This window comes from Rattus rattus, chromosome 5 (assembly GCF_011064425.1).
Source record: "Rattus rattus isolate New Zealand chromosome 5, Rrattus_CSIRO_v1, whole genome shotgun sequence".
Classification (NCBI taxonomy): domain Eukaryota; kingdom Metazoa; phylum Chordata; class Mammalia; order Rodentia; family Muridae; genus Rattus; species Rattus rattus.
Window position 1 is genome coordinate 33,330,724 of NC_046158.1, and position 72,089 is coordinate 33,402,812.

The 72,089-nt window shown below is 38.0% G+C and overlaps 1 pseudogene; it reads right to left on the minus strand.

Moving 5' to 3' along the window:
- Positions 1–30,386: 30,386 nt before the first annotated feature.
- On the minus strand, positions 30,387–31,386 carry LOC116900175 (annotated as a pseudogene).
- Between the last annotated feature and the right edge of the window lie 40,703 nt (positions 31,387–72,089).

The window sequence follows — 72,089 nt, forward strand, 5'->3', positions numbered from 1 at the left end:
ATTAAGCATACACATTTTAGTCTTACTTTTTCTTGGGCTTCATTTGACCTGATAATTTTTTTCTTAGTTATTCCAAGCTTTTGGACTAATGTCCATTTATCAGTGAGTACATACCATGTGTGGTCTTTTGTGACTGGGTTACCTCACTCATGATGATATTTTCTAGTCCCCCCCCTTTGCCTAAGAATTTCATTAAGTCATTGCTTTTAATAGCTCAATAGTACTCCATTGTATAAATGTACCACATATTCTGTATCCATTCTTCTGTTGAAAAACAACTGGGTTCTTTCCAGCTTCTGGCTATTATAAATACGGCTGCTATAAACATAGTGGAACACGTCTTTGTTATATGCTGAAATGTCTATTGGGTATAGGCCCAGGAGTAATATAGCTGGGTCCTCAGGTAGTATTATCGCCAAATTTCTGAGGAACTGCCAGATTGATTTTCAGAGTGGTTGTAACAGCTTCCAATCCCACCAGCAATGGAGGAGTGTTCCTCTTTCTCCACATCCTCACTAGCATCTGTTGTCATCTGAGTTTTTTTATCTTAGCCATTCTGACTGGTGTGAGGTGGAATCTCAGAGAGGATTTGATTTGCATTTCCCTGATGACTAAGAATATTGAACATTTCTCTAGGTGCTTCTCAGCCATTCAATATTCCTCAGTTGAAAATTCTTTGTCTGCCTCTGTACCCTATTTTTTCCTGCTTTGATATTTAATGAGTTTATATATTCATAATTGCCAACAGATAAAGTAGTGAAGGCTCAACTTTATGAATCAAAGGAAAATTACAAGTGAATATCGAGATTATCAGTAAATGTTACCTGTTAGTTTAGCCAAGATCATGAAGTAGAAGAAAATAGCACTTCTTTTTTTTGTTTGTTTGTTTGTTTCTGTTTTTTTTTATTTTTATTTTTTTATTAACTTGAGTATTTCTTATTTACATTTCGAATGTTATTCCCTTTCCCGGTTTCCGGGCAAACATCCCCCTAATCCCTCCCCCTCCCCTTCTTTATGGGTGTTCCCCTCCCCCCTCCCCCCATTGCCGCCCTCCCCCCATCAGTCACGTTCACTGGGGGTTCAGTCTTAGCAGGACCCAGGGCTTCCCCTTCCCCTGGTGCTCTTACTAGGATATTCATTGCTACCTATGAGGTCAGAGTCCAGGGTCAGTCTATGTATAGTCTTTAGGTAGTGGCTTAGTCCCTGGAAGCTCTAGTTGCTTGGCATTGTTGTTCATAAGGAGTCTCGTGCCCCTTCAAGCTCTTCCAGTTCTTTCTCTGATTCCTTCAACGGGGGTCCTATTCTCAGTTCAGTGGTTTGCTGCTGGCATTCGCCTCTGTATTTGCTGTATTCTGGCTGTGTCTCTCAGGAGAGATCTACATCCGGCTCCTGTTAGCCTGCACTTCTTTGAGTCATCCAACTTGTCTAATTGGGTGGCTGTATATGTATGGGCCACATGTGGGGCAGGCTCTGAATGGGTGTTCCTTCTGTCTCTGTTTTACTCTTTGCCTCTCTATTCCCTGCCAAGGGTATTCTTGTTCCCCCTTTTAAAGAAGGAGTGAAGCATTCACATTTTGATCATCCATCTTGAGTTTCATGTGTTCTATGCATCAAGGGTAATTCAAGCATTTGGGCTAATAGCCACTTATCAATGAGTGCATACCATGTGTGTTTTTCTGTGATAGGGTTACCTCACTCAGGATGATATTTTCCAGTTCCAACCATTTGTCTATGAATTTCATAAAGTCATTGTTTTTGATAGCTGAGTAATATTCCATTGTGTAGATGTACCACATTTTCTGTATCCATTCCTCTGTTGAAGGGGCATCTGGGTTCTTTCCAGCTTCTGGCTATTATAAATAAGGCTGCTATGAACATAGTGGAGCACGTGTCTTTTTGTATATGTTGGGGCATCTTGTGGGTACATGCCCAAGAGAGGTATAGCTGGATCCTCAGGTAGTTCAATGTCCAATTTTCTGAGGAACCTCCAGACTGATTTCCAGAATGGTTTTATCAGTCTGCAATCCCACCAACAATGGAGGAATGTTCCTCTTTCTCCACATCCTCGCCAGCATTTGCTGTCACCTGAGTTTTTGATCTTAGCCATTCTCACTGGTGTGAGGTGAAATCTCAGGGTTGTTTTGATTTGCATTTCCCTTATGACTAAAGATGCTGAACATTTCTTTAGGTGTTTCTCAGCCATTCGGCATTCCTCAGCTGTGAATTCTTTGTTTAGTTCTGAACCCCATTTTTAATAGGGTTATTTGACTCCCTGTGGTCTAACTTCTTGTGTTCTTTGTATATTTTGGATATAAGCCCTCTATCTGTTGTAGGATTGGTAATGATCTTTTCCCAATCTGTTGGTTGCAATTTTGTCCTAACCACAGTGTCCTTTGCCTTACAGAAGCTATGCAGTTTTATGAGATCCCATTTGTCAATTCTTGATCTTAGAGCATAAGCCATTGGTGTTTTGTTCAGGAAATTTTTTCCAGTGCCCATGTGTTAGAGATGCTGCCCTAGTTTTTCTTCTATTAGTTTGAGTGTATCTGGTTTGATGTGGAGGTCCTTTATCCACTTGGACCTAAGCTTTGTACAGGGTGATAAGCATGGATCGATCTGCATTCTTCTACATGTTGACCTCCAGTTGAACCAGCACCATTTGCTGAAAATGCTATCTTTTTTCCATTTGATGGTCTTGGCTCCTTTGTCAAAAATCAGGTGCCCATAGGTGTGTGGGTTCATTTCTGGGTCTTCAATTCTGTTCCATTGGTCTATCTTTCTGTCTCTGTACTAATACCATGCAGTTTTTATCACTATTGCTCTGTAATACTGCTTGAGTTCAGGAATAGTGATTCCCCCTGAAGTCCTTTTATTGTTGAGGATAGTTTTAGCTGTCCTGGGTTTTTTGTTATTCCAGATGAATTTGCAAATTGTTCTGTCTAACTCTTTGAAGAAATGGATTGGTATTTTGATGGGGATTGCATTGAATCTGTAGATCGCTTTTGGTAAAATGGCCATTTTTACTATATTAATCCTGCCAATCCATGAGCATGGGAGATCTTTCCATCTTCTGAGGTCTTCTTCAATTTCTTTCTTCAGAGGCTTGAAGTTCTTATTGTACAGATATTTTACTTGCTTGGTTAAAGTCACACCGAGGTACTTTATATTATTTGGGTCTATTATGAAGGGTGTCATTTCCCTAATTCCTTTCTCGGCTTGTTTCTCTTTTGTGTAGAGGAACACTACTGATTTATTTGAGTTAATTTTATACCCAGCCACTTTGCTGAAGTTGTTTATCAGCTTTAGTAGTTCTCAGGTGGAACTTTTGGGATCACTTAAATATACTTTCATATCATCTGCAAATAGTGATATTTTGACTTCTTCTTTTCCAAACTGGATCCCCTTGACCTCCTTTTGTTGTCTGATTGCTCTGGCTAGAACTTCAAGAACTATATTGAATAAGTAGGGAGAGAGTGGGCAGCCTTGTTTAGTCCCTGATTTTACTGGGATTGCTTCAAGTTTCTCTCCATTTAGTTTAATGTTAGCAACTGGTTTGCTGTCTATGGCTTTTACTATGTTTAGGTATGGGCCTTGAATTCCTATTCTTTCCAGGACTTTTATCATGAAGGGGTGTTGAATTTTGTCAAATGCTTTCTCAGCATCTAATGAAATGATCATGTGGTTTGTTCTTTCAGTTTGTTTATATAATGGATCACGTTGATGGTTTTCTGTATATTAAACCATCCCTGCATGCCTGGGATGTAGCCTACTTGGTCATGATGAATAATTGTTTTGATGTGTTCTTGGATTAGTTTGCAAGAATTTTATTGAGTATTTTTGTGTCGATATTCATAAGGGAAATTGTTCTGAAGTTCTCTTTCTTTGTTGGGTCTTTGTGTGGTTTAGGCATAAGAGTAATTGTGTCTACATAGGCATTTTGTAGTGCTCTGTCTTTTTCTATTTTGTGGATTATTTTGGATTGTATTGGTATAAAGTCTTCTATGAAGGTCTGATAGAATTCTGCGCTAAACCCATCTGGTCCTGGGCTCTTTTTGGTTCGGAGACTTTTAATGGCTACTTTTATTTCTTTAGGAGTTATGGGGTTGTTTAGATGGGTTATCTGTTCCTGATTTAACTTTGATACCGTGTAATTGTCTAGAAAATTTTCTGTTCCTTCCAGATTTTCCAGTTTTGTTGAATATAAGCTTTTATAGTAGGATTTGATGATTTTAATTTCCTCAGATTCTGTTGTTATGTCTCCCTTTTCATTTCTGGTTTTGTTAATTTGGAAACATTCTCTTTTCCCTCTGGTTAGTCTGGCTAAGGGTTATCTATATTGTTGATTTTCTCAAAGAACCAGCTCCTGGTTTTCATGATTCTTTGTATAGTCCTTTTTGTTTCTACTTGGTTGATTTCAACCCTGAGTTTGATTATTTCTGGCCTTCTACTACTCTTTGGTGTATTTGTTTCTTTTTGTTCTAGAGCTCTTAGGTGTGCTGTCAAGCTGCTTATGTATGCTTTCTCCTCTTTCTTTTGGGAGGCACTCAGAGCTATGAGTTTTCCTCTTAGCACAGCTTTCATTGTGTCCCATAAGTTTGGGCATGTTGTACCTTCATTTTCCTTAAATTCTGAAAAGTCTTTAATTTGTTTCTTTACTTTTTCCTTGGCCAAATTATCATTGAGTAGAGCGTTGATCAACTTCCATGTACATATGGGAGTTCTGTCATTATTGTTATTATTAAAAACCAGCCTTAGTCTGTGGTGATCTGATAGGAGGTATGGAATCATTTCTATCTTCCTGTATCTGTTGAGGCCTGTTTGTGACCGATTATAGAGTCAATTTTGGGGAAGGTACCATGAGGTGTTCAGAAGTAGGTATATCCTTTTGTTTTAGGATGGAATGTTCTATAAACATATGTCAAGTCCACTTGCATCATAATTTCTGTTAGTTTCTCTATGTTTCTGTTTAATTTCTGTTTTCATGATCTGTCCATTGATGAGAGTAGGGTGTTGAAATCTCTACTATTATTGTGTGAGGTGCAATGTGTGAGTTGAGCTTTAGTAAGGTTTCTTTTATGAATGCAGGTGCCCTGGCATTTGCAGAAGAGATTTTTAGGATTGAGAGTGGAAAGTGTCCTTCCCTACCTTTTTTTATGACTTTTGGTTGAAAGTCAATTTTATTTGATATTAGAATGGCTACTCCAGTGTGTTTGTTGGGACCTTTTTCTTGGAAAAATTCTTTTCATCCTTTTACTGTAATGTACTGACTGTCTTTGTCTCTGAGGTGTGTTTCCTGTATACAGCAAAATGCTGGGTCCTATTTATGTACCCAGTCTGTTAGTCTAGGTCTTTTTATTGGGGAATTGAGTCTATTGATGTTGAGCAATATTAAGGAATAATGATTATTGCTTCTGTTATTTTCATATTCAGAGGTGGAACTATATTTGTGTGTCTCTTTTTCTTTTTGGTTTCAGTTTAAGGAGATAACTTTCTTGCCTTTTCTAGGGTATTGTTTCCCTCCTTTTTTTTTTTTTTTTTTTTTTTTGGCGTTTTCCATCTATTATCCTTTCTAGGACTGGATTTATAAACAGATATTGTGTAAATTTGGTTTTGACATGGAATATTTTAGTTTCTCCATCTATGTTAATTGAGACTTTTGCTGGATTTAATAGCCTAGGCTGGCATTTGTGTTCTCTTATTATCTGTATGACATCTGCTCAGGATCTTCTCACTTTCATAGTCTCTGGTGAGAAGTCTGGTGTAATTCTGATAGGTCTGCCTTTATATGTTACTTGACCTTTTTCCCTTACTGCTTTTAATATTCTTTCTTTGTTTTGTGCATTTGGTGTTTTGGCTATAATGTGATGTAAGGAATTTCTTGATTGGATTTTTTTCAATTTACATTTTAAATGATTATTCCCTTAAGCTCGCTATCCTGCCTCCTCTTCCTATTCTATAACTGCTTCCCTCCTCAACCCTCTCCCTTTCTGTGCTCCTTGACATTCCCCTATACAGAGAGTTCTAGCCTTGGCAGGACAAAGGGCTTCTCCTTACATTGGTGCCCAACAAGGCCATCTTCTGCTACATATGCCTCCGGAGCCATAGGTCAGTCCATGTATAGTCTTTGGGTAGTGGTTTAGTCCCTGGGAGCTCTTTATGTTTGGCATTGTTGTTCTTATCGGTTGCAGGACCCTTTAGCTCTTTCAATCCTTTCTCTCATTTCTCCAATGGAGGTCTTGTTCTCAGCTCAATCGTTTGCTGCTAACATTCATCTGTGTATTTGAATGCTCTGGGTGTGCCTCTCAGAAGAAATCTATATCAGTATGTACTGATCAGTATGTACTGTCAGTATGTACTCCTTAGCTTCTCTAAACTTATCTATTTTGGTGGTTGTATATACATGAGCTGTGTACCCATATGAGGCAGGCTCAGAATGACCATTCCTTCAGTCTTCATTCCAAACTTTGACTTAATATCCTGTTCTATGAATATTTTTATTCCCAGTTTTAGAGAAGTAGTGAGACATCTGTACTTTGTTCATCCTTCCTCTTGAGCTACATGTGGTTTGTGTATTGTATCTTGGGTAATTTGAGATTTTGGGCTAGTATCCACTTAACACTGAGTGGATACTATGGGTATTGTTCTGTGATTGGGTTACCTCACTCAGGATGATATTTTCTAGTTAACACATTTGCTTATGAATTTCATGAAGTCATTGTTTTTTCACAACTGAGTAATATTCCATTGTGTAGATGTACCACATTATCTGTATCCATTTCTCTGTTGAAGGGCATCTGGGTTCTTTCCAGCTTCTGGCTATTATAAATAAGGCTGCTACGAACATAATGGAGCATGTGTCTTTGTTGTAGGTTGGAGTATATTTTTGGAATATGCCCAGGAGAGGTATAGCTGTATCTTCAGGTTGTGCAGTGTCTAATTTTCTGAAGAACCTCCAGACTGATTTCCAGAATGGTTGTAATAGTTTGTAATCCTGCCAGCAATGAAGGAGTGTTCCTCTTTCTCTATATCCTCACCAGCATCTAGTGTCAGCTGAGTTTTTGATCTTAGCCATTCTGATGGGTGAAAGGTGGAATCTCAGGGTTGTTTTGATTTGCATTTCCCTGATGACTAAGAATGTTGAGAATTACTGAAGATACTTCTGAGCCATTCCATATTTCTCAGTTGAGAATTCTTTTTTTAGCTCTGTTCCTGATTTTTAATAGGGTTATTTGGCTCTCTGGAGTCTAGCTTCTTGAGTTCTTTGTATATTTTGGATATTAGCTCTCTGTCAGATGTAGGATTTGTAAAGATCTTTTCCCAATCTTTGGGTTTCTGTTTTGCCCTAATGACAGTATCTGTTGCCTTACAGAAGCTTTTCAGCTTTATGAGGTCCCATTTGTTGACTCTTGATCTAAGATCATAAGACCTTGAAGCTTTGTTTAGGACATTTTCCCTAGGGATCATGTGATCAAGACTCTTCCCACTTTTTTTTTATTAGTTTGAGTGTGTCTAGTTTGATCCACTTGGACTTAAGCTTTGTGCAGGGCAATAAGAATTGGTTAAATTGCATTCTTCTACATGATGACCTCCAGTTGAACCAGCACCATATGTTGAAAATGCTATCTTTCTCCTATTGGATGGTTTTACCTCCTTTGTCAACGTTCAAGCAATGGTATGTTTGTGTGTTCATTCCTGGGTCTTCAATTCTATTCTACTCATCTACCTGCCTGTCTCTGTACCATTACCATACAGTTTTTAATCACTATTGCTTTGTATTAATGCTTCTATTCAGGGATGGTGATTTTCCCAGAAATTTTTATTGTTGAGGATAGCTTTTGTAGTCCTGGGTTTTTTGTTCTTCCAAATGAATTTGATAGTTACTCTTTCTAACTCTATGAAGAATTGAGTTGGAATTTTGAAGAGTATTGCAATGAATCTGTTAATTGCTTTTGGCAAAATGGTCATTTTTACTGTATTAGTCTTGCCAGTCCATGAGCAAGGGAGGACTTTCCATCTTCTGAGATCTTCATTTTCTTTCTTTAGAGACTTGAAGTTCTTGTCATACAGATCTTTCATTTGCTTCACTAAAGTTACACCAAGGTATTTTATGTTATTTGGAGCTATTATGAAGGATGTCATTTCTTTTATCTCTTTCTCAGCCTGTTTATCCTTTGAGTAGCATAAGGCTACTGATTTATTTGAGTTAATTTTGTACCCAGCCACTTTGCTGAAGTTGTTTATCAGGCTTAGTAATTCTCTGGTGCAACTTTTGTGGTCACTTATGTATACTATCATATCATCTGCAAATAGTGATATTTTGACTTCTTCCTTTCCAATTTATATCCCTTTGATTTCCTTTTGTTATGATAGATCTGGCTAGGACTTGGAGTACTATATTGAATAAGTATAAAGAAAGTGGGCAGCTTGCCAATCCCTAATTTTAGGGATTGCTTCAAGTTTCTCTCCATTTAATTTGATGTTGGCTATTGGTTTCCTGTGTATTACTTTTACTATGTTTAAGTATGGGCCTTGAATACCTGAACTTTTCAGGACTTTTATCATGAGGGGGTGTTGTTTTTTGTCAAATGCTTTCTCTGCATCTAATGAAATGATCTTGTGGTTTCTTTCTTTGAGTTGTTTATATAGTGCATTATGTTGACAGATTTCCATATACTGAACCATCCCTGCATTACTAGGATGAAGCCTACTTGATCATGATGGATGATCCTTTTGATGTGCTCTTGGATTTGGTTTTGAGAATTTTATTGAGTGTTTTTACATCGATATTCATAAGGGAAATTGGTCTGAAATTCTCTTTCTTTGTTGAGTCTTTGTGTGGTTTAGGTAACTGCATAATTGTGGCTTCATAGAAGGAATTGGATCGTGCTTAATCTGTTTCTCTTTTATGAATTAGTTTTAGACAGTATTGGTATGAGATCTTCTATGAATGTCTGATAGAATTCTGCACTAAACCCATCTGTTCCTGGGCTCTTTTTGGTTGAGAGACTTTCAATAACTGCTTCTATTTCTTTAGGAATTATGTGATTGTTTACATGGTTTCTCTGATTCTGACTTAACTTTGGGAGCTTGTATTTGTCTAGAAAATTGTTCATTTCATTCAGATATTCTAGTTTTTTTTTTAATATAGACCCTTGTAGTAGAATGCGATGATTCTTTGATTTTCCTCAGATTCTGTTGTCATGTCTCCCTTTTCATTTCTGATTTTGTTAACTTGGATACATACATGCTCTGTGCCCTCTCGTTAGTCTGGCTAAGGGTTTATCTATATTGTGGATTTTCTCAAAGAATCACCTCCTGGTTTTCTTGATTCTTTGTATAGTCTTTTTATTTTCACTTGGTTGATTTCTACCCTGTTTGATTATTTCCTGCCTTCTATTCCTTTTGTGTGAATATGCTTCTTTTTGCTCCAGAGCTTTTAGGGGTGCTGTCAGGATGCTAATGTAGGTGTTCTCTCCTATTTTTTATGGAGGTTCTCAGAGCTCTGAGTTTTCCTTTTAGCACTGCTTTCATTGTGTCCCGTAACTTTGATCATGTTGTGCCTTCATTTTCATTAAATTCTAAAAGGTCTCTAATTTCTTTCTTTATTTGCTCCTTTACCAAGTTAAAAGTGAGCAGAGTGTTGTTCAACTTCCATGTATAGGTGGACTTTCTGTCATTTTTGTTATTGGAGACCAGCCTTAGTCTGTGATGATCTGATATAATACATGTGATTATTTCTATCTTCTTTGATCCATTGAGGCCTGTTTTATGACAGATTATATGGTCAATTTTGGAGAAAATTCCATGATGTCTGAAATGTTCTGGATGAAATGTTCTATAAATATCTGTTAAATCCATTTGATTCATAACTTCTCTTACTTTCTCTATGTCTCTGTTTAATTTCTGTTTTCATAATTTGTTCATTAATGAGTGGGGTGCTGAAATCTCCTACTATTATTGTGTGAGGTGCAATGTGTGATTTTAGCTTTAGTAAGTTTTCTTTTACAAATGTGGGTGCCCTCGCATTTGGAGAATAGATATTTAGGATTGAGAGTTCATCTTGGTGGATTTTTCCTTTGATGAATACTAACTGTCCTTCCTTATCTTTTTTGATAACTTTTGGTTTAAATTTGATTTTATTCGATATTAGAATGGCTACTCCAGCTTGTTTCTTGGGACCTTTTGCTTGGAAAATTGTTTTCCAGCCTTTTACTTTGATGTAGTGTCTGTCTTTGTCTCTGAAGTATGTTTCCTGTATGCAGCAAAATGCTGGGTCTTCTTTATGTATCCAGTCTGTTAGTCGATGTCTTTTTATTGGGGAATTGAGTCCATTGATGTTGAGAGATATTAAGGAATAGTGATTGTTATTTCCTGTTATTTTGTTGTTAGAGGTGGAATCATGCTTGTGTGTCTTTCTTCTTTTGGTTTTATTGCAAACAGATTACTTTCTTGTTTTTCAAGGGTGTATTTATCCTCTTGTGTTGGAGGTTTTCATCTATTTTCCTTTGTAGGGCTGGATTTGTAAAAATTCATGTGTAAATTTGTTTTTCTCATGGAATATCTTGGTTTCTCCATCTATGTTAACTGAGAGTTTTTCTGGATATAGTAGCCGGGGCTGGCATGAGTGTTCTCTTATTGTCTGTATGATAGCTGCCCAGGAACTTCTTGCTTTCATAATCTCTGGTGTGAAGTCTAGTACAATTCTTATAGGTCTGCCTTTTTATATTACTTTACTTCTTCTCTTACTGCTTTTCATGTTCTTTCTTTGTATTTTTGTGTTTGGTGTTTTGACTATTATGTGATGGGAGGAAATTTTTTTTTCTGGTCCAATCTATTTGGAGTTCTGTAGGCTTCTTGTATATTTATGGACATCTCTTTCGTTAGGTTAGGGAAGTTTTCCTCTATAATTTTGTTGAAAATATTTACTGGACTTTTAAGTTGTGACTTTTCCCTCTCTTCTATACCTATTATCCTTAGGTTTGATCTTCTCATTGTATCCTGGATTTCCTGGATGTTTTGGCTTAGGAACATTTTATGTTTTACAATATCTTTGACAGTTGTGTCAATGTTTTCTATGGTATCTCTGCTCTTGAGATCCTGTCTTCTACCTCTCATATTCTCTTGTTGATCTTGTGTCTATGTCTGCTAATCTGTTCCCTAAGTTTTCTATCTCTAGCGTTGTCTCTCTTTGTGATTTCTTTATTGTTTCTATTTCTATTTTTAAATCCTGTATGGTTTTGTTCAATTCTTTCAACTTTTTGTTGTACTTCTTTAAGGGATTTTTGTGTTTCATCTTTAAGGACTTCTACTTGTTTACTTGCATTGTCCTGTATTTCTTTAAGGGAGTTCTTTATGTTCTTCTTAAACTCCTCTACCATCATCATAAGATGTGATTTTAAATTCAAATCTTACCTTTTTGGTGTATTTGGATATCCAGTATTTGCTCTGGTAGGAAAACTAGGCTCTGATGATGCCAAGTAGTCTTGGTTTCTATTGTTTAGGTTCCTGAGCTTGCCTTTTGCCATCAGGTTGTCTCTAGTGTTGGCTTGTCTTTCTGTCTCTGACAGTGGCTTGGCCCTCCTATAGGCCTGTGTGTCAGCATTCCTGTAGACCTGTTTTCTTTCAGCCAGATCTGGGAACAGATAGCTGATCCTGGGTTTTTGTGACCTGAAAACTCCAGATGGGTTTCTCAGCACAGAAGAGTTGGTCTTACCTTTACTAGGTGCTCCTGGCAACTGGCTTTCAGCTCTTGTCACAGGCAGAAACCCAAAGGATCCTGCCCCTGACTGCCCCTATGTACCTGTGCCCAGAGGGCAGAGAGGGCACTAGGCGATTTCCTCTTGGTTCAGGAATGTGGGCAGAAAGAAGTTGTCTCCTCTGAGTTCTCAGGATTGTCTGCACTTCTCTAGAGTCCAGCTCTTTCCCCCACAGGATTTGGACTTTCTTTTTTAGTTCAATCCATTTGGAGTTCTGTAGGCTTCTTGTATGTATATGGGATTTTCTTTCTTTAGGTTAAAGAAGTTTCTTCTATAATTTTGTTGAAGCTATTTAAGGACCCTTTATGTTGGGAGCCTCAGCTCTCTTCTATACCTATTATTCTTATGTTTGGTTTTCTCATTGTGTCCTGGATTTCTAGTAGGTTTTGGGGTAGGAGCTTTTTTGCATTTTGCATTTTCTTTGACTATTATGTCAATGTTTTCTATTGCATCTTCAGTCCCTGAATTTCTCTCTTCTATCTCTTGTATTTTGTTGGCGATACTTGCTTCTATGATTTCTGATCTCTTTCCTAGGTTTTCCATCTCCAGGCTTGTCTCTCTTGGTGATTTTTTCATTGTTTTTATTTCAATTTTTAAATCCTGGATGGTTTTATTCAATTCCTTCAACTGTTTGGTTGTGTTTTCCTGTAATTCTTTAAGAAAATTTTGTGTTTCCTTTTTATGGACTTTTACTAGTGTAACTGTGTTGCCCTTTATTTCTTTAAGGGAGTTATTTATGTCCTTCTTAAAGTACTCTATCATCATCAGTAGATGTGATTTTAAATCCAAATCTTGCTTTTCTGGTGTGTTTGGATATCCAGTATTTACTCTGGTAGGAAAACTGGGCTCTGTCGATGCCAAGTAGTCTTGGTTTCTTTTGTTTAGGTTCCTGATCTTGCCTCTTACCATCAGGTTGTCTCTGGTGTTAGCTTGTCCCTCCTGTAATCCTGTGTGTCCATACTCCTGTACATCTGTTTTCTTTCATCTGGATCTGGGTACAGAGAACTCTCAGACCAGGTGAGCTTAGGGTGCAGACAGAAACCAGAAGTGTCCTGTCCCAGACTGCTCCTGGGTTTGTGTGTCCTAAAGCCTCCAGGTGGATTGCTTGGAACAGAAGAGTTGGTCTTACCTCTGCTCTCAGTTGTGGTGGCACTCCTGCTGACTGGTTTTCAGCTCTGGGCTCAGGCAATAATTGGAAGGGTCCTGCCCCTGATTGCTCCTAGGTTCCTGTGACCCCCAGAGCACAGAGTGTACTAGGCGGGTTCCTCTTGGGTCTGGAATGTGGGCTGAAGTAGTTGTCTCCTCTTTGCTCTCAGGATTGCCTGCATTTCTGAGAGTCCAACTCTCTCCCCCTTGGGATTTGGGTACAGAGACCTGTGTGACCAGATCATCCCATTTTGCTCTTCTTGTTTTCCTCAACCTTTCAAAATTCTGTTAAGTATGGACAAAGAACTTCTATGAGTCTATCAGATTGGCCTATAGGCAAACTTGTAGGGCATTTTTTTGGTTAAACCATTTATGTGGGAGTGTCCAGCCCTCTGTGGGCAGTTCTTCCCCATGGTAGGTGGCCATGAGTTTTATATAAGAAAACATGCTGAGCAAGCCATCGAGATCAAACCAGTAAGCACCTTTCCTTTATGGCTTCTTCTTTAGTTCTTGCTCTCAGGTTTCTGCTTCCTGTTCACCTGTTCATGTCCTGATTTCTACTCTTAGCATATCACAATTGTATGCTAAATTAAGCCCTTTCCTCTTCCTGTTGTTATTGGGTTTTTTTGTTTCTTTGTTTGTTTTTACTTCATAGTCATTATCACAGTAATAGAAAGTAAACCAAAACAGAAATTAGTATTGGAATAGTAGGATATCTTGTGCAGTTCTGAGTATAATTGTAGAAATCTAAGCCAATCTTCCAATGGCCAGAGGTAAATGAGAGGAAGAAAATACTGAGAGAAATGTGGACAATATAGACCTGTCTTATAAAATTTCATACGGAAGTTTGAGATTCTCTCAAAGATGCTATCAGTGTCAGACATGACATTTTGTATTAAGATTCTGTGGTTTTTGGTTTGTTGGAGCTGAAGACTTGATTGTGATTAACAAGATGCAAGAACCACAAAAATGGAATCTTTGGTTTACTGAGATAGTGCAAGCTGATTATCCAGGGATTAGAAATCAGCTGATATTGAAGATACCATAGCCAGCGTGATGACACAGGCCTTTAATCTTGCCCCCACCAGCGGGGACCCAGTTATTTGTGGGAGTCGAGGGGGACCCATACCTGCGGGAGAACGGGTGAGAAAGAGGAGCGAGACCAAGCAGTGTCCTTGTCAAGGTCTGTTTATGGAGAGGAATGTACAGCATTTAAAGCTCTGAAGCAGGAATTGAAGCTTAGGGCAGGGGGAGTACTGGGAAATGCCCAAGGACATAAGGTGAATCATTAAATTTATTCATTTATTATATATAAGTACACTGTAGCTGTCTTCAGATACACCAGAAGAGGGCATCAGATCTCTTTACAGATGGTTGTGAGCCACCATGTGGTTGCTGGGAATTGAACTCAGGACCTCTGGAAGAGCAGTCAGGGCTCTTAACCGCTGAGCCATCTCTCCAGCCTGAAGGTGAATCATTAAACTGCAAGATATCCTCCTTTGACAAAGAGGCAACAGTTTTCTGGGGACATGTTCTTTCTTTGAAAAGGTCAAGCCCTTCTCAGGAATCTGCTCAGGGCAGGGCACTAGCTTTGCCTAGTCCCGCAGTCCAGTCTTGGTCTCCAACATAATCTTAGCACATGGTAGCTAGAGGCAAGCAGAACTCTAAGTACTGTCAGGTCTACAAAGTGAGTTCTATCACAGACAGGGCCCCTTATATAGAATAACCTGTTTCATGGGTTGGAGGGGGTAGGTATGGTGAGAGAGATAAGATACCAGTATCTGTTGTGGAAGATTTTAAATATCAATTTGTGGTTGCTTACCTTACCTTCAAGTATTCAGTTTCTGAATAAAAGACATAGACAACCTTCATATTTATAATAAGCCTTAATCAGTACTGGAATTGAACAATTATCTACCCTCTATGCTATTATGTCTATTTCCCTGACAATAACCCCACAATACAAGTTGCAAGGTTCTGTCTGGGTTGATCTTAACTACAGTTGGCCAGCCCTCATGGCCATGATTTCAAGATTCTTACCTCATGGTATCTTCCCTCTACCTTATTCTCCTCTCTTTTTGGTCTCCCTAGACAACAATCTAGGAAACCCTAAATTATGTCTATGTCTCCTCTCCTCAGCTATTGGGTATTGGCACATTTATTTAACTGATAGTTTTAGATTACAGAGCAAGGTCACATTGTACATGTGGATTCTCTCATTCCCAGGAGCAACCAAGCCTTGTAGGGCTGCTGGTGGTGGTCATTATTTATCATTACAATACATGTTTTAAAAAAAATCAAGCCTCGACAAACATCACTGATGTGAAAGCTTCTGGGAATATTTCTTCAAGATTTGTACATGTAAGATGCTGTCCAGAGGGTTCCAGGCAACAGAATTTAGTAATGTGCAAGAGTATCCCAGGTGATAGCAGTTTTGAAAGCTTTAAGGAGTCATGTAGAGCAGCTAAGACTTGGCATTTTTAAAAGAACTGTAGAAGATGTTTCCTTTTCTCTCATTTCTGGTCTCTCTCTCTCTCTCTCTCTCTCTCTCTCTCTCTCTCTCTCTCTCTTTCTCTCTTTGTGTGTGTGTGTGTGTGTGTTTATCTGAATATGTTCCTCTAGCATACAGATCCTAAATTTGAGTCTCTCTGAGTCTCTCTTCTTCTCCCTTTCTCTCCCCACCTCTCTGTCTCTCTAATTACCTTTAATCTATTTTTACTGTCCAATTGCTATTCCCTTCTTGGTTTGCACTCCAACAGTTCCTCAGCCCATTCTACCTCCCCCATCTCCATCTCCAAGAAAATGTCCTCATACCTCCACCCAACCAGGCCTCCCTGCACCCTGGGGCCACAAGTCTCTCTAGGATTAAGTACATCTTTTCTCACTGAGGCCAGACCAGGCAGTCTTCTGCTGTATATGTGTCGAGGGCCTCATATTAGCTAGTATATGCTATCCAGTTGGAGGCTCAGTGTCTGAGAGGTCTCAGGGGTCCAGGTTGAGACTACTGGTCTTCTTATAAAGTCATTCTGCTCCTCAGCTCCTTCTTACCTTTCCCTAATTCAACCACAAGGGTCTCAGGATTATGTCATTGGCTGGGCTAAATATCTGCATTTAACTCTTTCAGTTGCTTGTTCAGCCTCTCAGAGCTAAGCTCCTGTCTGTGAACACACCATGGCATCAGTAATAGTGTCAGGCCTTGGAGCTTCCCTTTGAGATGGATTCCAATTTGGGCCTGTCACTGGATATCCTTTACCCCAGGCTCTTCTCCATTTTTGTCCCTGCAGTTCTTCTAGGCAGAAACAATTTCTGGATCAGAATTTTGAGTGTGGGATGGCAACTACATCCCTCCACTTGATGCCTTGTCTTTCTACTGGAGGTCGAGTCTACAAGTTCCCTCTCGCTGCTGTTGGGCATTTAATCTAAGGTCCCTCTCTTTGAGTCTGAGAGTCTCTCTCCTCCTAGGTTTCTGGTACATTCTAGAGGGTCCCCCCCACCCCCGCTTCCAAAGTTGTGTATTTCCATTTATTCTGCTGGCTCTCAGAGCTTCACTCCTGTTCTCCTCACTCCCCCACCTCAATACCTAATCATATTCCCTTTTTTCCCTCACCTTCCCCTCTCCCACCCAGGTCCCTCCCTCTGCCCCCACCATGATTACTTTCTTATCCCTCCCAAATGGAATTGAAACATCCTCACCTGGGCCCTTCAGCTTGTTAACCTTCTAAGGTTCTGTGGTGTTATTCTTTCAACTGTGTCTTTCATTCATAGTATACTTTCTTTTGATTTATTGAACTTACTACTAATGATTTTCATTCTGTTTTTAAATTATCTGATTTTTCATGTCTTCCATTTTTAACATTTCTGTTATCAATTTCCTCTCTCAAACTTTTTTCTTCATGATCTTAATTTTCATCTGTATTGATGTTCTCTACACTTTGGTGATGTGTTATGGTGTGGCTAACTTTTATCGCTACAGTCTGACTTTAATTCATTTGATATTTGTGTCATTTTGTAGATAGGGTGTCGATGCCCACACCAACACAGCACCGAGAACCCAGGCGGGATTAAAACACACACACACACACACACACACACACACACACACACACACACACACACACACACACACACACACACACGGCTTATTCTTAAGCAAGAAAAGGCAATTCCGTAGCTTTGTTCACCAAATATATACCCCAAGTTGACTAGGTGGAAAAATCTGGGAAGCACAGTGGGAAACCCCAGCTTAAGGCTTCAGAAACAAAAGACTGAATGCCCCAAATTTACTGGGGAGAAATCCAGGAAGACCAGCCTAAATCTCAGAAACAAAAGACCGGGAAAAAACAAAAGGCAGGAAGGAATTGACCGTCAACCAGGTGTGTCCAGGCTTGCTGTTCCTTTGTTAGGAACAAAAGGCTTCCACAAGCATCAGCAGGGCTTAGCAGGGGTCAAACCCTGCAAGGGGCCCAGAAGGGTCTGACAAGGTGGGTGGTGAAACGCTGCAGGGGACCCAGGAGGCTCTGACAATAGGGTATTTGTGTCCTCTTTTGCTAATTTTAGAATAAATTTTGCTTTCTTCACCTTACAGTTTATTTATTTCCGTATTTCTGGGTTTAGTAGTTGAGGAATTATGGTCTTTTGTCAGAATAATGTTCCATTACATTTTACTATTTCTTGTCTTTCTTTTTGCATTTTTAATTAACACAGAATAATCAGTTTTTGTGTTTGTATGTGTGAAAAAGTGTATGTATGGGTGATATATTTTTATAGATATATCTAGTTTTGATGAATTGTTCCTCCTTGATGCACATATTTATCTCCTACATCTTTTTCAGTAGTATCTCTATTGTATCAGTGTGCTCTTGGTATTTTCCTTTCTACTTTCATATTACATGAAACTATTAACTTCTCCCATCCCCCTTTTTAAGGTCACATTTCCCCTATTTCCTGTCCCGTAACCATACTTACTGTCAGAGAAATACATAAATTAGAACCTAGAATCCTGATATGAGATGGAACATATAGTTGTATTGAAAGACCCACCCCATGAGTCTTAACAGACTGCAACAGGCTTGAACGAGCCCAGGCACGCCCAAATACCTAGGGCCGAGTCACCGTTAAAACTAACAGACCATAAAAGGAAAGGAATACAGAACAGACTAGGAGTACCGGATCTGGCAGGAAGGGATAAGCCCCCAGCCCCAGACATTCAGGACGTCCCAGCCCGCACGTACTCTTTTACCATGTTACAACCTCATTCGAATATGATTCAAACCTGCCAATGTGTGTAGCTATACCTTATTACCTCATCATGTGAAATAGCCAATCATATGTGAACATGTCTATATGCCTCGTTTAAATCCACCAATCCCCGTAACTATGCATCTGCTTCTGTACGCCCACTTCTGCTTCCCCAAACCCTATAAAAGCCCCATGCTGGAGCTGCTGGGCGCGCAAGTCCTCCGAAGAGACTGTGTGCCCGCAGGTACCTGTGTTTTCCAATAAACCCTCTTGCTGATTGCATCCGAGTGGCCTCGGCTCGGTCATTGGGCGCTTGGGGTCTCCTCCTGAGGGAAAGGTCCTCTCCGGAGGTCTTTTCAGTATTTTATTGTTATTCTGCATATACAGTGCATTTTACAAATCAATGTTTCTTGTTACATTTGGCAATCTTATCTAAGGAACACAATTCTCCTATAATCTTACTCCGTGGAAGCAAATAAACTTTAAAAAGTTTTATTGATTCTTTGTGAGTTTATATCATCTACCCCAGTTCCACTAGTACCCTATCCCCTCATATTCAGCCTTAATCCTTGCAGCATCCCCTTGAAAATAACACACACACACACACACACACACACACACACAAACACACACATACATGTACAGAGAGAGAGGGGGGAGGGGAGGGAGAGAGAGAGAGAGAGAGAGAGAGAGAGAGAATATTGTGGAACCTGTATTATGTCCCACAGTATATCCCTCTGTCCACGTGTGATCACTTACAAATGTTCATTGCAGTCAATCATTGGTCTGGTTCAAGATATCTGGCTTTTGTGACACCAAGTGCTGCAGCCTGCAAATGGCTGAGACAGCTGTCCTGCTCTCACACCTCTGGACTGTCCCACTGATGTCTTTGCCAACAGGGTCAGCGTCACTGTGTTGCCCAAGTAAGGTGCAGTGCCTACTCTCCTGAGTACTGCAGGTAATGAGAGAGATGAATAGCTCAACCCCTCTCATGACCCCAAGGCCAGTTTTTCTGACTTCCTCCGGTGGCCAGGGGCAAGGGGGCTAAGGACTTTGCCACCCTGCTCAACCAATGTCACAGCAGAGAAGTGGCAGGGCCACTCTTTCTCATTCACGCACTTGGGCTAGATCACCGATGACCACCAGGGCCAGTTCAAATGTGCTGCTCAGGCAAGGTGCAGGGCCTATTCTCCTTAGTGTTGCAGCTAGGGAGTAGCAGAGCCAAGTCTCCTCCTCTCATGATCCCAAGGACAGCTCTCTCAACTGATATTTATTTTTCCTAATCTGGGTTACCTTGAAAGGTAGAAGTTTTAAGGTTGCCTCCCATCCTAGACAAAGGTTCAGAGTAGAAGAAAAAAACCGGTTAGGCCCTGGGATTGTATGTTCCAGGAAGCTTCTTCTAGGACCATAGAATGGGTAATTGCATCGGCCGGCTCAACAACTCTCTCCCAGGAACTAGCTGACCATAAAGTTAGATTAAAATCTTAGAGAATAATCTTGAGAAGCAGGAAGTTTCTCCCAGGAACTGATGGACCATAAAGTTAAACAATCTTGAGAAACAGGAAGCTCCTCCTTGTGATTTTTCACTGGTATTCTCGACATTTTCCAATGATGACTTCCCTACCGCCTTGGGTTGCAGTTTCTTCCTTTAAATTCCCCTTGTCTTAGCTACTGGTCATCAAACTCCACTGCCCCTGCATGGGATATGAGTCTTGACCCCAGTGCACTGGTTCCTATTGATAAACCTCATGTGATTACAGCAAGGGTGGTCTTGTGTGAGTTCTTGGGGGATTGCGTCATCACAAGACTTGAGTGAGGGTCTCCCCGCTCCAGGGGTCTTTCAACCTCACTGATATAATAGTTTGCCATTTAACCATTCTTTAGCAAATTTTATTTTCCTTTAAGGCTGAATAAAATACTATTGTGAATATTTTTCTCATTTTCATTATTCATATATCAACTGATGGGCATCTAGGTTGATTTCTCTATCATTGTGAAAAGAACAATAAACAGGAATACAGAATTATCTCATTACTGACATTGGGATTTCTTTATGCTTATTAACTTGTTGTATCTAGTAGGGTCATTGTTGTCCATTTACAGGACAACTACCTTTTAACTCAAACCAAACAACAACACAACAAACATTTTTACCAAGGCATTTATAGCACAAACCTTAAATGCCAAATTTGGGAGTCAAAATAGGTGATTCTCTGATTTTGAGGTCAGCCTGGTCTACAGAGTGAGTTCAAGATAGCCAGTGTGAAACAGAGAAAAAAAAATCCTATTTATATATATGCACTTATCTATCCATCATCTAACTATGACTATATAAGTATATATCTATATCTCCTAGGAGGCTTTTACAGTAGTAAATGTGTTTCCATATGAACTTTTCAAAAGGATTTTAGTTATTAATTTCTCCCTCTATTCATACCTCTACACTGACCTCTCATTCCTCAATCCAGTTTAATCCTGCCTCCTCTATTAATCACTCTTATGCTTTCAAATATTGCTTCCTATCTCCCCTTCTTTGAACAACCCAACTTCACAATCCCTTACTAATTTTATTTATGTATATATGTATTTATTTATTTATTCACTTTACATCATGACAGCAGTCCCATCTTCCCTCCTTTCTTCCCAATCCCTCCATTACATCTCTTTCCTCCCATCCCCACTACTTTTCTCTTCAGAGAAAATAGTGCTAATCTGCTTTGGGACATCAAATCAAAACAGGACTAAGGCAACTGAGGCTTCCCATTGAAGCCAGATAAGGCATCTTGGCTTGAGAGAAAGGGATCCAAAGACAGGCAATGGTGTCAGAGACAGCCCTCACTCCAATTGTTAGGGGACACACATGAAGACCAAGCTGTATACCTGCTACATATGTGTAAGGGTCAAGCACAAGCATGCTCTTTGGTTGGTGGTTCAGTCTTTGTGAGCCCAGGTTCATTGACTCTGTAAGTCTTTTTGTGATATTCTTGACTCCTCTGGCTCCCATAATCTACCCCCCACCACACACACACACAGATACACACTCTCCCATAAAACTCCGAGAGCTCTGTCTAATATTTTGCTCTGGGTCTCTGCATCTGTTTCCATTGGCTGCTTGGTGAAGCCTCTCAGAAGACTTATGCTAGGCTTATGTTTGTAAGGATAGCAGAATATCATTAATAGTGTCAGGGGTTAACTCTCACCAAGGGGATGGGACTCAATTTGGGCCAGTTATTGGTTGGCCATTCACTTAATTTCCCCTCCATTTTTATCCCTACACATCTTGTAGGCAGGACAAATTTTGGGTTGAAGGTTTTGGGGGTGGGTTGGTGTCTGGCTCCCTTCACTAGAACTCCTGCTTGGCTATAGGACATCAGGCTCCATATCCTCTGCTGCTAGGGGTCATGCCTATAGACTATAGGGTATCTTCCCCACCCTAGCTCCTAGAGATAGCACATTCCCATCATGGTGATTTCTGTTCTATTTCTTAATCCTTTCCCTTCCCTGTTCTCCCCACAGGGATTTCCATCCCTGCTCCCCTTCCCACTAAATTTCCCACCTACTTCCCTCCTTCCATCCACCTCTGATGTCTATTTTATTTTCCCCTCTGAATAAGATTCAAGTATTCTTTCTTTGGGTCTGTGGATTGTAGCATGGTTATCCTGTACTTTAAGGCTAATATCAACTTATAAGTGATTATATACCATGCATGTCTTTCTGGGTCTGAGTTATCTCACTCAGGATGATAATTTGCCTGCAAGTTTCATGATGTCTTGTTTTTAATTGCTGGGTAATATTCCACTGTGTAATTATATCACATTTTCTTTATTCATTCCTCAGTTGAGGGACCTCTAAGTTCCTTGCAGTTTCTGGCTATTACCAATAAAAGTGACATGTACATTGTTAAGCAAGCATCCTTGTGGTTTGGTAGAGCATATTTTGGGTATATGCCTAGGAGTGTTAGAGCTGGGTCTTGAGGTAGAACTCTTCCCAATTTCCTGAGAAATATATATTTCATATGTAGCTGACAATGAATATTTTGTTTTGTTTTGTTTTCTTTTAACTTTCTGTGGTCTGTCTTTTTTCCCTTTGAATAATGATGCCCTTTGATGTAGAAAAGTATTCAGTAATATGAGGTCTCGTTTACTAATTATTGGTCTAAATGACTGAAATACTGAAATTCTGTGCAGAAAGTCTCTTTCTGGATAAAAGATTCCAGGCATACTCACTAATTTTTTGTCTAATAGATACAGAATATTTTTAAATATTCTTAAGGTTTTCAATCCATTAGGAATTGAGTTTTTTCAAAGTATGAGGAAAAAAATCTCATTTCATTCTTCCAATTTGACTGGCACAATTTTTGAAGAGTCAATATTTTCTGCAACATGTACTACTAGGATATATTCAGAGATACTTAAATATTAGTCTACTGTGGATTCTCAGTCCTATTCTATTGATGAATGTGTCTGTTTTTCTGCAAATACCATATTTTTATTTCTATACCTTTGTGGTAAAATTTAAAATCTAGGATGATGATACCTCCAAGTGATTCTATTGTTAAAGATTGTTTTAGGGATCCTTGCTTGGTTCTTTTTACATATGAAATTTAAAGTTATATTTCTAATATATGAGAAGAATCATGTTGAAATGTTGATGGGAATATGTTGAATCTGCAGATTTCTTCTATAAATAGTCACTTTCATAATACTAATCCTGTTAATCCATGAGCATGGAAGCCTTTGTAGTATCTTCTTCAATTTCCACTTTCATTATCTTAAAATTTATTATATTTTCTATTTCCTTGGTTATATTTACTGCAATATATTTTATCTGAGTCAATTGTGAATAGTATTGGTTTTTTTTTTTTTGTTTGTTTGTTTTTGATTTTCTTGATTTGATTCTGTTATTGTTATTTACATGTAGAAAGGCTACTGAATTTTGTTTCATAAATTTATACACTTGTACTTTGCTTTTCTATTGAAATGAAACCATACTGAACACAAAATTACAGCTAAATATTTTTGATGGTCATGGACACAAAATTTCTCAAATAAATACTTGAAAACTGAATTTAAGAACATGTGAAAAAGACTATCCAATGTGATCAAGTTGTTTACCATATGCAAATGGTAAACATCCCTTTATGTAAAACTCCTAGAGAAACAAGAGATACAAGGAATATATCTGTGTTGTTATTTTTTTATCTACTGGTATGAATATCTCTTCTAGATTTGGAGACAAGATCTTCTCATAGAATATTCTATTGCTGAAGACCCAATTCTAATTTATGCTTGCTTTCTGTATCTTATTTTTTAGTTTCTATTGTTTTCCAGTATCTTTTCACTTCTTTTAGGATTTCTGAATGGTTTCTTTTACATCCTTATTGGACAGCATATATGTACATATTTCTGAATATATTTACATATATACATATACATGTACATATATTCATTCTTCTTCTAAATCAGAACTCACAAAATAGCCTCTGTTTGTAAAAGTATTTTTCATCTTTTAAAGGTGTGATACTTTATATTGATTGTTAAATTGAAAGAATCTAGAGTCACATTGGAACTAAACATTTTAGCATACTTGTGATTGTCTGGATTAGGTGAATTCAGATAGGTAGACCTACTCTAAATGCATGTAGAATACATGTGCTGGAGTCTTGGACTGAACAAAACCATATACCAGCTAACTCCCTTAAGCTGTAAATTAAATTTTTCCTGAACTTCCTTTTATCCAATCTTCCCATTTCTCTTCACAAAGGCCATTATTTCAGCCATTTTTGTGTATTCTATTTTTATATCTATTTTTGTATTTAATATGTATATATAAAAGCCACATGTGTAGTCTATAAAAGAAGACAAAGACATGTACTCTTGAATATCATATATATGCTATATATGATTTCTCCACATAGGAAAGTCTCATTTTTTTTTGTTTGTTGTTTATAAGAAATTGGCAAATTGAGGCTCCCAAGCTCTTTAGCTTATAGAAGATATATACAGAAAAATCTAACATAGCATTTGAAGCTTTATTTATCACTGTTGAGTTGATTTTCATTTTAAGTAGATTATAGTACATCCTCTGAATTCATGGGATTGTTGGGAGACTTTAGTATTTAGTTATACCATGACTAGATTATGAACGCTTCACATGAAGGAATTCTTTTTTGGTTGCTGTACTTTGATTCACAGAATGATATCATTATTCAAAGTCTTAAAATCAAATTAAAGAACCAATTATATTAGGCATTTTTCACACTTATAAAACAACAAACAATATCATTTTGATTAAACTGCTTTCAAGAAATAGTGATTATAGGAAATTCTGTATTTTCTTTATGTGTAATTTCTTTCCAAAGTGGTACAGAAAACTGATTAGCTTTTAATGAACCTCTCTTGCCTATAAAGCAATTCCCATAGATTTTCTACTTTATTAATTGTTCTAGAAAATTTACCAACAATGATTTATCCGTTTCATCTTGTAACAGGCTCTACAGTCAACTAATTGATTGATGTATGAATTATGCATTTTAAACTAAATCAAGGAAGCATGAAAGATATAACCAAGCTCACTTTCATATAAAGAAAGGTATATTAACCAAAAGTCTTTGTAAAGGTAAGCTTTAAGGCTTTAATTTTTAGAGTTTTCACTATATATTGAGTAGAGAATGATAAGAAAATTCTGAAGAAAATCTTTAATTCATGAAAAAGGCAGGCACCCAAAGCTCAGTGCTCTGCAGCCAGACGAAACCTGTAATTTAATTAATTTTGTAAAGTTAAGAAAAGTATAAGAAATGATATACAGATGGTTTTTTTCTGGTTCAAAATATTCTAAGTACTATTGAATTAACCTATAGTTATTAACATTAAACAATTGTGGTTCCACAAATAAGCAGTTTAAGATGACAGTTTTTTAGAAGTTATACTTCGTTATCATTTATTAATGCTAAGGCAAGGACATGATTTATATACTCTACAAGATGCATAAAACAGAGTATATTGGAAATTTTCTGATGAAAAAAATCAAGTTGAAGTACTGAAAAGATGTTAGCATTTGATGCATAGAGTCTTTAATTTAATTATTTAAGCATCTACTGGATTTCCTTTTTTTATTCTTTAATCTTTTTTTCTTTACAGGACAGTTGTTACCCTACTCCCAGTCCACCCTCTGACTGTTCCTCCTACCATTCCCTCCCCCCTGCTCCCCTCCCTTTCACCTTTCCCCTCCTCTTCCCTCCCCTTACTCCAAGAGGATGTGCCTATCCCCACACCCACATCACCAGACCACCCAAGGGTTAGGTGCATTTTTTTCTCACGGAGGCCAGGGCAGGCAGTTCTCTGCTGTATATGTGTTGGGGGCCTCATATCAGCTAGTATATGCTGCCTAGTTGGTGGCACAGTGTTTGAGAAATCTCAGAGGTCCAGGTTAGCTAAGAATGCTGGTCTTCCTATGGGGTCACCCTCCTCCTCAGCTTCTTCCAGTTTTTCCCCTAATTCAACCACAGTGGTCCCCAGCTTGTATCCATTGGTTGGGTGTAAGGATCTCTATTTGTCTCAATCAACTGCTTGTCGGATCTCTCGAGGTCAGCCATGCTAGGCTTCTGTCTGGAAGGACACCATAGCATTGGTAATATTATCAGGCCTTGAAGCCTCCATTTGAGATGGATCCCAATTTGGGCTGTCACTGAACCACCTTTCCCTCAGCCTTTTCTCCATTTTTGCCCTGAAGTTCTTTTAGGCAGGAACAATTCTGGGTCAGAGTTTTTGATTGTGGGATGGCAACCACATCCCTCTACTTGATGCCCTGTCTTTTTACTGGAGATGAACTCTACAAGTTCCCTCTCCACATTGTTTGGCATTTCATTTATGTGTCCTTTTGTGTCCTGTGAGTCTTTCCCCTCCCAAGTCTCGGGTACATTCCAGAGGGTACCCATACCTCCCATCTCCCAAGGTTGCATGTTTCCATTCATTCTGCTGACCCTCAGGGGTTCATTCCTTTCCCCCTCGCCCCCCCTCCCACTACAAATACCTGATCATATTCTGCTTTTCCCCTTTCCCGTCTCCCACCCAGGTTTCTCCCTCCCTCTTCTATGGTAGGATTTCTCTAATTTCTTTACCAGGGCACTTAATGCTGTGAATTTTCCTCATAGAATTGCTTTCATTGTGATCTATAAGCTTGAGTATGCTATGTCATTATTTTCACTGAATTCCAGGAAGTCTTTAATTTCTTTCTTCTCTGACCAAGTAATCATTGAGGAGAAAGTTCAGTTTCCATGGGTATGTGAGTTTTCTGTTATTTTATTTTTATTGAAGTCTAGCCTTAGTCCAGGGTGCTCTGATAGGATGCATGGGATTATTTCAATCTTCTTGGATCTGTTGAGGGTTGTTTTGTGATCGATAATATGGTCAGTATTGGAAAAGGTACCGTGAGGTGCTGAAGAGAAATTATATTCTTTTGATTTAGGGTGAAATGTTCTGTAGATGTCTGCTAAATGCATTTGGTTCATAACCTCTATTAGTTTCACTGTGTCTCTGTTTTAGTTTCTGTTTAGTCCATTGATGTTGAGAGATATTAAAGTCAGATGATTCATAGTTTCTGTTATGTTTGTTATTGTATGTGGCATTATGTGTATGTGATGCTCTCCTTTTGAGATGATTAATATCTTATTTTTTCCTTGTTGTAGGTACCCTCTTACAGAGGGTTTTCCTTCCAGAATCCTCTGTAGGGTTGGGTTGGTAGATAGAAATTGTTTAAATTGGGTGTTGTTATGGAAAATTTTATTTCTCCATCTATGTTTATTGAGAGTTTTGCTGAGTAGAGCAGCCTGGGCTAGCATTTGTTCTCTTAGTGTCTGCTTGATCTCTATCCAGGATCTTCTGGCTTTTAGGGTGCCTGTTGAGAAGTCTGTTGTAAATCTGATTAGTTTGCCTTCATATGTAACTTGGCCATTTTTCCTTACAGCTTTTAATATTCTTTATTTATTCTCAGCATTTAGTGTTTTGGTTGTGTGATGAGAGCATTTTTGCTTTTGTTTTTTGCTTTTGTTTTTTTCTGGTCCAATCTATTTTGTGTTATATAGGCTTCTTGTACATTTATGGCTATCTTTTTAAGTTGGAAAGTTTTCTTCTGTGATTGCATTGAAGTTGTTTTCAGATCATTTGAACTGGGAATCTCCATTCTTCTCTATTTCTGTTGTTCTTAGAGTTTGTATTTTCACTGTGTCATGGATTTCCTGGATGGTTTGTGTTATAGGGTTTTTTTTTTATGTTTTGAATTGAATTTTCCATGACACTAGTATGAATATCATCTAAGGTATTTTCTGTATCTGAGATTTTCTCTTCTATCTCCTGTATTCTTATGGTGATGCTTAAGTCTGTAATTTTTTTTTTAATTTTTTTTCCTGTCTCTCTGTCTCTATCTCCTCTTTATTTTATTTTATTTTATTTTATTTTATTTATGTATATAAGTACACTGTTGCTATCTTCAGACACACCAGGAGAGGTAATCAGATCCCATTACAGATGGTTGTGAGCCACCATGTGGTTTCCGGGAATCGAACTCAGGACCTCTGAAAGAGCAGTCGGTGCTCTTAACCCCTGAGCTATCTCTCCAGCCCAAGTCTGTAATTCTTGACTTCTTGATTCTTTACTGGGTTTTCCATTTCAAAAGTTGCATCCATTTGTGTTTTCTTTATTGTTTCTACTTCCACTTTTATGTCTTAAACTGCTTTGTTCAATTTTTTTCACCTATTTGATTGTATTTTCCTGTATTTCCTTAAGGGATTTGTTTCCTTTCTTCTACCTAACTTGGACCTAGGCTTTAATGTGAAAACATGTTTTCAACACTGTTTACATAGTAAACTGCAAATGAACCTAGGACTATATGAATAAGCCAAAGAACATTTTCCTTATTTCCCTCTTATTTTGCACTCTCCTTCAACCTCAACTCCTCCCAAACCTGATCCTCCCAGTCTTATCTCCACCAGTCCCCAGTCCACCCACAAAATGTATTCTATTTTCATTCCTAGGGAGATCCTTCTCTTTACATACCCTCAGTATGTCTCATATTGAACCTTGGTTACCACTTATTTAATAGCTGATATTCACTTAGAAGTGAATACATTCCATAGTTATCTTTCTGGAACTGGGCTTCCTTATTCTACTTGATTACAAATTTCATGCTGTCACTTTTAAATAACTAAGTAAACCTTGATTATATAAATGTGCCAAATTTTCTTAGTCCATTCATCTGTTGAGGGACATCTAGGAATTTTTCAGTGTCTGGACATTATGACTAAATATTCTATGAATATGATTAAGCAACTGTCCTTATAGGAGGATTGAGCATCTTTTGGGTATATGCCCAAGAGTGGTATAGCTGGATCTTGATGTAGACAGATTCACAGCTTTCTGATGACTGCCATATTGATTTCTACAGTGTCTGTACAAGTTTGTACACACACCAGCAATGGAGGAGTGTTTCCTTTGCTCTACATCCATACTAGCATGAACAGTCCTTGTGTTATTGATCCAAAGATCAAAACATTCTGACAAATATGAGGAGGAATCTCAATGTAAACTTGATGACTATTTCCCAAATGATTGAAGATGGTGAACATTTTTTTCTTTTTTTTTTATTACTTCTCTTTTTTTAAAGTCCAGCCATTGCCACCCTCTTGATCCCCCTCCCACAATTCCTTGTCACATCCCTCCTCCTTTTTCTGTTTTCTAGGGTTTATAGTTCATTTTAAATTGCTTATCTGATCCTGGTTTAAGTGTGATAATTTATTTGTATCAAGAAAGTCATCTATTTCTTTTTGATTTTTAAATATGATAGACGAGAGGTTTTTGGCTTTTGTTTTAAAAAAAAGTCCTTATAATTCTGTTAATTTCCCTGGTGTCTGTTATTATGCCTTCCTTTTCATTTCTGATTTTGTTAATTGAGATAGTTTCTCTGTCTTTTAGTTAATTTGGATGAGGATCTGTCTATCTTATGTTTTATTTTGTTTTTGTTTATGTTTTTTTAAGGAACCAACTCTGTTTCATTGATTTTTTTATTGTTTTTTTCTTTCTATTTTATTGATTTCAGTCTTAGTTTTATTATTTGCTGCCTTCTATTCCCTGTGGATGTCAGCTTTTCTTTTTTGCTCTAGAGATTTCAGGTGTCCTATTAAGTTGCTACTTTGAGATTCATGTAGCCATTGGTATTTCAGCAGAATACTCTGTATGTATGTTAAATCCATTTTATACATGATATAATTTAATTTTGACATTTTTCTGATTATTTTTTAACCAGGTAAAGTGAGTGTTTATTGGGACATTAAATCAAATTTATCAATCAGCTAATATTAGTCTGCATATTTATATGTTTAGTTCCAGTTACATGATTTTTATTCAATTTTGTGTATCACATTTTGGTGCAACTATGTTTGAATTTTTATTAGTTCTTACTTAATTGATACCTTGATTAGAGTGAATCATCCTCCTTAATCTCTTTTTACTAGTTTGAACTCTTATTTTGCCAGATTTTTATTATAGCTATGCCAGCTTGCTGTTTGGTTTAATTTTAATGGAACAATTTTTTTCATCTCTCTTATCTACCTTTCTATTACTGTGAAGAGACACCATCCCCATCAAAGCAACTTATAAATTAAAGAGTTTATTAGAGCTCCATAGCGTGATTCCATGCAGGGAGTATATCAGCAGGCAGTCATGCTGCTAGAGCGGTAACTGAACAATTTCTTCTGATACCGAACACAAAGAAAGGAAAGCTAAGAGTGGCATGGCTTTTGAAATCTTAAGACCTGTCCCCAGTGGTATATCTCCTCTATCAAAGCCATACCTCTTAATCTTTTCCAAACAATTCTACCGAGGTGTAAGCATTCAAATATGTGAACCTGTTGGGACTACAATTAGTCATCCATGATACCATTCTTTCACTTTAACATGATGTCTATTTTTAAAGTTGAGTTTCTCATAAAGAACAGAAAGATAATTTTTTTTCCTCTTGATATATTCAGCTAGCTTCTGTCTTTTGGTGGGGGCAGGGGGAGATGCAGCGAACTTTATCGATGGTATTCAAGAGAGAAGGGAGGGCTCCCTAGGCAACCTCCTGTTATTATGGGGTTCTGGGATGGGGGCTCAGTGTTGGGGGCTGAGTTGAGATGGGGACTCCTCAGCAACTGAGGGCCTCTCTCTGACTCTCAATATCCTTGCTGGGCTGTGGTAGGTGGTCCAGGGTTTCTTACTCCTTGGAGGCCATGTGGACCATGAGGTCCACCACCCTGTTGCTGTAGCCATATTCATTGTTATACTAGGAAATGAACTTTACAAAGTTGTCATTGAGAGCAATGCCAGCACCAGCATCAAAGGTGGAAGAGTGGGAGTTGCTGTTGAAGTCGCAGGAGACAATCTGGTCCTCAGTGTAGCACAAGACGCCCTTTAGTGGGCCCTCGGACGCCTGCTTCACCAGCTTCTTGATGTCATCATACTTGGCAGGTTTCTCCAGGCAGCATGTCAGATCCACAATGGATGCATTGGGGGTAGGAACACAGAAGGCCATGCCAGTGAACTTCCCATTCAGCTCTGTGATGACCTTGCTCACAACCTTGGTAGCACCAGTGGATGCAGGGATGATGTTCTGGGCTGCCCCATGGCCATCACATCACAGCTTTCCAGAGGGGCCATCCACAGTCTTCTGAGTGGCAGTGATGGCATGGACTGATGTCATGAGCCCTTACACAATGTCAAAGCTGTCATGGATGACCTTGGCCAAAGAGGCTAAGCAGTTGGTAGTACAGGATGTATTACTGACAATCTTGAGGTAGTTGTCATATTTCTTGTGGTTCACACCCAACACAAACATGGGAGCAACGACTGAAGGGGCGGAGATGATGACCCTTTTGGCCCCACCCTTCAAGTGAGCCCCAGCCTTCCCCATGGTGGTGAAGACACCAGTAGACTCCATGACATACTCAGGACCAGTGTCACCCCATTTGATATTAGCAGGATCAATGTCCTGGAAGATGGTGATGGGCTTCCCGTTGATGACAAGCTTCCCATTCTCAGCCTTGACTATACAGTTGAACTTGCCATGGGTAGAGTCATACTGGAACATGTAGACCATGTAGTTGAGGTCAATGAAGAGGTTGTTGATGGCAGCAATGTCCACTTTGCCAGATGCAGACAGCCCTGGTAACCAGACGCCCAATACGGCTAAATCTGTTCACACCGACCTTCACCATCTTGTCTATGGGAGGAGGCTGGCACTGCAAGAGATGTGGCTGTCTCTGGAACAGGGAGGAGCAGAGAACCAGCTTCTGTCTTTGTAATGAAGAATTGAGGTCATTACTGTTAAAGTTTTTATTGAAATGTTCATTTTTGATTGTCATTTTGTTTGTGTGCTAGTAGTACATTGTGTTTTATTAATTATTGCTTCATTTATTTTCTGTCTAGAGTATCTTGGGTGTGCTTTTTCTTCTGTTCAGTTAAAGCTGATGATTCCAACCTGCTGCTTAGTGTTGGTATAGTATATATAAATTCTGATAGCCTGTTACATCATAGATATTGTTTTCTTCCTCCTTCAGCCATGATAGATATTGCAGCTTATGATATAGTGTTGGTTGTTCATGGTCATTAAATTGAGTGAACTCTTCTAGAATCTATTTGTTTTTAATGTTTTTATTGAGAAATAATTCTAATAAGTTTTTCATCATATGTGCCTTTTTTACTGTTAATACTTTTTCTTTGTCCTGCATATTTAGTATTTTAACTATGATTTGTTGTGGGGATTTTTTAGGGGAGGCGAGCAGGGGAGGTCTTCTCAAGGTGGTGTTCTAAGTGTGTTGTGTATCTATTGAGAGAATTTTCTTCTGTTATCTTGTAGAAGATGTGATTTATGCCATTGACTTGGGGTTGTTACCACCAAATATATCACTATTTCTACATGTTCCTTTATATATATATATATATATATATATATATATATATATATATGCATCTGTGTGTGTGTGTATGTATGCACGTATTCCTCACTTATTGATTAATCTAATTAGTTTTCATTAGAGAACATTTCTATGGAAATGATGAAAACTTTTTTTTGTGTGCGTAGGAATACTGTCTTGATTTTTCATATTATCTGTATTTGGGGAATAATATCTGGGTTGGGGAATTTTTGTTTAGTTCTATGTCCGATATATACACAACAGGATAGTACAGAGTATGGGATATGCAATCCAGGGTGATCCTGAAGGGTGGATATGATATAGGAGAAATAAAGTCAGTTGAACAGACATGGCTAGATTAGCATGCAAGACAAGCATCTAGTTTAAGTCTGGAGGTAGTTGGTCTCATGTTTTGGACTGTCAAGACTAATCCAGTTCACTAGATATGGGACCTAGCTAGATCTGGGAATTGGAGACTGTGTGGAGGGAATGATCCAGTGGACTCACTTGGCTTCTGCTTGGTGTAATATATTTAGGACTGTACTGCATCTGGAAGTTGGATATGAGGGAGGAAGAATGATTTCAGGTCATAAGAGAAGGAACTTGTGTTGATGGGCAGGATATGTGTCCGAGCAAAAACCCAGAGATTATAATAGCACATAAAATTAAATAACTTTTTATCTCAAGTAACACATTTGCTTATTTATTATGTTTAAATATCTGCTTTTGTGGACATATCCTAAATAGAAACCTTGATTACTGCCGTCTGGGAACTCAACCTAAACCTGGGAAAATTATATATGAAGGTAGAGGCTATACAAAAATCTAACGAATGTTTTATAGTTTACTTGCCGAGAATGAATGTATGAATACTATGAAAAGAAACTAAAGCACAAGAAATAAGTATGTATTACAGACTCATAACTATCTTACCACTACCATAACCTTTAAAACTTTGTTTTATTTATGACTTTAAATTGTTATAATTATCTGGTTTTTTTATTAATTATTTATTAATTTTTACTCTCCACATTTTATCCCCTGCCCAGTCCACCTCCAGACTGGTCCACATCCCTTCAACCCCCACCCATCTCCAGAAGGATGTTCCCACCCCATTCATCCCATCAGATCTCTAAACGACCTGGGATTCCAGTCTCTTAGGGTTAGGTGTATCTTCTCTGACTGAACCCAAACCTGGGGGTCCTCTGCTGTATATGTATTGGAGGCCTCATCTCAGTAGGTTTATGCTGGCTGGTTGATGACCCAGTGTCTAAGAGATCTCGGGGGTCCAGGTTAATTGAGACTGCTGACCCTCCTACAGGGTTGCCCTCCTTGTCAACTTCCTCCAGCTTTTCCCTAATTCAACCAAAGGATTTCAGCAGCTTCTGTTCATTGGCTGGGTGCACTGCATCTGACTCTTTTAGGTGCTTGTTGCCTCTTTCAAAGGACAGTCATGATAGGGCCCTTTTGTGAATGCCCCATAGCCTCAGTAACGGTGTCGGGTCTTGTAACCTCCCCTTGACCTGGAGCCACTTTGGAGCTCTCAATAGACCTTCTTTTTTTCAGGCTCTTTTCCATTTCCATCCCTGCATTTCTTTCAGATAGGAAGAATTATGGGTCAGAGCTTTAACTGTGGGATTTTGTCTTATTAATTGCAAATACATTATATAAGCAAGATTTTCATCTGAACCTCACTTGTTAGAAGTCATAATAAGAACTAGAATACTTGTACAAGGTCTTATACTCTAAATACAAACTTTCAGTTTTATAAATTTATTTTGAAATAATTTACAGGTGTATATGGAAAGACCAAAAAGTGGTACAGAAAGGATGGTCTGTGATTTACACAGTATGCTCTAGAGTTGTTTCTCCTAAGATTTAGGAAGATATTTTAGGATAAAATGATCGCTTAGAAGCATATACACTCTATATCATGGACAGGGAAAATGTGAATGCAAACAAAATGGCCCAAGGACTGAACTTCAGGAAATCTGATAAAATTGTCTTCACAAATGAGTCTGAGTTTGTGTCTAGTTGAAAAAGTAATTAACCATCATATACATATTTACTATTTAATATTTATATAAATCCATCTTACAGATTTGAAAAAAGTGAAGTAAAATGGTATTATGAATTATAGCCAGTTTCACAGGGAGGAGATAATAAAAACGTGTTTCGACCCAATACAGCCTCGGTTAGAAGATAAGGCTTTATTGTTTGAAAGTTCTGTCTTTCTCAGGATTTAGATGCTGTGGGATCCCTGTGAACATATGATTCTTCATATTATTGAACATTTTAAAATGTAAAATGGCTAGTTTCTAACTACAAAGCAGAGAAATGCAGCCTTAATTAGAATTTGGACTGGATGATCATTGTTGCCTCTTTCACCTTTACATTTTGATTTTCAAGCAATCTAGCTCTTTTTGTAATTTGTGGAGCTGTGAAAATTACAGTGTTGATACTCACTTGAGCCTACTACTAGTATAAACTATGGAAAAGCAAATTCTTTTGACCCCTTGCTGTAATCCCCAATTAATTAATTAATTAACATCCAAAGCACTGCCTACCACTTCAGGTTCCACCCTCACTGAGAACCTCTCCCCATGCACTCCTTTCTCCTCTTGGAGGGTGAGGGCCCCTTAGGTTTCCTCCCACCCTAGCACATCAAGTCTCTGCCAGGGAAATCCATATTTAGAAAGAATAAAAATTGCTTTCATAATATATTAAAAGTACAGACTTCATAATGGTTCTGTCTGCTGAAGTTATGTTAAAAAGAAGATAGAAAAACCTGAAATCATATATTTTACTTAATTACATTGTAGGATGAAATCTAGTGCTGTCATGTACAATTTAACCAACAATAGAACAATTTAAGGCACGTAACTGAAATGAGTTTGCTAATTAGATGCAGCATTTTATAAATGTTAATCACTGATCCTGCAGAACCACAGAGCATCTTTTGATTTCAGTAATCATTTTAAAAAGCCATAAAGCAATGCAATTCCATTTGAGTTCTGAGGTTCAAAATTGAATCAAGAGAAGGAATACAGAGTTCTTAATTGTTCTTTGATATTATTTAAGCTAGTTATACTATGTTCTTATAATCATATCATCCTAGAGCCTGTTGACTGTCAACATTTTGTAATATAATCTAGAATTAGGCAAGAAAAAAATAGCATAGATATTTGGTTTCAATATAATGCAATTTATGAAAATGAATGAATAGAGGTGGGGAATTTTAATTTATTTGTTTTTCTAAGTTGCTATTATTCTTCAGATTGTAAGAAAGGGCTTTTGTTAGTGACCTTCACTGTTGCCTGCATAACCCACTTATAATCTAACTATGATGATATTTTGGGGAAAATACTGTGTTGGTAAAAATGAATTAAAATTAGAACTCTGCCTATGAAAGCAGGTGTTTATAGTATTTAGCAAACAAGCAGTGCTAGTGAGTCTCCATGAGACTGATTCTACACAGTAAAATAAAGCTACATTTTCAAATCCAATGATTCACAAATTATACCTAGAATTGAATTTGCAAGTCTGGTAAGTTGGCTCAATGAAAGTCCTCAAATACATATGGTAAAAGGAGAGAAAAGACTTCTGCAAGTTGTCTTCTGACATCCTCATGCCCACAGTGCCATGTGTGAGTGTTTTTTTTTTTTTTTTTTCGGAGCTGGGGATCGAACCCAGGGCCTTGCGCTTCCTAGGCAAGCGCTCTACCACTGAGCTAAATCCCCAACCCATGTGTGAGTGTTTATGTATGCAGATACATGCATGTGGATAAATGCATATACACAGGCACACACACATACACAGGCACGCACACATACACACGCACACACACATACACACACACACACACACACACAGAGGGAGGGTACACATACAAATAAATTCACAAATATATATAAATTAAATTTTTTAAGACTTCAACTTGGACACACTGAATTTTAGGCTTCTCAACAGTACCCTCTGTACATCTGAGAATCAGAAGTATATTATTAGTTTTTTTATGCAGACGTAAAACTTAATAAAGGCCAAAAAATCCATTCATAGAGCATTAAGAAATGTCGCTGACAGTATTTACCTTGAAATCATATCTGATCAAGGTTTTTAAAAACTAAACAGAAAAAAATCAGTTTGGAACAATGGCACAGATATGAGAACTATTTTTCCATATTTTAACCTTCTACCAAATGGGTTTTTTTTTTTTTGAAATTTATAGAATGAAGGCAATGAACACTTAAGAAGAAGAAAAACCATTTAACAGCTGAAAACTGGCCAAGTTGGGTACAAAAATAGGAAAAACTGAAGTTCCAAAACTTATAAGGCCTTGTCATTTAATAATCGATTCTAGTAATTCTTTAAACTGGTAAATTAATGTAAATCTGTTGTAGCAGAGGACTGGCTACAGCCTTCCCTCTGAATGAAAATTTTAGCCTCCTAAATAGCACATACCACAATGCATGGTTTCCAAATAGACAGCATTATAAAACAATATGGGATAAATTTTACAAATGCAATAGTTATTTTACATCCCAAATTAAATAAATTTAGGATCACATACTAACATTAAAGAACAATAGTATGTCATCTTCTCAATTACTGCCAAAAGGTATGAATGCAAGCCACCTTCCTTTTGTAATTTTAGATGGAAAAAATGGACATGAGTAAAACATCAGTAAACACTCTTTTTCTGGTAATGATAAACGTCAGGGATACAACCCTGCCAAACTATCATATGCAGTAAAGAAAAATTCCTGGAAACTCAGATTTATCATTCCCAGGTTACATAGATCTTTGCTTTGAAACTGGACTGGTTCTAATACATTTGCTAAAACTTGGTTATAATTTGGAATGTTTCTATCCAAGGCTATTAGGAAGATTCAAAACTAAGTGTGTCAGAAGGGAAATTCTCAAGCAGATAGAGGCTGAGAATATAAATACTTTCTAATATTTAGTGTTTTGTATTGATTCTAGATTCTTAAAAACTGAGGCCATTTACATAATATGATTGCAATACTCCAACCAAAGAAAAGCCTCAGTAGCCCATTGTTACATTCCATTATATTGGCATTAGGGATTAAAGAGGTATGTGAATGTCTTGCTAACATGCATGACTGACTGGAAAACAAACAAGATGTACATTTTGGTATAGCAGCTAAATAAGAAATAGAAGCCAAATAGTATTTTGAGGTATTTGGCTGCCTGAATAGAAAAACCATGGAACAGAGCACCAATCAACATTGGCAGTGAAGTATAGCTGTACGTTGAATAACCTGTGCATATCATGAAAATATTATATACACTATTTAAATATGCAGGCAATCCATTAGTGTATTTAAAACAGAAAATCCAGATTTGAAATGAGAATTGTGTCAATGTCTAGATATTTGAATGTTTCAATAAAGATAATCTTTATTAATTTAAGACATTGAGTATTTTCTAAATACTTTTAATAATTGAAAGCAGCACACACCCACACACTCAACTGATGATGAAAAAGATCATGAGTAGAAGCTCAATACAGGGAGAGTAAATTGGGTTGATTAAACAGATGATGGACAAGCTGGTTGTAGAAATTGAATAAAAAGATAGAACTGCAAAGAAGAAAAGGAGTATTAGAGACCAGTGTGGTAGCTCAACAAGGAATGGTACTGTCTACCAATTGTCACGAAGCATGTCTGAGTTTATGAACTCATATGGCAGAAGTAAAGAGTTAAGTCATGTGAGTAGTTCTTTAACATCTATACATGTGGTCACACACACACGCACACACACACACAAACACACACACAAATAGATGGATAGATAGATAGATCCATCAGCTCTAAGACAGCTCAGCTCTAAAAACATTTTACCCTCTTTGGTTAATATCACTGGTGAACTTAACACCCAGTTAAATACTATGGATGTGCAGAAGTAGACTTCAACCTATTTTTATGCAAGTTATAAGCTGAAGGAAATATATTAAACAAAATATTTAGGGGCTAAATTTCTTGCACTTAAACAGTTCCTCAAGCAATAATACAGGAAATGTTAACAGAAGAACAGCATCCCAAAGTGAACACTTTAGAAATGGCTGCTGAAAACTCTTTCTGACACTAGCTGCTGAGCTGCTAGAACTCATCTATCCATGACTTCATGTAGCATGGGCATCCAGCCCTTTTTTTGTTGTTGTTTTGTTTTGTTTTTCTCTGCATTTTATTGAACATTTTATGTATTTACATTTCAAATGTTATCCCCTTTCCCAGTCCTCCCCCAACCCCCCCCTAATTCCCTCTCCTTCTGCTTCTGTGAGGATGCTCCACCTCCCACACACCCACTTCCATCTCACCATCCTGGCATTCCCCTACACTGGGGAAATGAGCCTTCACAGGAACAAAGGCTTCTTCTATTGATGCCAGACAATGCCATCCTCTGTTATGCAGTTGGAGCCATGGATCCCTGCATGTGAACTTTTTGGTTAAGAGTTTAGTCCCTGGGAGCTCTGGGGGGTCTGGTTGGTTGATATTGTCCAAAGAACCAAATAGCCCTATTAAATATGGGGTACAGAGCTAAACAAAGAATTCTCAACTGAGGAATATTGAATGGCTGAGAAACACCTAAAGAAATGTTCAACATCCTTAGTCATCAGGGAAATGGAAGTCAAAACAAGCCTGAGATTCCACCTCACACCAGTCAGAATGGCTAAGAGAAAAAACTCAGGTGACAGCAGATGCTGAAAACGATGTGGAGAAAGAGGAACACACCTCCATTGTTGGTGGGATTGCAAGCCGGTACAACCACTCTGCAAATCAGTCTAGTGGTTCCTCAGAAAATTATACATAGTACTACCCGAGGCCCAGTTATACCACTCCTGGTCATGTACCCAAAAGATGCTCCAACATATAACAAGGGCATATCCAACCCTTTCAAAGAAGATAATCCTGGGGCAGAAGCCATTGTCTTTAGTGCTGTTGGTTGTTTTAATGATGTTCTGTCAAATGCTTGAGAAAACAACATAAAGTGAGGAAATATCTAGTTGGTTCATGGCTTCAGAAGTTCATGGCTAGATTTCTACTTGAGGCCTGTGGTGATGAAGAACACATGACAGCAGAAAGATAAGACAGAGAATTGCTGTCATTTTGTGGTTGCTAGGAAGCAGAAAGAAAAGCAAAAGAGGTCAGGGCCAAGGCAGACCTTTCAAAGCATATTCTAATACATTTCATGCAACTAAGGCCAACCTTTCATAATTCTACCAACTCTCAATAGTCTGGTAAAATGTTAATTTACTGATACATTGTCACTGATTAGATAATTAGCACATCTATAATTGTGCTTTATTCATCTTTTTACTTTCAACCCATTCAAGTTGACAGTCATAATTAATCATACAGTAAGCCCAGACATTAATGATAGGATTACTGAGTGATAATGATAGGATTACTGAGTTAGAATTCTGTAAGGACAAAGAAATGTGTGGACTTTTCTTCAGTTGTAGAAACCTGCTCTTGTGGAGTAGACTTTCCTGCAGTTACTTTTCTATTTCTCCTTCTCTTCTAAGATCTTGAGCAGGGCAACTGGATACCCATATGGAGAAAGCAGAAATTAGCAATGTTGTCTTTATACCCTAAGGAATAAAGTAAATCCAGCCATAGATTCTGACTAAGCACATTTTCTTTTCTTTCTTTTTTTTTCTTTTTTTTAGTGGATATTTTATATATTTACATTTCAAATGTTATCCCATTTCCTCCTCTCCTCAACCCACTCCCACCCCAACACTCTGGCCTTCCCCCTACTCTGAGGAAATGAGCCTTCACAGGACCAAGAGATTCTCCTACTATTGATGCCAGACAATGCCATCCTCTGCTCTTTCCTCAAATTCTTCTCCATTTCCATCTCTGTATTTCTTTCAGAGAGGGAGAATAACGGGTCAGAGTTTTGACTGTGGATAGCAACCCAGTCCCTCACTTGATACCCAAGTGGAGGTGGGCTCAACAAGTTTCCTCTCCCCACTGTAGGGCACTTCATCTAGAATCCCATACTTTGAGTCCTGAAAGTCTCTTACCTTCCATGTTTCTGGTACATCCTGCAGAGTCCTGCCAACCTCCTATCTCCCAAGATTGCCTGTTTCCATTCTTACTGCTGGACCTCAGGTTTCAGTCATTTTCCCCTACCCAATACCAGATCATGTTTCCCTTCCCCACATTCCCTTTCTGTCCCAGGTTCCTCAGTCCCTCCCTGCTTGTGATTGCTCTTTTCTCCCTCCCAAGTGGGACTGAGACATCCTCACTTGGGCCTTTTCAGCTTGTTGACCTTTTTGAGTTTCGTGGACTGTATCTTGGTTATTCTGTACTTTTTTTTTTTTTTTGGCTAATATCCATTTTTATAGTGAGAGCATACCATGCATGCACATTTGGATCTGAGTTACCTCACTCAGGATGATATTTTCTAGTTTCATTCATGTGCCTGGAAAATTCAGGATGTCCTTGTTCTTAATGACTGGATAGTATTCCACTGTGTAAATGAACCACATTTTCTCTATCCATTCTTCTGCTGTGGGACATTTGGGTCATTTCCATCTTCTGGCGATCACAAATAACTCCATTATGAACATAGCACAATACATGCCCCTGTGGCATGGTGGGGCAACATTTGGGTAAATTCCCAAGAGTGGTATTGGTGAGTCTTCAGGTAGATCTATTTCCAATTTTCTGAGGAACCTCTAAATTGAGTTGCAGAGTGCTTGTACCAATTTGCAATCCCACCAGCAATGGAGGAATGTTCCTATTTCTCTACATTCTTGCCAACATATTTTGTCATCTGACATTTTGATCTTAGCCATTCTGATTGGTATAAAGTAGAATCTCAGCATCATTTTGATGTACATTTCTCTGATCACTAAGGAGTTTGAACCTTTAAGGTGCTTCTCAGCCATTCAAGATTCCTCTGTTGTGAATTCTCTGTTTAGTTCTATACCATATTTTTGGATTGTATTGTTTGGTTTTGTTTTGTGGTAGTTAGTTTCTTGATTTCTTTATATAATATGGATGTTAGCCCTCTATTGGATGTGGGGTTAGTGAAGTTTGTTTTCCCAACCTGTAGATTGCCAGTTGGTCTTATTGACTATGTCCTTTGTCTTATAGAAGCTTTCCAGTTTCATGAGGTCCCATTTACCAATTCTTGACCTTACAGCATTAGTCATTGGAGTGCTATTTAGGAAATTTTCCCCTATGTCAATGAGTTCAAGGTTCTTGCCCAATTTCTCTTCCATTAGATTGAGTGGGTCTGGTTTTCTGTTGAGGTCTTTGATCTACTTGGACATGAGCTTTGTGCAAGGTGACAAATATGGGTGTATTTTCATGTTTCTACAGAGAGTTAGACCAACCTGATACTTTCTTTTTTCCATTTTATATATTTGACTTCTTTGTCAAGATCAAGTGTGTGGTTTGATTTCTAGATCTTCAATTCTATTCCATTGATCAACCTATCTGTCTCTGTACCAATACAATGCATTTTTTTTTTTATCACTATTGCTGCATAATAGAGCTTGAGGTCAGGGATGGTGATTCCCCCAGTCATTCTTTTAATGTTAAGAATTACTTTCGCTATTCTGAGATTTTTTGTCTTTCCAGATGAATCTGAGAATTGTTCTTTCCATATCTTTGAAGAATTGTGTTGGAATTTTGATGGGGATTGCATTGAATCTGTAGATTGGCTTTTGTAGGATGGCCATTTTTACTATGTTAGTTCTGCCAATCCATGAACATGAAAGATCTCTCAATTTTCTCAGTTCTTCTTTGATTTCTTTCTTGGGAGACATGAGGTTCTTATGAAGGTCTTTTACTTGTTTGGTTAGAGTTACCCCAAGATATTTTATATTATTTGTGGCTATTGTGAAGGGAATTGTTTCCCTAATTTCTTTCTCAGCCTGTTTATCATTTATGTAAAGGAAGGTGATTCATTTATTTTAGTTAACTTTATAAAAGACCACATTACTAAAGTTGTTTATCAGCTGGAGAAAGTTCTCATTTGAAAAGTGTTACCTTTGTTTTCTTTGCTAATTTGAATCTCCTTGATCTCTTTTTGTTGTCTGATTGTTCTAGCTAGCTCACTGAGTACTGTATTGAATATATATGGGGATAGTGGGCATCCTTGTCTTGTCACTGATTTTAGTGGGATTGCTTCAAGTATCTCTTTCATTTAATTTAATATTGGCTGTTGGGTTGCAGTAAATTGCTTTTATTATGTTTAGCTATGGGCTTTTAACATTAAGGGTGTTGTATTTTGTCAAATGCTTTTTCTGCATCTGAGGAGACAACCATGTGATTTTTTTCTTTGAGGTTTTCTATATAATGAATTACATTAATGGATTTTTGTATATTGAACCAACCTTGCTTCCCTAGGATGAAGCCTACTTGATATGGTGAATGATCATTTTGATGTGTTCTAGGATTTTGTTTGCAAGAATTTTATTGCATATTTTTGCATTGATATTCATGAGGGAAAATGGTCTGAAATTCTCTTTCTTTGTAAGGTCTTTGTGTGGTTTAGATATAAGTGTAACTGTGGTATCAAAGAACAAATTTGGTGGTATTCCTTCTGTTTCTAATTTATGGAATAGTTTGAGGAATGTTAGTATCAGGTCTGGTAGAATTCTGCACTAAATCCATCTGGCCCTGGGATTTTTTGGAGTAGGAGGTATTTAATGACTTCTTCTATATCCTTATGGGATATGGGCCTGTTAAGATAGTTTACCTGCGGGTTGGGATTTAGCTCAGTGGTAGAGCACTTGCCTGGGAAGCGCAAGGCCCTGGGTTCGGTCCCCAGCTCCGAAAAAAAGAACCAAAAAAAAAAAAAAAAGATGGTTTACCTGCTCTTGATTTAATTTTGGTATGTGTATCTATCTAGAAAACCATACACTTCAACTAGACTTTCCAGTTGAAAAAGTTTTTTTGTTGAGTATAGGCTTTTGTAGTAGGGTCTACTGACTTTTTGAATTGATTCAGTTTCTGGTGTTCTGTCTCCCTTTTCATTTCTGTTTTTGTTAATTTGGATACTGCCTCTGGGCCCTTTGGTTAGTTTAGCAAGGGTTTTATCTATCTTGTTGATTCTCACAAAAAAAAAAAAACAAAAAAACAACAACAAAAAAACAAAACAAAACAAACAAAACAAAACAAAACAAAAGACCCAAAAAACAAAAAACAAAAAAACCCCCACAAAACAGGCTTTGGTTTTGTTGATTCTTTGTTCTATTCTTTGTTTCTACTTGGTTGATTTCAGTTTGCCTATTAACTGCCATCTACTCCTCCAGGATGAGTTTGCTTCTTTTTGTTCTAGAGTTCTCAGGTGTGAGATTAAGTTGCTAGTGTAAGATCTCTCCAGTGTCTTTACCAGGGCACTTAGTGTCATCTATTTTCCTCTAAGCACTGCTTTCATTGTGTCCCATAAGTTTGGGTATGATATATCAACATTTTCATAAAATTACAGGAACTCTTTAATATTTTTCTTTATTTCTTCCCTGAACAAGTTATCATTGAGTAGAGAGTTGTTCAGTTTTCACATGTATGTGGGCTTTCTCTAGTTTTGCTGTTATTGAAGACCAGCCTTGGGCCATGGTATCTGATAAGATGCATGAGATTATTTCAATCTTCTTATATCAGTTGAGTGTTGTTTTGTGACCAATTATAAGGTCGATTTTGGAGAGGATACAATGAGATGCTGAGAAGAAGGTGTATTTTTTATTTTAGGGTGAAACATTCTATAGATGTCTATTAAATCCATTTGGTTCATAACCTCCTTTAGTTTTCCTGTGTCTCTGGTTAGTTTTCCTTTCAATGATCTGTCCATTAATGGGAGTGTGGTGTCAATAATGTCTCCGACTATTATTGTGTGGGGTTCAGTGTGTGTGTGTTGAGCTTTAGTATAGTTTCCTTTAAGAATGTGGGTGCCCTTGCCTTTGGGGCATTGATATTCAGAATTATAACTTTCTCTTGGTAGATTTGCCCTTTGAAGATGAAGTGTCCTTCCTCATCATGCTTGATAACTTTTGGTTGAAAGTCTATTTTATTAGATATTAGGATGGTAACTCCAGCTTGTTTCTTGGAATCATTTGCTTGGAAGACCTTCTTCCATCCTTTTTTTCTGAAGTAGTGTCTGTCTTTGTTATTGAATTATGTTTTTTGTATGCAGCAAAATGATGGATCTTGTTTGTGTCTGTTAGCTTATGTCTTTTATAGATGAGTTGAGTCCATTAATATTGAGAAATAATAAAGACAGATGACTGTTGGTTTCTGTTATATTTGTTTTTGTACATGGCTTTATATGCTGTGGTTTTCTCCTTATGTGGCTTTGTTGTGGGATGTTTAAAATCTTGGGTTTTTTTTTTTTTTGTTTTTTGTTTTTTTTTTTGGGTTTTTTTTTTTTTTTTTTGGCATAGGTACCTTTCTTGTAGTTTTCCTTCTGAGAGATCCTCTGTAGGACTAGACTGGTAGATAGGTACTGTTTGTATTTGGTTTGGTCCTGGAATATTTTCTTTTCTCCATCTATGTTGTTTCAGGTTTTGCTGGGTATACTTTTCTGGGCTGGCATTTGTGTTCTCTTAAGAGTCTGCATGACCTCTGACCAGGGTCTATTGAATTTTACCATCTCTGTTGAGAAGTCTGGTGTAATTCTGATAGGTCTGACTTTGTATGTTACTTGGCCCTTTTCCCTTGCAGCTTTAATATTCTTTCTTTGTTCTGTGCACTTAGTGTTTAAATTCTGGTCCCATTTGTTTGGTGTTCTATAGGTTTCCTGTACTTTTATGGCCATCTCCTTCTTTAGGTTGGAGAAGTTTTCTTCTGTTACTAAAGATATTCAGGTCCTTTAGCTGGGAATCTTTGTTCTCCTTTATTCCAATTATTCTTAGATTTGGTCTTTTCATTGTGTCCTGAAATTCCTAGATATTTTGGGTTAGGAGTTTTTTATGTTTTGACTTTTCATTGACAGTTGTGTCAATCTCTTCTGTGGTATTTTCTATACCTGGGATTCTCTCCCTTATCTCTTGTATTCTGTTGGTGATACACCTGTGATTCCTGATCTCTTTCCTAGGATTTTCATTTCCAGATTTGCCTCCATTTGTGCGTGTGTGTGTGTGTGTGTGTGTGTGTGTGTGTGTGTGTGTGTGTGTGTGTGTGTGTGTGTGTGTGTGTGTGTGTGTGTGTGTGTGTGTTGTTTCTATTTCTACTTTTTTTAGTCTTGAATCACTTTATACAATTCCTTTACCTGCTTGATTGTGTTTTCCTATATTTCTTTAAATTGTTTGTTTGTTTCCTCCTTAAGGGCTTCTACCTATTCACCTGTTTTCATGTATTTCTTTCAGTGAGTTATTTATAGCCTTCTTTTTTTTTTCTTTTTTTTTTTCTTTTTCAGAGCTGATTTATAGCCTTCTTAAAGGACTCTATTATCTTCATGAGATAGGTTTTTAGGTCAGCTTCCTGATTTTAGGTGTGTCGGTGGCTTGCTGTGGTAGGAGAACTGGTTTCTGATGATGCCAAAGTATATTGGCTTCTGTAGCTTATGGTCTTGGTCTTGCCTCTCACAATCTGGTTGTCCCTGGTGTTTGCTGGTCTAGGGGACTCTGTCTAGAGTCTGCTTCTTTTGTCCTTCGGTTGCTTCAGGTCTCCTGGTAGGCCTACATCCCTGGCTGTAGTAGACCTCCTATGGGCCATTACAACTAGAGGGTCTTCAGAGGGGTAGAGAAGCTAATGATCTGTTGCCTTGGTTGTAATAGATCTCCTGTGTGGCCTTCAGATTGTTGGTTCTTCAGAGGAGCAGTCAAGCTGTTGTCCTGTGTAAAGCTGTTCTCCGGGGTGGCGGAGGGGGTGAAATGGACTGTTGTTTCTGTTTCCCTGTATTCAGCAGAACTCCAGGCAAGATTTTAGTCTTTTGGGTTAGTTTCCCTGCATGCCATAGAGCCCCTAGGAGGTCTTTAGACTGTGGTGTCAGTTGCCCATTTGCCATGTGTACAGAGGAACTCCTGGGATGCTTTCAAGATATAGTGTCCTGAGTGCAGTGGATCTCCTGGAATGTCTATAGCTATGGGGTCAGATGCTCTGAGTGCAGCTGGAATGCCTTTAGGTATGGTGTCTTCCAGGGAGCAGACTAGCTAGAAGACTATCCCAACACAAAGGACCAGGCAGAAGGCTTTATTTGCAAGTAATTAATTATGTATTTTTTGCAGCAATGTTCATAGGGGAAATCTGTCTGAAATTCTCTTTCTTTCATGAGTCTTTGTGTGGTTTAGGTGTCAGGGTGACTGTGCCCTCATAGAATGAGTTTGATGTTGTTTTTTCTGTTTCTATTTTGTGGAATAGTTTGAAGAAAATTGGCATTAGCTATTCTTTGAAAGTCTGGTAGAATTCCATTCTAAAACTATCTGGCCCAGAGATTGCTTTTGGTTGGGAGACTTTTGATAACTGCTTGTATTTCTTTAGGGAATATAGGGCTGTTTAAATAATCTACCTAATCTTATTTGACTTCAGTAAGCAGTATCAGTCTAGAAAATTATCCACCTCATTAAGGTTTTTCAATATTGTATAGTACAGGCTTTTGACTTAAGACCTAATGATCTTTTAATTTTTTCAGTGTTTGTTGTTATGTCTCCATTTCCATTTCTGATTCTGCTCATTTGGATACTCTCTGACTTTTCCTCAGTTTTGCTAAGGGTTTGTCTATCTTGTTGATTTTCTCAAACAAGCTCTTAGGTTCATTCAATTCTTCGTATTGGTTTGTCTCTAACTAATTGACTCCATCCCTGATTTTTATTGTTTTATTCCTTCTACACCTCTTTAGTGTGCGTGATTCTTCCTCTTTTTCTTTTTACTTTTTTTATTAATCATTCCATTTGTTTACACCTCAAGTGATATTCCACTTCCCTGTCACCCCGCCACCAGTCCCAAGGTTGCTGTGAGGTGCAATCTCAGTGTTGTGTTGATTTGCATTTCCTTGTTGACTAAGGATGTTGAACACTTCCTTAAGTACTTCTTAGCCATTCAAGATTCTTCAACTGAGAATTCTCCATCTAGCTGTGCACTCTACATTTTAATAGGATTATTTGGTTCTCTGGAGCATACCATCTAAAGTTCTTTGTATATTTTGGATATTAGCCCTCTATCAGATGTAGGGTTGGTAAATATCTTTTCTCAATCTATTGGTTGCTGTTTTGTCATATTGATAGCGTTCTTTGCTTTAAAGAAGCTTTTCAATTTTGTGAGATCTCCTTTGTAGATTGTTGGTCTTAAAGCATAAGCCATTGGTGTTCTGTTCAGGAAGTTTTCCCCTTTGTCCAATTATCCAAAGCTCTTCCTTACCTTCTCTTCTATTAGATTCAGTGTATCTGAATGTGGAGGTCCTTGTTGCACTTGGACTTGAGCTTTGTGCAAGGAGGTAAGAATGGATGAATTTGCATTCTTCTACATGCAGACTGCCAATTGAACAAGCACCATTTGTTGAAAATGCCCCCTTTTTCCACTGGATAAATGATTTTAGCTTCTTTGTCAAAGATCAAGTGACCATAGGTGTGTTGAGTTCATTTCTGGGTATTCAAGTCTATTCTATTGATCTACCTGCCTGTCTCTGTACCAATACCATGCTGGGTTTTGTTGTTGTTGTTGTTGTTGTTGTTATTGTTGTTGTTGTTTTGCTTGTTTGTTTGTTTTTCACTATTGCCCTGTAGTATAGCTTGAGGTCAGGGATGGTGATTCCTCCAGAAGTTCTTTTATTGTTGAGAATACTTTTTTCTAACCTGGGTTTCTTGTTGCTCCAAATGAATTTGCAAATTGCTCTTTCTAACTCAGTAAAAAAATTGGGTTGGAATTTTGATGAGGATTGCATTGAATCTGTAGGTTGCCTTTGGTAAGATGTCCATTTCTACTTAGTAACCCTGCCAATCTGTAGGTTTAAAACTGACACCCGTTGTAGTGTTATTGTGGTCCTGTGTCCACTCTGCCACAAGGCTCAGCCCCTCAGGGAAGCAGGACATGGCAAGTTTGACTGTGCTTACCCCACACCATCTGCCGCTGCCAGGAAATCTGGGATACCATGAAAAGACCTAACCTAAAAGTAATAGAAATAGAAGATGATCAGATTTCCTAGATGTATTATGTCAGTCATTCTTCAGATTTAAATATTGTTTTGGCTGATGTATCAATTTTTTTCTATTGCATCGTCTACATCTGAGAGTTTTTCTTCCATTTCTTATATTGTCTTGGTGACACTTGCATCATTTGTTCCTGTTCTCTTCCCTAGGATTTCCATCTCCAGAAGTCCCTGAGATTGTTATCTTTACTGGTTTTATTTCCATTTTTGGGTCTTGAACAGATTTATCTATTTCCTTCACCCATTTAATTGTATTTTCCTCTATTTCTCTAATGGATTTATTTGTTTCCTGTTTAAACACCTCTACCTGTCTGATGATATCTTCTGTATTTCTTTAAGGGATTTATTTATTTCCTCTTTAAAGTCCTCTATCATCTTGGTAGGATTGGATTAAAAGTTACTTTGTGTGCTTTGATTATGTTATGATATCTAGGGCTTGCTGTAGTAGGGTAACTGTGCTCTGAATGTATCATATTGCCTTGGCTTTGGTTGATTGTATTCTTTTAGGGGCTTTCGGCCATTTGCATGGCTTTGGTCCCTGGATGTTTCTGTTGTAGTAAGTATTTAGAGGAGGGTTAACTTTAATTTTCATGGTGCAAGACACAGGATATCCTTAAGCTGTATGGATCCAGATCAGCAGGTCTATATGATTCAGGATATGCAGGCCTGTATTCTTCAGGATGTGGTCCAGGATCTGCAGGTCTGATGACAGTGAGTAGAGAGGTGGAAGGAGAATCTGATTAACATTTGAATTAATAGACTAGATAAAGCATAATGATCTTCATAGTGTGGCTTTCTCTCAACCAATTGGTTGAAGTCTTCCTAACAAAATACAGAGGTTTTATAAAGAAGCAGGAATTTCAACTAGTGACTGTACATTGAAATTTTTAAATTTCTAACCTGCCTGGCCTATATCTAATCCCTCCTAAATTATAGCCTACTTCTTCATATATATGGAGAGAGAGAGAGAGAGAGAGAGAGAGAGAGAGAGAAACTTTGCAATTTTATGAGGTCCCATTTGTCGATTCTTGACCTTAGAACATAAGCCACTGGTGTTTTATTCAGGAAAATTTCCCTAGTGCTCATGTGTTCAAGGCTCTTCCCCACTTTTTCCTTTATTAGCTTGAATTTATCTAGTTTTATGTGGAGGTCCTTGATCCACTTGGACTTAAGGTTTGTAGAGGGCAATAAGAATGGGTCGATTTGCATTCTTCTACATGTGGACCTCCAGTTGAACCAGCACCATTTGTTAAAAATGCTATCTTTTTTCTACTGGATGGTTTTAGCTCCTTTGTCAAAGATCAAGTGACTATAAGGGTGTGGGTTCACTGCTAGGACTTCAATTCTATTCCATTGATCTACCTGCCTATCTCTGTACCTATAGCATGCAGTTTTTATCACTACTGCTTTGCAATACAGCTTGAGATCAGGGATGGTGATTTCCTCAGAAGTTCTTTTATTGTTGAGGATAGTTTTCTCTATCCTGGGTTTTTTGTTATTCTAAATAAATTTGCAAATTGCTCTTTCTATCTCTACGAAGAATTGAGTTGAAATTTTGATGGGGATTGCATTGAAATTGTAGATTGCTTATGGCAAAATAGCCATTTTTACTATATTAATCCTGCCAATCCATGAGCATGGGAGGTTTTTCCATTTTCTGAGATCTTTTTGAATTTCTTTCTTTAGACACTTGAAGTTCGTGTCATACAGATCTTTCACTTGCTTGGTTAGAGTTACACCAAAGTTATTTATGTCATTTCTGACTATTGTGAAGTGTGTCATTTTCCTAATTTCTTTCTTAACTTGTTTATCCTTTGAGTAGATGAAGGCTGTTGATTGGTTTGAGTTAATTTTATTTTATTTTATTGTATATGCAGACACATTGCTGAAGTTGTTTATGCTTAGTAGTTCTCTGGTGATACTTCTGTGGTCACTTAAGTATATTATCATATCATCTGCAAATAGTGATATTTTGTTTCTTCCTTTCCAATTTGTATCCCTTTAAGAAACTTATTTTGTGGGCTGGAGAGATGGGTCAGCGGTTAAGAGCACCTGACTACTCTTCCAGAGGTCCTGAGTTCAATTCCCAGCAAACACATGGTGGCTCACAACCATCTGTAAAGAGATCCGATGCTCTCTTCTGGTGTATCTGAAGACAGCTACAGTGTACTTATATATAATAAATGAATAAATCTTTAAAAAAAAAAAAAAAGAAACTTATTTTCCTCTGATTGCTCTGGCTAGGACTTCAAGTACTACATTGAGTAGGTAGGGAGAGAGTGGGCAGCATTGTCTAGTCCCTGGTTTTAGCAGGATTGCTTGAAATTTCATTCCATTTAGTTTGATGTTGGCTACTGATTTGTTGTATATTGCTTTTATTATGTTGATATATGGGCCTTGAATTCCTGACCTTTTTGAGACTTTTGACATGAAGGGGTATTGAATTCTATCAAATGCTTTCTCAGCATCTAATGAGATGATCATGTATTTGTTTTTGTTTTTCTTTGAGTTTGTTTACATAGTGGATTACATTGATGGATTTCTATACATCTATACATTTGAATCATCTTCACATGAATCATCCCTGGATGAAGCCTCTTTGATCATTATGGATGATCGTTTTGTTGTGTTCTTGGATTCAGTTTGTGAGAATTTTATTGAGTATTTTTGCATCGATATTCATAAGGGAAATTGGTCTGAAGTTCTCATTCTTTGTTGGGTCTTTGTGTGGTTTGGTATAAGGGTAATTGTGGTTTCATAGAAGGATAGTTTGGACAGTATAGGTATTAGGTCTTCTATGAAGTTCTGATAGAATTCTGCACTAAACCCATCTGGTCCTAGGATTTTTTTGGTTGGGAGAATTTTAATAACTGCTTCTATTTCTTTAGGAGTTATGGGACTGTTTAGATGTTTTAACTGGTCGTGGTTTAACTTTAGAACATGGTATCTGTCTAGAAAATTGTCTATTTCATCCAGATTTTCAAGTTTTGTTCATTATGGGCTTTTATAGTAGGACCTGGTGAATTTTTTTTCTTTTTTCTTTTTTTAGGAGCTGGAGACCGAACCCAGGGCCTTGCGCTTGCTAGGCAAGCGCTCTACAACTGAGCTAAATCCCTAACCCCTCTGGTGAATTTTTTTAAAAATTTCCTCAGATTCTGTTGTTATGTCTTCCTTTTCATTTCTGATTTTGTTAATTTGGATACACTCTATGTGCCCTCTGGTTAGTCTGGCTAAGGGTCTATCTATCTTGTTGATTTTCTCAAAGAACCAGCTCCTGGTTTTCTTGATTTTTTGTATAGTTCTTTTGTTTCTACTTGGTTTATTTCAGCCCTGTGTTTGGTTATTTCCTGGTGTCTACTCCTCTTGGGTGTATTGGCTTCATTTTGTTCTAGAACTTTAGGTGTGCTATCAAGATGCTGTCTCCTGTTTCATTTCAGAGCTATGGGTGCTCTTCTAAGAGGAATCTTAGAACTGCTTTCATTGTGTCCCATAAGTTTGGGTATGTTGTGCCTTCATTTTCATTAAATTCTAAAAAGTCTTTAATTTCTTTCTTTAGTTCTTCCTTTACCAGGTTATCATTCAGTAGAGAGTTGTTCAACTTTCTTTTGTATGTGGGCTTTCTGTTGTTTTTTTGTTATTGAAGATCAGTCTTAGATGGTGGTGACCTGATAGGATGCATGGGAATATTTCAATCTTCGTATATCTGTGGAGGCCTGTTTTATGACTGATTATATGGTCAATTTTGGAAAAGGTACCATAAGTTTCTGAGAAGAAGGTATATTCTTTTGTTTTAGGATGAAATGTTCTATAAATATTTGTTGAATCCATTTGGTTTATAACTTCTGGTAATTTCTATGAGTCTCTGTTTAGTTTCTGTGTCCATGATCTGCCAATTGCTACGAGTGGGGTATTGAATCCTCCCACTATTATTGTGTGAGGTGCAACGTATGATTTGAGCTTTAGTAAGGTTTCTTTTATAAATGTGCATGCCCTTGCATTTGGAACATAGATATTCAGGATTGAGTGTTCATCTTGGTGAATTTTTCCTTTGATGAATATGAAGTGTCCTTCTTTATCTTTTTTTGATAACTTTGGGTTGAAAGTTGATTTTATTCCATGTTAGAATGATGACTCCAGCTTGTTTCTTGGGAACATTTGCTTGGAAAATTGTTTTCCAGCCTTTCATTCTGAGGTAGTTTCTGTCATTGTCACTGGGGAGTGTTTCCTGTATGCAGCAAAATGCTGAGTCCTCTTTCCATGTCATCTTTTAGTTTATGTTTTTTTATTTGGGAATTGAGTCCACTGATGGTAAGAGATATTATAGAATAGTGATTGTTGTTTCCTGTTGTTTTTGTTGTTAGAGGTCGAATTATGTTTGCGTTGCTCTCTTCTTTTGGTTTTGGTTTTGTTACAGAATTTCTAGGTTTCTCCATCTATGTTATTTGAGAGTTTTGCTGGATATAGTAGCCTGGGCTGGCATGTGTGTTCTTTTAGAGTCTGTATGACATCTGTCCAGGTTCTTCTGGCTTTCATAGTCTCTGGGGAGAAGTCTGGTGTAATTCTGATAGGTCTGCCTTTATATGTTACTTGACCTTTTTCCTTTACGGCTTTTAATATCCTTTGTTTTATGAATTTGGTGCCTTGACTATTATGTGACAGGAGTAATTCCTTTTCTGGTACAATCTATTTGGAACTCTGTCGGCTTCTTTTATGTTCAAGTTGAGAGTCTTTGTTCTCTTCTATATCTGTTATCCTTAGGTTTGACCTTCTCATTTTATCCTGGATTTCCCAGATGTTTTGTGTTAGGAGCTTTTTGCATTTTATATTATCTTTGACAGTTGTGTCAATGTTTTCTATGGTATCTTCTGCCCCTGAGATTCTCTCTTCTATCTTCTGTTGGTGAACCTTGTTTCTACGATTCCTGATCTCTTTCCTAGGTTTTCTATCTCCGTTTGTGATTTATTTATTGTTTCTATTTGTTTTAAATACTGGATGGTTTTGTTTAATTTTTTCACTTGTTTGGTTGTGTTTTCCTGTAAATCTTTAAGAGATTTTTGTATTTCTTCTTTAAGGGCTTCTACTTATTTACCTGTGTTGTCCTGTATTTCTTTAAGGGAGTTATTTATGTCCTATTTAAAGTCCTCTACCATCATCATGAGATGCAATTCTAAATCCAAATCTTGATTTTCCAGTGTGTCCGGATATCCAGTATTTGCTTTAGTGGGGTACTTGGCTCTGGTGATGCTAAGTAGTCTTGGTTTCTGTGGCTTAGTTTCCTGAGATTGCATCTTGCCATCAGGTTGTCTCTGGTGTCAGCTTGTATTGCTGTCTTTGACAGTGGCTTGACTCTCCTGTAAGCTTGTGTGCCAGTACTCCTGGAGACCTGTCTTCTTTCAGCCAGATCTGGGTACAGAGAGCTGTGGGTATGGGTCAACTCCTGCCGCAGGCAGAAACCAGAAGGGTCCTTTCCCAGACTGCTTTCAGGTTTGTGTGTCCTGAAACCTCCAGGTGGGTTGCTTGGAGCAGAATAGTTGGTCTTTCCTCTGCTCTCAGGTGTGGCAGCACTCCTGGTGACTGGCTTTCAGCTCTGGGTGCAGGCAGAAACCTGAAGGTTTCTATATATTCTATCTTTAAAAAGAAAAATTGGGCATGCAATCTTGTGTACATTTAAGTCAATGATACTTTATTCTAACTTAAAATTTTAGTAATTTGAGCTCATTATAGCCAATGATGTTTCTAAGATATGGAAGCTATAGTATAATTTTACAAACAACTGAGTATCTGTCTTGTCAACTAGTAATAATAGATTATAATTACAAGTATCCAGATTTGTGACTCTGTTTATGACCCACGGGAAATAATCTGTTACCCATTATTCATCCTAGTAATTATCAGGAACATGTTAGTGGAAATAACAGATTTCTTAGTGGATACTCATTTCATAATGGTTCTTTTCAGGTTGGAAAAATCTTAGAACCTCCTGTCCTCCTATTCTTAAGAAATTAAAGGTTCACCTTTGACTTCAGATGTATAAGAATTTACATGTAGCACCTGTTCAGTTCATGAATGTCTGCAAATGTGGACAATCACTGAAAATATTTGAAAGAATATTCAATGGTCTTAACATCTTTCTGTTAAAATGTGCCTTATATTGATTCCTAATGTTTCTGGCTTGTGAGAGATGAGAAGATAAAATAGGATCTTTGATTTCCAACCTTGACTAAAGAAAAAGAAGACATGGTGACCATTCAGTCCTACCCCGATGTCTTCTTTCCACATATCACTCTTATGTGTGTGTCTCTCTCAAATCCATGTAACAGTGTCTGGAGACAGCATTTAATAACCATTTGGCTATGAAGGTAGTGCTTTCATAAGTGAAATTGCTGCCACAAGAAACAAAGCAGATGTGAGTGATACAGGGTCTACTGAGCCCCATTGTCTAACTCTGGGCTCAATCCAAAGCCTGGAGGAGACTTGTGGGACCTCAAGATCATCCTGCCAAATGAAATAACTTGGAACCCTGCCCAACCAATCCCATCATGGTGAGATCCACTCACTATCACAGTTGTTCCATCTGGGACAGACTGCAGAGGTTTGTGGCAGTCAATATCTTGAGGCCCATTGTCTAGCTTTGGGCTTGCTCTTTGGTCCAGAGGAGACCTCATGGACCCCAAGAACATCCTGCCTCCTTATGGAAACCTTAAGGGGCCACAAAACTAAGAAGTTTAAAATTCTGCCCCACCAATTCCATCCTAGTCATATCGGCCCACAATCCTAGTTAAAGAGGACTGGGACACAGCATGAATAGTAGGGGCCATCCAGGACACAGCCTTCAGAGTATTCTATACTATAGAAGTAATCATTATATCAGTCAAAATTGCCAAATCTAAAAATTTCATGACACAAAACATGAAGGAAAACTGGGATATTATGAAAAGACCAAACATAGAAATAACAGGAATAGAAGTAGTTGAAGATTCATAGTTCACGGGCCCAGAAAACATCTTCAAAAAAGTCATAAAAGAAAATGTCCCTAATGAAGGAGATACCTATAAAGGTATAAGATGCTTATAGAACACAAAACAGATTGGACCAAAAAAGAAAATCCTCCCACCACACAATAATCCAAATACTAAATATACAGAACAAAGAAAGAATTTTAAAAACAGCAAGTGGGAAAAGTCAAGTAATGTACATCAGAATTACACCTGATTTCTCATCTGAGACTCTAAAACCTAGAAGGGCCTGGGTGGAGACCATGCAGATCCTAAGAGACTACAGATGTCAGCCCAGCCTACAATATCCAGCAAAACTTTCAATCCCCATAAATGGAAAAACCAAAATATGCCGTGACAAAAACAAATTTAAGTAATTCCTATCTACTCACCCAGCACTATGGAGAATACTAGATGTAAAACTCCAAGTCAATGAGGCTAATTATATTCATTAAAACACAAGTAATAATATCGACACAAAGATACTCAATAAGATTCTTACAAACCGAATCCAAGAGCACATCAAAACAATCATCCACCATGATCAAGTAGGCTTCATTCTAGGGATGCAGGGACAGTTTAATATATGGAAAACCATCAATGTAATCTGCTACATAAACAAACTGAACAATAAAAACCACGTGATCATTTCATTAGGTGCTGACAAAGCATTTGACAATATTCAACACCCCTTCATGAAAAAGGCCTGGAAAGAATAGGAATTCAAGGCCCTACCTAAACATAGTAAAAGCCATATATAGCAAACCAGTAGCTAATATTAAAATTAATGGAGAGAAACTTGAAGCAATCCCACTAAAATCAGGGACTAGAGAAGGTTCTCCACTCTCTCCCTATTTATTCAATATAGTTCTCGATATCCTAGTCAGAGCAATCAGATAACAAGAGGAGATCAAAGGGATACTGATTGGAAAGGAAGAGTCAAAATATCACTGTTTGCAGGCAATATGATTGTATAATTACGTGACCCCAAAGGTTCTACCAGAGAACTACTAAACCTCATAAACACCTTCAGGACATGGCTGGGTATGAAATTAACTCAAGTAAATCAGTAGCCTTCTTCTACACTAAAGAAAAACAAGCTGAGAAAGAAATTAGAGAAACGACACCCTTCATAATAGTCCCAAATAATAGAAAATACCTCGGTGTGACTTTAACCAAGCAGTGGAGGATCTGTATGATAAGAACTTGAAGCCTGTGAAGAAAGAAATTGAAGAAGATCTCAGAAGGTGGAAAGATCTCTCATGCTCATGGATTGGGAGGATTATTATAGGAATAATGGCCATTTTACCAAAAGTGATCTACAGATTCAATGGAATTCCCATCAAAATACCAATCCAATTCTTCATAGAGTTAGACAGAACAATTTGCAAATTCATCTGGAATAACAAAAAACCCAGGATAGCTAAAACTATCCTCAACAATAAAAGGACTTCAGGGTGAATCACTATCCCTGAACAGTATTTCAGAGCAATGGTTATAAAACCTACATGTTATTGGTACAGAGACAGACAGATAGACCAGGGGAATAGAATTGAAGACGCAGAAATGAACCCACACACCTATGGGCACTTGATTTTTGACAAAGGAGCCAAAACTATCCACTGGAAAAAAATAGCATTTTCAGTAAATGTTGTTGGTTAAACTGTTGGTCAGCATGTAGAAGAATGCAGATCAATCCATTCCTATCACCCTGTACAAAGCTTAAGTCCAAGTGGATCAAGGACCTCCACATCAAACCAGATACACTCAAACTAATAGAAGAAAAAGTGGGGAAGAATTTCAAACACAAGGGCATTGGAGAAAATTTGCTGAACAAAACACCAATGGCTTATGCTCTAAGATCAAGAATCGACAAATGGGATCTCATAAAACTGCCAAGCTTTTGTAAGGCAAAGGACACTGTTGTTAGGATAAAATGGCAACCAACTGATTGGGAAAAGATCTTTACCAATCCTACAACTGATAGAGGGCTTATATCCCAAATATACAAAGAACTAAAGAAGTTAGACTGCAGGGAGACAAATAACCCTATTAATAAAGGGGTTCAGAGCTAAACAAAGAATTCAGAGCTGAGGAATGCCGTGTGCCTGAGAAACACCTAAAGAAATGTTCAACATCTTTAGTCAAAAGGGAAATGCAAATCAAAACAACCCTGAGATTTTACCTCACCTCAGTCAGAATGGCTAAGATCAAAAACTCAGGTGACAGCACATGCTGGGGAGGACGTGGAAAAAGAGGAACATCCTTCCATTGTTGGTGGGATTGCACACTGGTACAACCATTCTGAAAAATCAGTTTTGAGATTCCTCAGAAAATTGGATATTGAACTAACTGAGGACCTAGCTATACCACTCTTGGGCATATACCCAAAAGATGCCCCAACGTATAACAAAGACACATGCTCCACTACATTCATAGCAGCTTTATTTATAATAGCCAGAAGCTGGAAAGAACCCAGATGCCCTTCAACAGAGGAATGGATACAGAAAATGTAGTACATCTACACAATGGAATATTACTCAGCTATCAAAAACAATGACTTTATGAAATTCATAGGCAAATGGATGGAACTGAAAAATATCATCCTGAGTGAGGTAACTCAAGCACAGAAAAACACACATGGTATGCATTCATTGATAAGTGGATATTAGCCCAAGTGCTCGAATTACCCTAGATGCCTAGAACACATGAAACTCAAGGATGACCAAAATGTGAATGCCTCACTCCTTCTTTAAAAGGGAAACAGGAATACCCTTGGGAGGGAGTAGGGAGGCAAAGTTTAGAACAGAGGCAGAAGGAACACCCATTCAGAGCCTGCCCGACATGTGGCCCATACGTATACAGCCACCAAACTAGATAAGATGGATGAAGCAAAGAAATGCAGCAACCGAATATAGATCTCTCCTGAAAGACACAGCCAGAATACAGCAAATACATAGGCGAATGCCATCAGTAAACCACTGAACTGAGAACGGGATCCCTGTTGAAGGAATCAGGGAAAGGACTGAAAGAGCTTGAAGGGGCTTGAGGCCCCAAATGAACAACAATGCCAACCAACCAGAGCTTCCAGGGACTAAGCCACTATCCAAAGAGTATATATGGACTGACCCTGGGCTCCAACCTCATAGGTCACAATGAATAGCCTAGTAAGAGCACCAGTGGAAGGGGAAGCCCTTGGTCCTGCCAAGACTGAACGTGATTGTTGAGGGCAGGGCGGTAATGGGGGGAGGATGGGGAGGCTAACACCAATATAGAAGGGGAGGGGTAGGGGTTAGTGGGATGTTGGCTCGTACATCGGGAAAGGGAATAACAATCGAAATGTAAATAAGAAATACTCAAGTTAATAAAGATATAAAAAAAATCCTGAATAATAATAGCGCTGCTAGAATATCACCATCCCTAGTTTCAAGTTGTGTTGCAAACCTATAATAACAAGAATGATCTTGGCTCACCCACAAAAAAAGTATATTAATTAATGGAATTGTACTGAAGGCTCAGAAACAGACACCTTATTTTTTTATTTTATTGTATAAAGAAGCCAAAAATACAATGGAGAGAGGAGGGAGGAGGGAGGAAGGAAGGAGGAAGGGGGGAGGAGAGAGGAGAGAGAGAGAGAGAGAGAGAGAGAGAGAGAGAGAGAGAGAGAGAGAGAGAGAGAGAGAGAGAGAGAGAGAGAGAGAGAGAGAGAGAGAGCCTGTTTCTGGATGTTTGCTTGTAGAAAAATGCAAATAGTTCCATACTTATCACCCTGCACAAAAATCAACACCAATTGAATCAAACACCTTAACCAGAAAACAGATACACTGACCGTGATTGAAGAAAAAGTGGGGAATAACCTTGAACTCATTAGAGCATGAAAAGACCTTCTGAAAACAATACTGTTTACATAGACGCTAAAATCGACACTCATAAGACCTTGTGAAACTGAGAATCCTCAGTATGACAATGGATATGGTCACTGATGAAGCAGCAGTCTACAAAATAGGAAAAGATTTTCCTTAACTCCATATCTGAAAGAGGGTTAAAATTCGCAATATTTGAAGAATTACATTAAACCCTAATTATCAAGAAAACAAGTAACAGAATTTAAAAATAGGGTACAGATCTAAATTGAAAATTTTCAGTAAAGGAAACTCAAATGTCCGAGGAATATTTAAAGAAATATTCAATATACTGCCCAGGAATCTTAAAGTCTTCCTCTGTCTCCCTGCTCAGTCACTGGCCTCAGGCAACTTTATTTACCAATCAAAATCAACTGGGGGCAGGGTTCCTGAGCATCTTCCATGAAGATTTGTGGATTCCCACAAAACTGTCCTCCTAGCTCATGTGAGCAGAAAGTGTGTGTGCTGTGTTGTGTTCTTGCAAAGCAACTAATGAACAGAGAGAATATTTTCAGAACAGCATTCTGGTTTTTGCCTTGAAGGAACAGAATGGCTCTGAGAAATCATGAAGGTATAAAACTCTTTTATGTACCTAGAGAGTAGTTCACTTTACTTGATAATAAAAGAACCTAAATGTTGAAAACTTGAACTTAATGCATTATCCTGGAAAGAGCAGTAAAGTTCTAGGAGTAAGGCACCAGAAAAAAATCCTTAGCCCTCTTACAAGGATGTCAATCTTATATCCTGGGGCATAAAGTTTTCATCCAAAGATTATTATTTTCCTCTTTATTATCCAATTAAATGTTTATGGGCATAAAATTAGCTTAAAGTGCTTAGAAGACTATAAAGTGCTATAGATATTGTGTATAAAACTTTAAAATCTTTGCTCATTGAGAAGACAAGGTGGGTTTTCTTGTTCTGATGACTAAAATAATTGACAGACATTCAGTGATTTAATCATTATAGTTTCTTCTACAATGGTATAACTAAGATCTAAATATAGAAACTTTTCTGCCAAGAAAGCTTTATGTTTTTTTCAACATATGGAAAATCAAATCATAGACAGTAAAATTTTAAAAGAGGAAAATTGCATTACTTCAGAGAATAGAATCAGGTTAACATTAACTAGAAGAATTGGCAAATTGAGTTTAGAAAAAACAGAGTCATAGTATGGGTAAGATCTACATTAGGAAGGGAAACTGGAATTCTACCATGAAGAAAATTAGGACTAATTAGAACTAATAACAATATAGTGACACTAGGATGAGAAACAATCTTAAAATAAACATATGATGTATGTATTTTGATTTGTATTGGGTGCACAAAGGCTCTTGTGCTCACATCTCATTAGGGAAAATAGGAATTTTAATCAAATAGAGGCCCCTTCACATTGGAGGGGACAAAATACCTGTTTTTCTACCCAGAAGGCTAGGAATGTATTTTGTTAATGATCTGGTGAGCTTTATGCTATATGTGGAAGTAGATCGTACTCATCTTTTTCTATAAAGGCAAATCTTACCTAAACTCCCAAGAAAAAGTGTACCAGATTCCCATCTTTAGAGGAAATGTCACATGCATTTTATGGCCTGCTAACCTCTATACTATCTCAGTCATATTAAATTCTAGATTCTGGGCCTTTCGCCTACAGAACTGACACTGATAATTACAGCACTTTGAAAAGGAGTTTCTATGTAGTCACAACTTAATCTTTATTGTGTACTTGTAATAAGAATAATTGCTCTGTGGAAACATTTTCCCAAGTTGTACTGCGTTTTATGTATTCTGAAAATAAACCAACTGGCATTGGACTCCACAAAGGCAGACCAGGTTGACAAAGTCAATCTGGATTTTTATTCTCATCTCTTCACAGACCACTGCGTCCATTGACACTTGCAGGTTAGGACAAATCAAGCAGTTTTCCCAGTGGAGGTATTTCATGAATAAGAAAATGAACTTGTTCTTGGTCAAGCATGAGGAGCACTGTCCTTTCCATGTGCTTTCAAATCTATCTGAAACATCAAGAATACACTATTTAAGCCCCAATTAAATTCCTTCATTCCTGCATCACCAGACTAGTGTTCTCTTTCACTACCTATTCAGTCATTAAGGGAGCCTTTTCACCTGCCTGCTTATCTGGGAAACATACAAATCCTCTCTAAGTATCCAACTGAATAAAAGTTCTCTGCTTAAATAGTAAAGAGGCACACAGTTCACTAATAGTCCAATAAATCTTTTGGCAATTAGAAGTTCAAAGATACGAAACTAAACATTTAATAATCCAAGCCTCAACTAGCTTCCTAGTTGTAATGGAGTGAAGTTTTGTAAGTTTTTCAAATATCTGTCTCTTATTTTAAATATTTTTGAGGTTTAAAGTAAAATAAATATTATAGAAAATACACATCCATTTTACTAATATATTTACTTATTATTTCATTCATTTGTTCCATTCTTCATTTATTCTCAAGCACCTCAAACATAAATTAGTCATGGGCTTTTCTCTTCAAAAGGCTTAAGTGACATTCAAATGGTGGAAGTACATAATGTATGTGTATAAAACAAGAAGTTACAAGATTCTAAGAATAGTAATGACATGGGATCAATGAAATAAAAAAAATTTTCTTGGTTGAAACTAGGGACATATTTTTTACAGTATATTCAGAATTGACACTGGAAAAATAGAAATCAGTAGGATTTCAGTAAGATGGAAAGAGGAGAAACATTTTATACAGCAATACATCAGTAAAGTTATCAAAAGCATGCAGTCTTGCTTATTTGCTCAAAATACAAAACAGAATCACAGAATGCACATACTGATCTATTGTAACCTCAAGTACAATCTTTATTCCTAGAGAGGATCACATACCACAAAAACACATTTCAGTGTTAAGGAGCTCCTTTGTACAATAGCACCTGCAAAAGCAAACACATGATAAGCAAATGGGGTTATAATAAGAATATGTGTTAAATATTGAGTTTTCAAGTAGAAAACAGAACTCCAAGTGAAATAATACCTGTCAGGTAACTGGTAAAAGAAAAAAAATCCACACACAATGAGGGTACTATCATTTTGCTTGAAACAGATAAGGAAGAATCCTAACCCTTTCTTTTTCAAATAAGGGAACTCTTGAGAGATATAGAGATTCTCAGATTCTCAAGAGTTATAAGAGCATATGTAGTCTACACATGTAGAAACCTCCCCCCACGTGTGTGTGTGTGTGTGTATGTGTGTGTGTGTGTGTGTGTGTGTGTGTGTGTGTGTAAGTGCAACAATAATCCCTAATTGGATAAGCTTCCATCTTATATCTTCCCATTTACCATCTACAGTGAAATGGAAGCACCTTGATTTAATCCTGGTAGAATAATATACATCTGACTGTTGTGTGAATTATAATTAAATAACTAAAAATAACTGTACCAGCAAAATAAGATACCTGTTCTTTTGAGATATGAAGTGATGAATACTTTGATAATTATGTCTATAGAAAGACATAACACTTTCAAATAACACAGGAATATTTTTAATTCAATTGCTCATCACTAACAGAACTAGCACTAGAGCCACTAGCTGCACATTTATTGACAATAACTTGCACAATTATGCATGTGGTCATTTTTCAGTTCTTCTTGCTTTTTATGTAACAGATGGAGTGCAGTTTGAAGTGAGATACTTCTGTACTCCTTTGTCTAGCTAACAAAATGTCTGAACAAAAGGATTCACAACCCCATTAAGACAAAATTCATTTGGAAAGCCAGAAAAGTTGGAGAAAATAAATGTCTTACCAACAGCACAACCTGGCAGACTTGGTTCAGTTCCTCCCAGCCTGTGGCATTGTTGTAACTGAAAAAGACTTATGAAAATTCATCAGTTTGAATCAATATCTGTTAGAAGAATAAAATTGGCATTTAACATGTATCAATTTTAGAAAGAGTGCTCTTTCTAGAGAAAAAAAGATCCAGTATTATTGATAATTCATTTAATCTTTAATTGTGGGAGTATATTCCTTCTATTTGGCTACCTGTAATATTTGTGTTTCATCATCAAAATTAATCTAACAATGGTTGTGTGAAATTTTTAATTATTCCAATGGCAGGCAAGAAAAAAGCCTAGGCATTCATAAATGATATGATGTAGCAGAATTTCACAGTTGGCCTTGAGATGAAGAAAGTTATTTGGTGTTTGTTTCAAGTGCAGTAAACATTGCTCATGAATGATGGCTATGCCTAGGCAGACTGCTGATGCAGGAATACAAAAGTGGAGAAATATCAATCCTCTGATTTAGGGCTCTTAGACAGTGGGGAGTGTAAAATTGATAGCCTAGAAACAAATCTTCTGGTAGAGGTCCCTAAACTGATTCAGAGCTTTTGGGATTGATGGTGTACTCTGTTATCAATCTCAGCACTGTTAATGGGACTACTATTCTTTATGAAAAATTGACCATATTAAATACTCTGACATTGACTAGACTGAGAACTGCAGATACACTGAGGAAGAATATGTATTCTTCCTTTTAGAAGTAATGTTGTGCTATTTTATTTTGTAACTTGTTGAAGAGAGACAATGAAAGCAATACTAGTCTGCATATATCTTACAGATGCAGTCTTGTAGACAGTATTGCTTTTATAAAATTGAAATTGATGGCAACAAAATTAAGACTTTGTAACTCTAGGAAAGATGATAAAGGTAGGATGCTCATTAGTCAATAATAATTCCACAAAACAGAAATGAATTAACATAATGGCTGACTATATTGCTATATGTTGCTATACAATAAAAATTAAGCCTTCCTATGTGAAATAAGCTTTAAACAATGGTATAAATAAAAATCTACTAGTATTATAAATTTTAAATAATTCATGGACTTATTTTATTCTTGACTGCTGTGTTGATATCTGGCATATTCTGGTACCCCAAAAGATAAGCAATACAATCCACTGATCTTTTGAAGTAAATCAAGTCATGACTTAGAGAAACTGCATTTTCATGCAAAATGCAGATTCTCCCTTCAGTCATTTTCTTTAAAAAATTCACTGAAGTTAACATTTTTGAGATGTAAGACACTAAATCTGAAACAGTATCATATGTCACAAATACTGTTATTATTAAAGTACCAGATCAATTTCACATATATGGCATTGTATAAAATCTGTGAAGATAAAAAAGGATAATAACTCCATGCTTGCCCAACAGAAAATATAGTGAATGAAATGTTTTTTAAAATGCATACTTTTATTCTAGTAAGATCTACAATAAAATGTCTTAAAATATAAAACTGATTTGAGTCAAGATTTGCTCATTGCCTAAACACATGTACATACAAGCAACACAAACTAGAGACATGTAGACATAAAACAATATTACTTAAAGAAAATGTCGTGAAATTGAAGGTTGGGTTTCTTGTTATGAGTTGGATTCGGGAATAGAAGGAGTGAAAGTGTTGTAAATACTGTATTCATGTACGAAATTCTCAAAAATATAAATTTTAAGAAAGACTTGGTCATTGCCATTCACTGTTCCTTGAAGTTATTCCTGACCTGAAAACAGTGTCTGTCACTATCATGTATAATAAAAGATATTCACTAAGTGCAATTAAAATACAGCATATCCTACCCATTACAATTCTATGTATTTCATTTCACACGTTATGCTACTGATAAAGGAAATTTTTATACATATATACACTTTCAACCATTGTTTCTAAAATAATTTTGAAAAATGTAGATGGCACTTTCACATAGTTAAGGAAATATTTTAAATATTCCTTATTGTTTTTAATCATATAGCTTGAACATCCTGCTAAATCGATACAATAAAACTAAGTATTTATTAAAAATCTTTTAATTAATATTTAAAGGTATCTAAATATAATATTAATAACCAAATTTTGCACTGAGACTATTGTTATAACATTAAAAATATATTAACTATCTTAGATAATTTTCAATGAATTATATTTTTACATGAAAGATTTGTTTTTGAGATTTATTTTATTTTTAATTGTGATTATGTGTTTATGTGTGAGATACTGCACATAAGTATCACTGGCTTAGGGCCAGAGGCATCAAATTCCTCTGTAAATGTAGATACAAGTGGCAGTAAGACACTCCACGTATGTCATGTGATTGAACTCAGGTATCAGAAAGAACAACATGTGATCATAATTCATTTATTTTCCTTTTTAAAAAATATTTAGATTATTACATAATTACTTTTCCCTTCCCCCACTCCAAACCCTCCCATATGTCCCTTGTCATTCCTTCAAATGTGACCTTTCTTTTCTTTCATTGTGATTGCCTGCATATATGACCATGTACACACATTTTTCTAAATGGAAGCTACTTGATCTGTATAATATTGTTTGCATGTGTGTTTTCAGAGCTTAGCATTTGGCACTGGACAACCACTTGGTATGCTCTTCTCTGAGGGAGGGTCATCTCTACTGTTCCCAGATTTATGCAGTTACCTAGTTCCTCATGTAGGGTTGAGGCCTGCGACTTTGGCATATCCACCAGTGTTGTCCTCGTTCAGTTTACATTTGGGTTGTCATTCTGGTGAGACTTTCTGAGTACAACTTCTAACATTACTAAGAAACATGGTCTTACAGCACATTCCCTGGTCCTGTGGTTCTTAACAATCTTTTAGCTCTCTCTTTGCTTAATGTTTCCCATTGGGTAACAATTTTTCATTTTGGTTGGTTGTGATTTTCTATAGGGATCTCTGTTGCAAAGAAAAGTTTTCTTGGTGAGCGATGAGATCTATACTTACTTATGTTAATAAGTACAAATACAAAGAATGTAGTTAAGAGTTTTGCATGTTTGGTAGAGTGGCAATTGGAAGTCCTGCACTGAGATACATGATTTCACTAGTCCTGTGTAGTTGGCCAGGTGTCCAGTAGCAGACATTACTTCCCTGTTATTGGACAGATGTTAAGACCAATTAAAGCAGTAGTTCTCAATCCATGGGTGGTGATCCCTTTGGGAATTAAATGACCCATTCATAGAGGTTACATAATACCACTGGAAAATACAAATACATTATGATTCTTAACAATAGCAAAATTATAGTTATGTGTAGCAAGAAAAACATCAAGAAGAGACATCATCTCTGGATAAAAGGATGAACAAAACATATTCCAAGCAAATTGACTATGAAGCGAGTTGGTGTAGTCATTTTAATGTCTATTTTGAAGAAATAGACTTCAAACAAAAACTAGAGGAGATAGCAAAGATCACTATGTATTCATCAAAGAAACAATCAACCAAGAGGATATTGTAACAATTAACATCTATTCATCAAGCACAAGGACACTCATGCTTAGAAAAGAAACCCTACTACTATAGCTTAAATTACATATTGACCCTCACTGATAGTGATTTTAATACACCCTTCCCATCAATAGAAAGGCCCTCCAGTCAAAATCTAAACAGAAAATTAAGTCCACACACCTATGGACAACTTATCTTTGATGAAGAAAACAGAAATACACTCTGTAAAAAAGACAACATCTTCAATAAATAGTACTGTTCAAATTTGATGGCTGCATGTAGAAGGATGCAAACTGAATAGATATATACTTATCACTCTGAACAAAACTCAACTCCAAATGGATCACAGTCGTCAGATACATTGAACTGGATAAAAGTAAAAGAAGAGAATAGTTTTGAACTCCCTGGTACACACACACACACACACACACACAGACACACACACACACACACAAACACACACACGCATTTCTGAATAGAACACCAACAGTACAGATACAAAGATCATTTAATAAATAGAATTTCATGAATCTGAGAAGCTTCTGTACAGTAAAGAACACAAATTTTCAAACAAAATGACAGCCTGCAGAATGGAAAAATTTTTTTAACAACTACACATGGGATAGAGTGTTATGACTAAAATATATAGAGAGAACACAAAAAACTAGACATCAAGAAAAATAATCCAATTTAAAAATGGGATACAGAACTAAAGAGAGAATTCCCAAAAGAGGAGATTCAAATGGATGAGTGTAAAAATTCCTCAGAAGCATGGAAAGTGATAGAATTCAAGATCTAGCTTTAGCAGTTTTAGGGATATACCCAAAAAATCCTTCATTCCACTAAAGCGCATAAATAAATGTTTCCAAATGAAAGATATACACACAGTCTGTATACTTTCATATGCCTTACACAGCACAAGAGCTTGACAACTCCTTAGCCTCTGTGTTGCAACAGTATACCACCCACTGATAACTCTGAGTTGCTACTTACAAATTTCTTTGTTCCATCTTGGCTTCTCCAGACACAACTGAGCAGGGTCCTGGGCTGTGTTCTCTTGGGCCCTATACATGGTATTTCTCTCTCTCCTGTGCACACCTCTGCCCCCACCAGCGGGGGCCCAGTTATTCGTGGGGGTCGAGGGGGACCCATACCTGCAGGAGAATGGGCGAGAAAGAGGAACGAGACCAAGCAGTGTCCTAGTCAAGGTCTGTTTATTGAGAGGAATGTATAGCATTTAAAGCTCTGAAGCAGGAATTGAAGCTTAGGGCAGGGGGAGTACTGGGAAGTGCCCAAGGACATAAGGTGAATCATTAAACTGCAAGATATCCTCCTTAGACAAAGAGGCAACAGTCTTTCGGGGACATGTTCTTTCTTTGAAAAGGTCAAGCCTTTCTCAGGAATCTGCTCAGGGCAGGGCACTAGCTTTGTTTAGTCCGGCAGTCCCGTCCCCAACATCTCCACTTTTCCTTAACTATCAGTGGGAGGAAGTTCTGTCTATATGGTGTGCATCCACAACCAGGACCTGGTCAGTGAAGCCCCGTGTCTTAGTCTACACAGGTTGCCCCCACATCTAGCACTGTCACTTAGGTTTCATTATTTCTGCCAGGGTGGAAGTAGTGGTCTGAGATAGATCAGACATGCCTCACAGAGTGCCCTACTCGGCCATGGCGAGCCACTCTTGCAGTTAGGACTGCACCCCAATGGCTAGGAATGATCTTATGATTTAACACACCATTCTGGGCTATATGTGTGTGCTTTGTGAGAGTGGGCAACCCAGATCATGGACCCATGCTAATCCCGTCGTAGGGTTACTTCACAGCGGTGAGGTGTGCACCTGGTATGTGGCACCATAATATTCCCATCATTGATGCTTCCACCAGCGACTGCTTTTCCAGCCTGAGTTATAGGCTGTATTTAGGTGTCGGCGCCAGCACCGACACAGTACCGAGAATTGGGCGAAAGCCTACAGGATGAAAGAAACACACATACACACACACAGGTTATCGTGTCAAGCCAGGAGAGAAGAGAGAGAGAGAGAGAGAGAGAGAGAGAGAGAGAGAGAGAGAGAGAGAGGAAGAGCAGAAGGAAGAGTGAGAGTCTCCTGTAGCTTTATTCACCACTTATATACCCAAGTCTCCACGTAGAAAATAACTGGGAAACCGTGGCTCGTGACTACCTGGCTAGTGACTTTGGTAACAAAAGGCTGACTAGGAGACCTGAATTAATTAGGGAGAAATCCGAGAAGACCATCCTAAATCTCCAGGATAAAGGCTGAGGAAGCAAAAGGCAGAAGTAAATTGACCACCACCCAGGTGTGGTCCAGGTGTGTCAGTTCCACATGCATCAGCCGGGCTCAGCAGAGGTCATGCAGTGGAGACACCGGGTGTTTACTACTTGGTCTTTTCTTCCTGTGCCGTAAATACATGGGAGAGGCCTCTGTCCAACAATCCCATGACTTTAACTGTGGCCATGCAGTTACAAAGCGGCCAGGCCCAAATCCAATATGGCTCACTACATTTAGGGTGGAGAAGTCGAGGCCAGCCGCGGGCGACCCAAGGGGAGTATCACACTCCCCGGTTGTCTCAGCCTCCTCACAATGGATGTGGTGGTAATGGACTGAGACCTGCTTGGTAGCTGAATCTACCTGGGCCTTGATAAAATCAGTTAACTTTCTAAGTACCCACGGACCAAAGGAGATGAGCAGCAGGAGTCCTATAAAGGGACCCAGGATACTGGGTAGAAGAGTGGTGAGTAGGGGAGAGGCAGAAAACCAGTTTTTATACCAGGCTTCACTCTTTTCTCCTTCTCTTTGTCTCTTTTGTAGACTTTCTCTTACTTTTTGTGGGCTGTTTTCTACTAATCCTGTCTTATCAGCATAAAAGCAACACTCCTCCTTGAGGGCCGCACAGAGCCCTCCCTGTTGGAGAAGGAGAAGATCTAATCCCCCTCTATTTTGTAGAACAACTTCAGCCAAGGAAGTGACTGAATCTTTAAGATAGGTTATTCCTTGTTGAAGCTCACTGATGTCCCTGTCTATGGCGGCACTGAGCTGATGATAACTCTGTTGGGAGGTGATCAGGGAGGCAACCCCAGTTCCTGTCCCCACAGCTGACAGGCCTAGGAGTACTGCAAGAGTCACGGTAGTGATGGGTTCTCTCTTTGTACACGTGGAGGTGCCTCTTTCCCAGAACTGCAGGAACTCAAGATTGGGCCAGGGAACTTGTACAGCGGTGGTGCAGTTGGCAGACAACACATCTCTGTCACCATTAAGAATCACCCAGGTATAGTTGAAGATCTGGTGAGGCGATGTAGCAAGGGCAGACGTGATGATGCTTCCAGGGATCCAGATGAAGGGGAACATGGTCAGCATGATCTGTAATTAAGCACAGTTAGACTTTTCCTCAGGGTTGCCCCTGGGTGGGTTAAAGGCCTTAACAAGGTGTTTGGGTAGCCAACAGGCGCCCCTAGTCTTTGAATCATAAATGCAGGCTGATCCATGTCCCCAAATGAGGACCGGATCAGGGCCATATCAATGGGATGTTAAAGGGTCCTTCCATAGGACTGGTGCATAATCATAATAATTATGGGGGTGCCACAGGCAGTCTGCTGCAGTTTTTCCATCCTTGTCCATGACAAGGTAGTTAAGGACAAAGAGTGCATGATTTATTAAACTTTTGTGATTACCGGGGAGGGGGAATAATATTCCCCCATTTGACTGTAATTTATGGATCATATTTTTAAGGGTTTGGTGAGCTCTTTCAACTATACCCTGTCCCTGAGGCTTATAAGGAATGCCTGTGACATGTTTAATTCTGAGTTGGGAACAAAAGTCTTTAAAATTAGAACTAGTATATCCGGATCCATTATCTGTTTTAACAATCTTAGGTTGAGGTAAAACTGTGAGGCAAGCCACAACATGACTTATAACATGTTTGGTGGTCTCCCCTGTCTGCGGGGATGTATAGATAAAGCTGCTAAGGGTATCAATGGTGACATGAATATATTTTAATTTACCAAAGGAGGAAAGATGGGTGACATGCATTTGCCAGAGATCTCCAGGGATCAATCCATGGGGTTTGACCCCCAGATGAGGCTCAGGTAGTAGGGTCATGCAGCCTTTGTAATTACGGACTATTTGGCGAGCCTGTTCACGGGTGATCTTATATTTGATCCTAAGGGTTTGTGCATTAAGGTGATGTAAGTCATGTGCTTTTTGGGCAAGTGTAAGGGGCGTAGAGAAGGCCCCCTGGGCCAAGGCCACGAGCCAGGTGAGGTGATCAATGGCATCATTACCATTGGCCAAGAGGCCTGGCAACCGGGATGTGCTCAGATGTGTCCCACAAAGAAGGGGCAAGAATGCCTCTGAATATACTTTTGTAAGATGGCAAACAGGGGGGTAGCATTGGTGGTAGGCCGAATATAGGGTACTGTTTCTAACAGGGGGATAGAAAAGGCAAGATATGAGCTATCTGTATGTAAGTTAAAGGGTGCATCGGGCAGCACATGAAATACTGCGAGGATGGCTTGAAGCTCTACCAGCTGAGCAGAATCTAAATGGATAGAGAACTGTTGTATTTGACCATCAATGGAAAATGCAGCTTGTCAATTAGAGGAGCCATCTGTAAAGAAAGGTGGACTCCCGACATAGGGTGATCACGTGTTACCTTTGGAAAACTGTATAAACTTATCTGAGGGGTAATGATTATCTATCTTACCCTGAAAGGCAATGCAGCTAATTGACCATTCATCTACATGTTGACTAAGCCAAGAGAGCTGGGAGGGGCTATAGGGTAAGATTAAAGCATCGGGGTCCCTTCCAAAGAGTTTATGGGACTGTTCTCTTCCAAGACGTATGATTTGTGCCACCAGCAAGGGATAGGTAGGAAGGACTGTAGTTGAGGAGGTGGGTAAATATATCCAGTAAAGAGGATATTGCTGCCAAAAAAAACCTGCTGTTGGGGAAAAGGGGGTAGGAAGGACATCATTAGAAAATGTCCAGAATACCAGTGAAAAATCACAAGGAGGAGCTTCCTGTTTCTCAAGATTATTTAACTTTATGGTCCGCTAGTTCCTGGGAGAAGCTCCCTGCTTCTCAAGATTGTTTAATCTTATGGTCCACTAGTTCCTGGGAGAAGCTCCCTGCTTCTCAAGATTGTTTAACCTTATGGTCCACTAGTTCCTGGGAGAAGCTTCCTGCTTCTCAAGATTGTTCTCTAAGATTTTAATCTAACTTTATGGTCAGCTAGTTCCTGGGAGAGAATTGCCGAACCTGCTGATATAATTACCCATTCTATGGTCCTAGGAGAAGCTTCCTGGAACATACAATCTCAGGGCCTAACCAGTTTCTTTCTTCTGCTCTAAACTTTGTGTCTAGGAGGGCAACTTTAAAACGTTTACCTTTCATTCCTCATTTCTTCTAGTGGCTAGTTCTAATCATAGAACTAAATTAAAGCATGATATTGCTGACGAAAATCAAAATCTGAACAGCACTTACTCTTTCTCTAATGAAGGTAACTAGCTTATTTAATACTCATGGACTTATAAGCAGAAACAGAAGGAAAATTAAGAAGGGTCCCATAAGGGAAGATATCAGAGTAGTCATCCAAGGAAATCTACTAAACCAGCTCTCGGACCATCCCTGATGGTCTCTGTCTCTCTGTCTTTTGTCTAACCTTTTTTTAAGTTTACTCATGGAGTCTTTAATTCCTCCTGAATG